Raw genomic sequence first — 71894 nt, 5'->3', positions numbered from 1 at the left:
CACACAATTCACAAACACAGAAAATAATTTTTTTTTTGGTTTGGACTGGAGTGTACTTTCGGGGGTTACAGCACCCTTAACGGTCAAGCCAGCCGGCCCTTTACTTATGACACAGGCGCACGCTTGGCACTACTTTGTTGATGCACGTGCGGCTACTGCGCACACAATTCACAAACACAGAAAATAATTTTTTTTTGGTTTGGACTGGAGTGTACTTTCGGGGGTTACAGCACCCTTTAACGGTCAAGCCAGCCGGCCCTTTACTTATGACACAGGCGCACGCTTGGCACTACTTTGTTGATGCACGTGCGGCTACTGCGCACACAATTCACAAACACAGAAAATATATTATTTTTTTAGCACTTGGGGGGAGCACCCCTGATGGACAGAGCACCCCCTGGACAACACTACAGCACCCCTTTAGGACTGGGACACTGCACAGGACTTTGGAGTGGACACAGCCCCTATGGAGAACTGACTGCACAACACAGTCCAGCCAGCCCCTATGGACTTTGAAGTAGTGGACACAGCCCCTATTAACAACAGCAGCACAGCACAACACAGCCAGCCCCTATGGACTTTGAAGTAGTGGACAACAGCAGCACTACACTACACTACACTACACAGCACTAACTCCCACCCTCCCTCTTCACTGTCCACAGCCGAGTGAGAAAATGGCGCCGACGCGGGTACCTTATATAGGATCCAAAACCCGCGAGACTCGGAAGGCGGGATGATGACGTTTTGCCTCGATGTCAGATCCGAGTCAGGCGGGAAAAGTCGAGCCTGACTCGGATCGGACTCGGATCGGGGGGGCTCGGGGGGGTTCGGATTTCAGAAATCCGAACCCGCTCACCCCTACTTGTTTCCTCCTTTCTGAGGAACACAAATCACAGAATCTCCATTCTGACGATGATATGTACAAGAAATAAGAACTATCTAGTATAATATTAATGGGGGTATATTTTGAAAAGGTTTAATAAAACAATATTTACCAATTGCACAATACTATTCCTTATATTCTGTATAATGGATGCAATTCTTATTACCTATTTTTATTTCAAAAGTTCCTTGAGTTAATTTTATTATGTTAACAATAACATTTTTTTACCTAAACACTGTTGAAAGTCTACAAGCACACTATTGGTATTTACAATGTTCTTAATTTTCCCTTCAGTGTGTTATTAATGTTTATTTATGTTGTACAGTATCATGGGCTACCATGGCACCCACAGTCACATAGCACATGATGTAGTGATGAAGCTGTGACTGCTTTGTGACATCACAGACATGCTGAGAGCTGTTATCCTCTGGCAGAGGTGACACTCGCTCGTGTATAGAGCAGTTACTAAGAAGCAATAGGTGTATTCTTAATCAGAAAGTACAAAAGGTGTACTATATACTTAAAGCAAAGGTAGGTAGCTATTTATAGACAAAACAAATTTATAGACAAAACAAATATTTTATGTATGTCTATACAGTATATGTATATGTGTGTGTTTGTGTGTGTCTATATATTTATATATTGTGTGTATATATAAATATACATTATATATATATATATATATATATATAGTGTGTGTATGTGTATATGTATATATATATATATATATATATATATATATTAGGGGTGAGCGGGTTCGGATTTCTGAAATCCGAACCCCCCCGAGCCCCCCCGATCCGAGTCCGATCCGAGTCAGGCTAGACTTTTCCCGCCTGACTCGGATCTGAAATCGAGGCAAAACGTCATCATCCCGCCTTCCGAGTCTCGCGGGTTTTGGATCCTATATAAGGTACCCGCGTCGGCGCCATTTTCTCACTCGGCTGTGGACAGTGAAGAGGGAGGGTGGGAGTTAGGGCTGTGTAGTGTAGTGTAGTGTAGTGCTGCTGTTGTCCACTACTTCAAAGTCCATAGGGGCTGGCTGTGTTGTGCTGTGCTGCTGTTGTTAATAGGGGCTGTGTCCACTACTTCAAAGTCCATAGGGGCTGGCTGGACTGTGTTGTGCAGTCAGTTCTCCATAGGGGCTGTGTCCACTCCAAAGTCCTGTGCAGTGTCCCAGTCCTAAAGGGGTGCTGTAGTGTTGTCCAGGGGGTGCTCTGTCCATCAGGGGTGCTCCCCCCAAGTGCTAAAAAAATAATATATTTTCTGTGTTTGAGAATTGTGTGCGCAGTAGCCGCACGTGCATCAACAAAGTAGTGCCAAGCGTGCGCCTGTGTCATAAGTAAAGGGCCGGCTGGCTTGCAGTTAAAGGGTGCTGTAACCCCCAAAGTACACTCCAGTCCAAACCAAAAAAAAAATTATTTTCTGTGTTTGTGAATTGTGTGCGCAGTAGCCGCACGTGCATCAACAAAGTAGTGCCAAGCGTGCGCCTGTGTCATAAGTAAAGGGCCGGCTGGCTTGACCGTTAAAGGGTGCTGTAACCCCCGAAAGTCCACTCCAATCCAAACCAAAAAAAAATTATTTTCTGTGTTTGTGAATTGTGTGCGCAGTATCCGCACGTGCATCAACAAAGTAGTGCCAAGCGTGCGCCTGTGTCATAAGTAAAGGGCCGGCTGGCTTGACCGTTAAGGGTGCTGTAACCCCCGAAGGTACACTCCAGTCCAAACCAAAAAAAAAATTATTTTCTGTGTTTGTGAATTGTGTGCGCAGTAGCCGCACGTGCATCAACAAAGTAGTGCCAAGCGTGCGCCTGTGTCATAAGTAAAGGGCCGGCTGGCTTGACCGTTAAAGGGTGCTGTAACCCCCGAAAGTCCACTCCAATCCAAACCAAAAAAAAATTATTTTCTGTGTTTGTGAATTGTGTGCGCAGTATCCGCACGTGCATCAACAAAGTAGTGCCAAGCGTGCGCCTGTGTCATAAGTAAAGGGCCGGCTGGCTTGACCGTTAAGGGTGCTGTAACCCCCGAAGGTACACTCCAGTCCAAACCAAAAAAAAAATTATTTTCTGTGTTTGTGAATTGTGTGCGCAGTAGCCGCACGTGCATCAACAAAGTAGTGCCAAGCGTGCGCCTGTGTCATAAGTAAAGGGCCGGCTGGCTTGACCGTTAAGGGTGCTGTAACCCCCGAAAGTACACTCCAGTCCAAACCAAAAAAAAATTATTTTCTGTGTTTGTGAATTGTGTGCGCAGTAGCCGCACGTGCATCAACAAAGTAGTGCCAAGCGTGCGCCTGTGTCATAAGTAAAGGGCCGGCTGGCTTGACCGTTAAAGGGTTCTGTAACCCCCAAAGTACACTCCAAAACAAAAAAATATATATTTTCTGTGTTTGTGACTTGTGTGCACTGTGGCTGCACGTGCATCAACAAAGGAGCAGCGCCAAGCGTGCGCCTGTGTCCCATAAGTAAAGAGCCGGCTGGCTCATTTCTTAATTGGTGGTGTAACCCACAAAGTGCACTACTCTCCAGCAAAAATAAAAAAATATTTTCTGTGTTTGTGTGCGCTTTAGCCGCACGCATATATCAATATAACATAAATGGAGGACCAAACTTTCTACGATAAAAATAAAATAGGGAAAGATCAAGAACCACTTCCTCCTAGTGCTGTTGCTGCTGCTGGGAGTTGTTCATCATCCCAGAGAGGAAGTAGGAACATCACTACTTTTACTAAACAATTGACCCTCCAACAGTCCCTAGCGATGAGGATGAAGTACGACAGCAGTTATCCTGAAGCAAAACGTATAACTGAGGCCTTGACTGCTATGTTGGTGTTAGACGTGCGTCCGGTATCCGCCATTAGTGCAGTGGGATTTAGACAATTGATGGAGGTAGTGTGTCCTCGGTTCCAAATCCCGTCTAGATTCCACCAGCATCCTCAAAGCAGCAGCGACAAGCGTGCGTCTGTCTGTTAAAGGGTGGTGACACCCTCAAAGTGTGCTACACAAACAATTAAAATATTGTTCTTTTTTTTTCTGTCTTTGTGAAATGTGTGGGCTGTAGCCGCACCTGCATCCTTAAAGCAGCAGCGACAAGCTTGCGTCTGTCTGTTAAAGGGTGGTGACACCCTCAAAGTGTGCTACACAAACAATTAAAATATTGTTCTTTTTTTTTCTGTCTTTGTGAGTTGTGTGGGCTGTAGCCGCACTTGCATCCTCAAAGCAGCAGCGACAAGCGTGCGTCTGTCTGTTAAAGGGTGTTGTAACTCTCAAAGTGCTCCAAAAAATAAAATAAAAATTTTAATGTGTTTGTGACTTGTGTGCGATGTAGCCGCACTTGCATCCTCAAAGCAGCAGCGACAAGCGTGCGTCTGTCTGTTAAAGGGTGGTGACACCCTCAAAGTGTGCTACACAAACAATAAAAATATTCTTCTTTTTTCTGTCTTTGTGAATTGTGTGGGCTGTAGCCGCACCTGCATCCTTAAAGCAGCAGCGACAAGCGTGCGTCTGTCTGTTAAAGGGTGGTGACACCCTCAAAGTGTGCTACACAAACAATTAAAATATTGTTCTTTTTTTTTCGGTCTTTGTGAAACGTGTGGGCTGTAGCCGCACCTGCATCCTAAAAGCAGCAGCGACAAGCGTGCGTCTGTCTGTTAAAGGGTGGTGTAACTCTCAAAGTGCTCCAAAAAATAAAAAACTATTTTTTTAATGTGTTTGTGACTTGTGTGCGATGTAGCCGCACTTGCATCCTCAAAGCAGCAGCGACAAGCGTGCGTCTGTCTGTTAAAGGGTGGTGACACCCTCAAAGTGTGCTACACAAACAATAAAAATATTCTTCTTCTTTTTTCTGTCTTTGTGAATTGTGTGGGCTGTAGCCGCACCTGCATCCTTAAAGCAGCAGCGACAAGCGTGCGTCTGTCTGTTAAAGGGTGGTGACACCCTCAAAGTGTGCTACACAAACAATTAAAATATTGTTCTTTTTTTTTCGGTCTTTTTGAAATGTGTGGGCTGTAGCCGCACCTGCATCCTTAAAGCAGCAGCGACAAGCGTGCATCTGTCTGTTAAAGGGTGGTGTAACTCTCAAAGTGCTCCAAAAAATAAAAAACTATTTTTTTAATGTGTTTGTGACTTGTGTGCGATGTAGCTGCACTTGCATCCTCAAAGCAGCAGTGACAAGCGTGCGTCTGTCTGTTAAAGGGTGGTGACACCCTCAAAGTGCGCTCCACAAACAATAAAAATATTCTTTTTTTTTTTCTGTCTTTGTGAATTGTGTGGGCTGTAGCCGCACTTGCATCCTCAAAGCAGCAGCGACAAGCGTGCGTCTGTCTGTTAAAGGATTACATCGGTGACAGCATCCAAGTAGGCATGTCAGACAGTCCGTACCTGTACTGGCAGGAAAAAGAAGCAATTTGGAGGTCCCTTTACAAACTGTCTCTATTTTACCTGAGTTGCCCCCCCTCCAGTGTGTACTCCGAAAGAGTGTTTAGTGCAGCCGGGAACCTTGTCAGCGAAAGGCGTAGGAGGTTGCTTCCACAAAATGTGGAGAAGATGATGTTCAGAAAATGAATTATCAACTCTTCCAGGGAGACCAGCCTCCAGAACGTACAGAGGGACCTGTGGTTCCAGCAGGGACGAATTAATACTCTGTGAGGATGAGGATGTACACACTGAAGAGGGTGAGGAATCGGTGGATGAGGAGGATGAGGATGACATCTTGCCTCCGTAGAGCCAGTTTGTGCAGGGACACATTAATTGCCAGCTTGTTTTGTGGGGGCCCAAACGAACCAATCATTTCAGCCACAGTTGTGTGGCAGACCCTGGCGCTGAAATGATTGGTTTGTTAAAGTGTGCATGTCCTGTTTATACAATATAAGGGTGGGTGGGAGGGCCCAAGGACAATTCCATCTTGCACCTCTTTTTTTTCTTTGCATTATGTACAGTTTGGGGCCTAGTTTTTCAAACTGCCATCCTGTCTGCCACTGCAGTTTCACGCCTAGATGGGTCACGTGTTTGTGCCGCCCACTCGTGTCGCTTAGTATAGTCATCCAGCTACCTCGGTGCAACCTTTTGGACATAAAAACACTATTGTGAGGTGTGAGGTGTTCAGAATAGACTGGAAATGAGTGGAAATTAAGGTTATTGAGGTTAATAATAGCATAGGAGCAGAAAAACCTACAAATTCTGTGATTTTAGCTGTTTTTATGCTTTTTTTCAAAAAAATACAGATCCAAAACACAAAACCCAAAACACGGAAGGGTGGTTTTGGCAAAACCAATCCAGATCCAAAACACGAAGAAAGATCCAGATCCAAAACCAAAACACAAAACACGAAAAGTGGCCGGTGCACACCCCTAATATATATATATTTACTGTATATATATATATCATAGAGGCTCTGCATCACCATAATAACTAACAATAATAATAAACAGTGACGTTTTGGTTCGTGACTTGATCAATGCATTTAAGATTGCAGCCCCCATCAAGGGACCCCGACCTTATTGCAAGTCCCTACTCTATTGCTCAGAATTATAACATGGACATAGCCATCACATTAGTGTTAAACTCAAGGTATGCTATCTGGTTTAAAGCTCACAGCAACTTTGCTTGTAGATGTGAGACAGTCACCTAGCACACCTGTTGCAAAGCACCTAGGAAAACAGCTGAGACAAGCTAGATTAAACAAGTTAAAAGGGGTGAATGAGAAATGTGATCACAAAATGATTAATTAAAAAACGTTATCAAATAAACAAAAGCTCTAGTCATAGGTACTCACCATTCCTAGATTGACAGGGGTATTCAATATGGAGCGAAAAGTCAGTTTTTGCGATAATTTCGTACCGATGACGTCATTTTAGCTGGTTTTGGTTTTACACCGTATTCAATTTCAAAGACTTTTCGCAGGTTCAAAAAGTCTTTGAAAAAAAACGGGGATAACTTTTCACCACTGAATAGGTGGCGAGAAAAAGTACAGAATTGGGGTTTAGGGGTGCAGGCTTAACAAAAATAGCCTGCATCCCTGGGAATGTCATTTAAAAATAAACTGTGTCAAAAAAAGTTTAAAAAGAAAATAGGGACACCCCAAAAAAATTATTGAAAATTTGGGGTAAAAAAAAAAAAAAGGGAAAAAATTGTTTGAAAATAGGGAAATAGGTTCAGGGCTATTCGGCAAGTATGCGGCAGGTGTATTCTAGTATAGGCTATTAGCGGCAGGTGCATATTTGCAGAATTTTTAAATAAAGACTTTAGGGACTTAAAAATATGCTAGTACCCATTTTCATGTACTCCAAATTTGATGGGACCACTTAAAAAAGCGAAAAAAAAACCTAAGTGCTCTTCTGCAACACTTCTTCAATGCCGGGAAAAAAACACCTGCAGCCGCTATTTAAAACCCAGACTTTCATTTGCAGGCTACAACGGGGGTACCCATTGTGATCCCCCATGTTTTTACAGCTCTAGGGGGGTCCTACAATTTATTCCAGGTAAATTTCGTATTTTTTTGCAGATCCCACTTCGCAGGTTCCCGTTATCGCAGCTTTTATATTGAATACGGGGATAAAGCGGGCGCGCACCCGATACTTTATCCCAGGAAAATCTCCGATGTGGAGCGAAAAGTCCAGCACGGACTTTCCGCTTCCATATTGAATACCCCTCTTAGGGTGCAACATGGTGATGAAGCTGTGACTGCATTGTGACATCACAGACATGCTGAGAGCTGTCATCCTGTGGCAGAGGTGACACTCGCTCATTTGTAGAGCAGTAACTAAGAAGCAATAGGTGCATTCTTAATTAGAGAGTACAAAATGTGTACTATATACTTAAAGCAAAGGTAGGTAGCTATTTATGGACAAAACAAATGTTTAGCCAAAAATTTTATGTGAATGTCTGTACAGTATATATATATATATATATATATATATATATATATATATATATAATATATATATATATATATATATATATATATATATATGTGTGTGTGTGTATATCTTTCTATCTATCTGTCTGTCTATCTATACATATATACATAATATATACAATACATGGAATGCAGTCATTCAGAATGTCAACAACAGAATGTCGACATGGTCAAAAGGTTGACAGTGAAAATATCGACTTTCACGGTGTTGTCATGGACATAATGTAAACACGGTCATTATGCCGACATTGTGAGTGTCGACATTCACAATGTCAACAGTATATCATTGTTACGGTTAGGCTGCAGTTAGGGTTAGAGCTTAAATACTGTAAAAATGATATGTTGACATGCCGACTGTTAACATGACCATGTCGTCATATTGTATATCAACATAACGTTAATGTCATCATTCTCAATGATGACAGACCATGTGGACATCCTGGTGGACTGAATTACGGTCTGAATTGATCTGTGCACGTCCCTCACACTAACTGTGTTATGTTACACTCTGTAGTAAAAGTCCATCCCAGTGTGTGGAGCGCTTCTGTCAGACAGATGTGGCTGGTGCAGTGCGTGGAGCGGTTCTGTCAGACAGATGTGGCTGGTGCAGTGTGTGGAGCGCTTCTATCAGACAGATGTGGCTGGTGCAGTGTGTGGAGCGCTTCTGTCAGACAGATGTGGTCGGTGCAGTGTGTGGAGCGGTTCTGTCAGACAGATGTGGCTGGTGCAGTGTGTGGAGCGGTTCTGTCAGACAGATGTGACCGGTGCAGTGTGTGGAGCGCTTCTGTCAGACAGATGTGACCGGTGCAGTGTGTGGAGCGCTTCTGTCAGACAGATGTGGCCAGTGCAGTGTGTGGAGGGCTTCTGTCAGACAGATGCGGCTGGTGCAGTGTGTGGAGCGGTTCTGTCAGACAGATGTGACTGGTGCAGTGTGTGGAGCGGTTCTGTCAGACAGATGTGACTGGAGCAGTGTGTGGAGCGGTTCTGTCAGACAGATGTGACTGGTGCAGTGTGTGGAGCGCTTCTGTCAGACAGATGTGGCTGGTGCAGTGTGTGGAGCGCTTCTGTCAGACAGATGTGACTGGTGCAGTGTGTGGAGCACTTCTGTCAGACAGATGTGGCCGGTGCAGTGTGTGGAGCGGTTCTGTCAGACAGATATGGCCGGTGCAGTGTGTGGAGCGGTTCTGTCAGACAGATGTGGCCGGTGCAGTGTGTGGAGCGGTTCTGTCAGACAGATGTGACCGGTGCAATGTGTGGAGCGGTTCTGTCAGACAGATGTGGCCGGTGCAGTGTGTGGAGCGGTTCTGTCAGACAGATGTGGCCAGTGCAGTGTGTTGTGGATCTGGGAAATGCAGAAGGTGAATGCGGAGGCTGGAAGTACAGTATAATAACTCGGTAACGCTTTAATATAGACTTCTTTCCTGGTGCACAAAACTGATTGCGTTTATTTCATGGCAGCTCTGATCCAGCCATGGATACAGGGTAGATGGAGGTGATGGAGGACCCTACCCCAATGAGGGGGATGGGAGAACTGCGCCCCCTGTGCAGGGAAGACAAAAGTGGAGATGCCATGCTGGAGGTAAGTGCACGTTTCCCCACTTATGTGTACTTCATAGCCTACAGGCCAGGCAATGAAACTCTGCATACTGCAGCTGCTGTGTGGTCAGGGCATGCTTGCTTTTGTAGTTCAGCAGTGGGAGACCATAGTAGCCTAGCTTAACAGTGGAAACGACCAAAATTCTTTATTTGGGGTGTTCTGGATAAATAACAGGGGTTATCTCCAAGTGGGCAACTCTGTTAATTATCCTTAATGAATGGCTCAGTCATGTAACCTGGTTGTATCAAATTTCCTAAAAAGATCATGGAGCTTAGTTATTAAAGTAGTACAGTTAGATCACACGAGCTGTAACATATCAGCCAATCACTTCCTTACACTGCTATAAGGTGACCTCTCATTCCTGTCCCTACTTTGCTCTTTGCATCATGTTAGTAAATAATCCCTACTGCCTCCCATAAAGCTGTTGTATAAATATCTCGCAGCTGTAGCAGCATACTGCTGGCCATGTACTGCAGCCATTACCAGTTACTCACAAAGATTATATTATTATTTTACTCTGGTGATGGATTTACAGTACTCATTAGATGTGGGAACATCATTATCTGGGGTTGCTTCTGTAAATGTTTTATTCTGCAATCACACAGGTGTAAGACTTCCATAGGGTTGGTTGGCTGTAGAATTATGTTGGAGATTAGTGGTCATTGGGGAGTTCATACTGAGAATTTCCATCTCTCTTCTCTTACAGACTGATGAGTTGCAGATGCAACTGGCCCAGCTCCGTCAAGAGCACAGCCAAGAGGCAGAAAAGCTGTATACTGTGATATCTGTCCTTAGTGACCAACTTAAACGGTATTCTTTCCTGTTATGTAACAATGTGTATACTGTGGTAGAAACTCATTGTCTAGGTTTACATTTATAAAAACTTTTTTTTAAATGTAAAATTGCTCCCTATGCCACTGTCTAATCTTTAAGTCACCAATTGTCCTACACATTATTTCTTAGGCTGACTATGAGAAACGCTTTTCTAGAGAATATGGCTGTGCAACAGGATTGGGCAATGAAGGAGGCAGCTGGGAAGATCGAACAGGTCACTGAGAAGCACCATCAGGTCAGTGATACAGAAAATGATCCCATTCCTGCACACAGTATCAATATCCATTCAATGTTTCACTTCATTTTCATGATGAGACCTCTATCATGGACATACAACGAGTGGGTGTACAAACAACATTTTTATACACCTTAAAGACTAATTAGTCCAATCAGAGCTCACCTGACAGTAGTGAAGGACAAAACCACAAGGCACACATACAGGGGCTGGCTGGCAACTTTTAGCCTGGGGGGCAAGTCCAAGGCACTGGCCCATAAGTAACGGTGCATCCTTAAATGGAGGTGTTTGGTATAATAAAGCTTTATTTTACACGTTCACTTATGTATGTTAGCAGCGCTATTTTACACATACACTTATGTATGTTGGCAGCGCTATTTTACATGTACACTTATGTATGTTAGCAGCGCTATTTTACACATACACTTATGTATGTTAGCAGCGCTATTTTACACGTTCACTTATGTATGTTAGCAGCGCTATTTTACACGTTCACTTATGTATGTTAGCAGCGCTATTTTACACGTACACTTATGTATGTTAGCAGCGCTATTTTACACATACACTTATGTATGTTAGCAGCGCTATTTTACACGTACACTTATGTATAATAGTGCTACTAACATACATAAGTATAAGTGTAAAATAACGCTGGTTAAAGCACATTTGTCACTTAGCAGCACCGTGTACATATTCCCCAACGGTCAGTGTACAGTGAGAAATATTACATACAAGAACTCCCTCCCACCATATTTTTTTTTTCAAAAGAAAAATAAGAGCATAAAATCCATACTAAACATTCTTACCTTTATTTCTTCTTTGTTTTTTTTTAACTGGGGTCTTCTTCTTTGCTTCAGCTACTCTTCCCCTGCTTATTTTTCTCTCCACTTCCTTTCATTCTCAGGGTGCAGCCAAGGGTGGACTTTCCATGGCCCTGCCTATTTGGCAGTCCCATGTCCTACCAGGGGTGGGCTATAATAAGCTGCCCTATAGCTGCTGGTAAACTACACATCCCAGCATGCCTTGTCAGGAGTCTTGTATTCAAACTGTTGCAGGGCATGTTGGGATGTCTAGTCCCAAAGCTGAAGGGCCGCTTATTTATTTATTTTTAAATCACTAGTAATGGGAGCCTCTAATTAAAAATAAGGCTCCCATTTTTGAAATATAACACATCTTTATTTTGCACAAAATAAATCTGTTGGGTCGGGGGGAGGGGTGCTGGGTGACACGGCCAATAGCAGCAGGGTGGCCGTGTCACTCATACACTGACAAATTAACCGGCGCTGCTGATGCCCTGTGACCCCCATAGCTGCCCTGCGACCCCATAACCGGGCGGCCCCACCTTTCCTCCCCCTGCCGCCGCTGCGGCTCGTTGTGTACAGCCTATGCGCGACGCCGACGGGACGGCCGGGGTTGGTGCCTGCCTTAGGCAGCCTTGTTGAGCATTATGTACCTACAGGGCTTCCGTAGCCCTGTAGTACACACCACAATAGCAAGTGACCGCAGCTGCCTCCGACAGTCAAAATCGGAACGCAGCCGCGGCAGAAGCAGCCGAGCTGCACACTGATGACTGGTCCACCTCCACGGCCCTATGCAAGGAGGAGGTGGGCGGCCCACAATGCTTACTAATAGAGCGGCCCGGGGGGCACATGGCACCCTGCCCCCCGGCCCAGCCCACCACTGCATACAGAAATCACAACAGTCACAAACATACATGATATACTTAAGTAGTAAATATAAGGGATCAGCTATAGCCATAATAATAAAGTAATGTATATCAAAGAAAATGGATCCTGCAACTGGCTTACTCCTCCCCTGTGCTCCAGTATAATATCCACAAGGAATGACATAACCAACAGGATCACACTTATTTGCCTCGTGTTATCAAACACATATAACAGAAAAAAAAACAAATCCCATAGCCCCACATCAAGGAATACATAAGCAGGGCCACGCAATGCAGTCTGCAGGGTAATCATTGCAGGGAGGCACCGGGCTGGAGAGGCACCATCCTGTTGCTTGTTTTCTGAGCACCTTTATAGCTGTTCTTGTTGCGCTGCTAGCTGAGGCAGCCAGTACAGCAGTGTCATAGGTGGGCCTGGCAGGGAGAAACTAAGGGGTGGTCTGGGGGTGGACAGGGCAGTCAGACACTGATTACATTACCGGCCCCTGAGCAGGAGGAGCTAGTTCGTTGCCCCGCCTTGTTAAGTTGTTATAAGCAGCAACACTGCCAGTAATAGTATGTAGACCGGCAGTTTACACCCATGATGTACGTGATGACGTCATGCCACCCGTGCTCTCTGTGTGTGGTGTGCTATGCCCAAGAAACGGAGCAGTGGAGGACTTGCCTCAGCTGTGCACAGCAATGCTAGGAGGAGGACCCGCTGAGCAATGAGAGAAAGGGCGCAAATTTGTATTTTACATGGGGGCACCGAACACCCTAGCACCGGCCCTGTACATAAGGGCTGCAACACTTACATTGGAGTGACAAAGCAATCAGTGATTTTCCACATACGTAGAGGCATCAAAGTCTGAATATAACTTTAATTCTAATATATAAGCATCCTGCTTGATATAAGTATAATATAAACTTACCCGGTCAGTGGTGTCGGTGCTACATCTAGATCACGTTACACCTATTTCACCAAAGCCGTATGTAACAAACCTGCTTCAAGGGGAGTATAGTGAAATTGTCAGTATGAGTGTATTGATATAGATAGATATACAGTGGTGGATGTGGCACAGTGTACAGTGGCATGCTATGCCACCACTTCTGCCACTGATTTCATTGTATGGCCAAAATGACTGATTTGTGTGGTTTCCCTCCTCTTCTCTCTGTGTCTGAATTGCAGAATGACCCATCAACATCTTCCTATGCCCAAAACACCAGGACCCGGGATGGGTGGAGGGGCCTCTGGAACACAGTTCAGATTCTGTTCCAGAGAGCAGGCCGGATGTTCCGCAGACGCAGGATCATCTCTCCCAGGAGCCCCGGTACAGAAGGGAATGCCTCACCCCTCAGTGCAGAGCAGATGCAGGTAATTACAGACAGTAGCGGCTCCAGGCACGGGCAAGCCGGTCCGTCGCCCGTAGCGCTACTGTTTCCGGAGGGCGCAGGAAACGCCCACCTCCCTCCCAGTGCTATAGGACATATTTAAGCTCAGGGGGAGGGAGAGGAGGAGGGAAGGGGCGGCAACACAGGACGACGCTGGGCGCAGCACAGCCTAGCGCCGGCCCTGATTACAGATTTGCATGGACTCCCATGTTATGGTTTTGGCAAAACAACCTGAAGTGTTTTGTTTTTTTCGATTCCTTTAATATTGATAAAAACAGCTAAAATCAGGTAATTTGGACCTGCTTACATGCAATACAAAACCAGAGATCCGGTGTTTAGATCTGAGATCCGAACTTACAGGAAGACCTGAGCCAGGACCCGGTCCTACTTGGAACCCCAAAGTGGTCCAAGCTGGGACTTGGTTCAGCTCAGAACCCCAAAGTTTGGGCATTTTCGGTTTTCAGCAAAACAGAACCTAGTAATTATATATGAGGAGCTACTTGGACACAATTAATTTTGCAGTATTTATAGTATTAATACAATTATTAAGGTTTGATGGCATAAATTGTGCGTTGTTTTGCATTGTTAAAGTTGCATGTCTGCATGTATGTTATATAATGCATATAGTGGATTTAGTGACAATCATGAGCAATCAAGAGCTTACAATTATTTGCATGAGAACACTACCATGAATAAAAAATACTATAAAATGTGGTATTCATCATGTCTGTCCCAGCCCCCACATCACTTCCTCTGCTCCTCCACTGGCTTGTCCTCCATGTGTGGGACCTGTTAGAGTCCATCACATATTATTATTTTTCCTGCATATTCCGGAAGTAAGAAATTATTTATCAGAGAAATACATAGAGAAATTCTTGCATGGACACAGATAGTGATAAGAGCCGGAGCCTGCTAACAGGAAAAACGAAAGCGATAGCTCCTGCTATTACTCCACTTCTGGGTTTGGACCAGGCTGGCTAAATGTGCATGTGCAGACATCAGACCACACCTGTACAAGCATTACCGGAAAGAAATCCCTCAGATCCCTCTCTGTAAAATGTCTAATGCCCAGAGCTAGTCCCCATCACCACCCCACTCCTAAAGGAGGACTCACCCATAGATCCTGTGACCGGACGCCTTTCGTCTAGGCCGGCCCTGGTCACGGGTTAGCGCTTTTGGACTCCCACTCACCATAAGTGACTGCCTGTCACTGACTCCGCCCACTGCGCCGTGGGCATTTACTGAAGCTGCCACCACCAAGCTCCTTTCAGCGGCGCTTGGAACCGCTTTTTACGTACAATCAGGCTCCTACCTCGGCACCTGGAACCGCTTCTGCTGCATATGCGTTTGACTAGCTGCGGCCACACCCCCTGATTGGTGTCGGCTGATTCCTCCTGATCCCCCGCAATGGACCAGGTCTGCACGGTAGTTTGGCAGAGAGCTTGAACTTGGAGACGCTGAGCTCTTACCCAGAACAGCAGGAGAACGGAATAGCGTTTTGGCGCAATTCTGTTGGTCGCAGGGTACAGATGTAGTCGAAGTAATGGTAAGATGTTTATTGCTCAACGGTCTTTAAAAAGACCCGTCCCTTCGGATTGAAGGGGAATAATCAGTATACAGTACAAGATGTTACAGGAATCTTAACAGCAGTTTTTCTCCACAAAGGATTATCAAATATGGTCACATCCAGGGCTCACAGTCCCTCTTTTTATACCATTCTTACACACAACATCACAGGGTGGCAAATCCGCCCTGTGTTCCTCTCAAATAATCATGATTAATCAGAAAATATAATTTAATCACATATTACATTTCAAAGGAGTCACCCAATTTCCTCCTTTCTAATCTACCATCCAAACCTAAACATAAACTGATTTATCAGACATTTTAACTGTCTCCTAAAATGTTGATGTAACATTTCACAGGAAATAGTAAATAACCTTCATCCTTCCCAATGGAAGTATCTATCAGTTTGGCATTTCCAACCTTAACACATTCAGTGACCTCCAAAAGGAGTTTCTTAAAACAAACAAATTGTCTTTTCAAAGAAAGTGCTGTATGACACGATTCACACAGAAACCTTCCAGCCAAGCCTTTCTATTCATCAGACCTCCAGCAAAGGGAATGACAATTAGCATCTAGTTTCCTGCAGACACAGAGGCTGGTCATGTCATATACAAAAAGTGCATTTTAAACCCATTTTACATTTAAAATCATACATTTTAAATACATTCCCATTTCATGCCTATGCACATACCATTTTAAATAAGTTTTTATGTTTAAACACTCGGCGCTTAGCACAGAGTACACATTTACAGTGGGCGCATAGCGTCTTTTGTCCGTTTTAAAATGGCGCCGCAGCACGGGTGTTAACCTCTTCAGTGCCGCGGCCGCCATTATACACGTGGGGCCGGTCTCCGGCCACAGATCCCCTTACGTTAGACATTGGTGGTGACCGGAGCTCTCTGCTGTCACCACCATTTGGCACAGCAGAGTAGATAACAGACTATAAAGCATAGCATGGTAAGAACAGACTCTTTCCACGTGAAGTGGGACAGGTAATGTTGTGTGTGGGGGGGGGCACCTTGGGTCTGTTAATAAATCCACAGACCCAGGGATCCACGAGATCTGCCATTGCTATTCATTGAATTAAGTCAAGTAGCTGGAGATCCAGCTTCATTATCCATATCACTCAGTCAAAGCATGGGGTGGACCATGACCAGCTTCAGTATAATGAGACCTGATCACTTGTTCTCACAACTAATCCAGCTAAATCTTTCCTTGACTTAATGAAAGCTGACATTTCACTAATAATATACATTTACCATCACTGGTGCCCACAGCCACTAAGAAAGCCATTATGGAAACTAGCACCTATGAATGTTCTGGTGCACACAGGGGTGGTATCTGAGTACCCAGAACCCCACTAAACAGACTGTTTTTGTTTTACACACTGGCCAAAGGCCCTCGAACTGAGCCCTGCCCCCTCATGATATAATGCCTGAATTTGTGGGTCTATGGTGAGGAGGTGGGGCCAATATGACTAGATTCTATGAGAATTGAATTATTTAGGCCAGCCCTCTACCCCAATAGACTTGCAAATCCCTGCAATAAATCACAAGGAGGTTGGGCCTAATTGCTTGAAATGTCCACCCCTATCAGCAAACTGCAGTTAGTACTGTAAGTATAAATGTGTGTGTATGTAGAATATATAATATATACAGTATAGTCCACCTAAAAATCCTGTGTTTACCCTTAAATAAATTTATCTGCTCTGGCCAGTTGGTGGTTGCCAGTATTGGGACACTTCGTGGCTCTATGCAAATGGTGTTTAAGGAAAGTTGCAAATTCCTGGCTCTGGGCTGTATTAGTAATCACTGGTGCATCACGTTGCTATCTTTGGGTCTGAGGTAGTGGATGTAATAAAACACAAGACCAAAAACCCAGAAATATCACGATATTCATGTAAACTACAATAGGGCAATGTTTTATATATATATATATATATATATATTATACAGTAGAGGGATTATTAGTAATGATTGAATGGAGGTAAATTGTGCTTAATATGGCGGTAAATTAACTTTATATTCTATAGAAAAAAGTATCTTTATTGGCTATAATCTCAAAGTTTTTTATGACCTGCAGAACATCCAGAGGGAGCTGGCAGATTTGAATCTATTGCTAGAGAAGAGACACAATTCTGAGCTGGACGCTGCCATGAAAACGGCCGAATTAACATCAGGAATTGATGTAGAACATCTGAAAGAGGAACTGAAAAAGGAACAAGCTGAGACTGTGAGGCTATCAGAGTTGCTGGAGAACAACGAGAAAAAGGTGCAGGCTATGGAGGAGGAGCTGACAAAGGCCAAGGCAAATAAGAAACAGCAAAACAAACTACAAAAGCAATTCAGCAAATTGGTGGCCAAACTGAAGAATAAAGACAGCGAAATAGAAGGGTTACACCAGGAGATTGTGGAGCTCAGATCAAGACTGAAGAACGAAAGACCTACAGAGCCATCAGGCGGCATTTCCATTCCATCTAATTAAGCCGGCCACTTTCAATGAAGACAGCTCTGTATCCACATCAGCAGGTGCTGTCTATTTATAGAAGGAGATGCCAGTACTCTGAACAGCGGAAACCACCGGCAGGTATAAACACCGACCTCAGGAGGGATTAAAGGTGCAGTGGTCCATGCCAGCAGGCAGACCGACAGTACAAGCTGTTATTTCATTTCTAACAGCAAAGATCAGCCAGCGGGACTTCCATACAGACTCCCGCTAACCCCACTAAGCCACTAATTAAAGGCATTTCTACTCCCATTTCTCAGTGCTGCTTACAAAATATTTATTATTATTATTTTTATCATTATTATCCTTTATATGGCACCACAAGTGTTCCGCAACGCCTTACAAAGTACATAAATAAGTGAACAAGAAATCAGTGACAGTACAGTACAATGCAGGACATGGACATGGATTATATATACATTGCTGCATTAGCGACCATTACACTCAAATTAACAACAGGGCATAAGCAATCTAGTGATAGGTGCCCAGGTGCAGAGTGAAGAGTAGATGAAGGTCTAAGTAAGGAGAAGCACAATAGGGTAGAGGGCCCTGCTCGTTAAAGCTTACAATCTAATGAGGAGTGGCAAAGGAACATGTAACAGCAGGTTAGGGTGAGAGCTGGAAGGCTTTGATGAAGTAGTGGGTCTTGAGAGCCCATTTGAAGATTTGTAGAGAAGTGGAGAGTCTGATGGGGAGAGGGAGAGAGTTCCAGAGGTAGGGAACAACACGGGCAAAATCTTGGAGGCGGGAATGGGAGGAAGTAATCAGTCGCCAGTAGAGGCAGCATACATTTATTGAGCGATGAGGGCAGACAGCAGTGTGAAGGGAGAGTATGTCAAAGATATAAATGGGAGAGGAGTGGGTGAGGGCTTTATAAGTGAGTGTAAGAACCTTGAATTGGGTTCTGAAAGGGAAGGGGTGCCAGTGTAGGGCTTGTAGGAGAGGGGAGGCGGATGTAGAATGTTTGAAAAGGAAGATGAGCCGAGCAGCAGCATTAAGGACAGATTGGAGTGGAGAGAGGTGGGAGTCAGGGAGGCTAGATAGGAGGAGATTAAAGTAGTCCAATCTGGAGATGAAAAGTGAGTGGATGAGGGTTTTAGTAGCATCCTGGGTGAGAAAGAGTCTGAGCTTAGAAATATTTTTGAGCTGGAAAAGGCAGGAGTGTGAGAGGTGCTGAATGTTTGGTTTCAAGGAGAGGGAGGAGTCCAGGATAACTGCAAGACACTGCACTCTGGGGCTAGAGAAGTTGTGCCATCAATTAATAAAGAAATTGTGGGAAGTAAGGTTATGCGGGAGGTGGGATGATGATCAGATCAGTCTTAGACATATTAGGTTTAAGAAAGTCCTTGGAATCCTGGAAGAGATAGCAGAGAGGCAGAAATACGAGTGAGGAGAGAGTGGGAGAGGTCAGGGAAGGAAAGGCAGATGTGAGTATCATCTGCATAGATTATATTGGAGGTCAAAAGAGTTGATAAGTTCACCTAGAGAGGACGTATAGAGGGAGAATAGGAGGGGTCCAAGAACAGAACCTTGGGGAACACCTAGCATTTGTGGAAGTGTGGGGGGAAGTAGTTGTGAAAGGAGACTGAGAAGGAACATCCAGAGAGGTAGGACAGCCAGGATTTGCAGGAGAAGAGGGTGGTCCACAGTGTCAAAAGCAGCAGAGAGGTAGTTGAGAATAGATTAATGGTCCTTGGATTTAGCAGCAAGGAGGTCATTGCCGACTTTCGTAAGGGCAGTTTCAGTGGATTGGAGAGAATGGACCCCAGACTGAAATGTGTCAAGGAGGGAATGGAAGGAAAGAAAGGTGGTAAGGTAGTTGTAAACAATACGCTCAAGGAGTTTGGAGAGAAAAGGGAGGAGAGAGATGGGTCGATAGTTGGAGAGAGTGTTAGGATCAAGGGTAGCTTTTGTAAGAATGGGGGAGACAAGGGCATGTTTGAATGCAGAAAAACAGTGGGCCTGATTCATTATGGATTGCAGAAGCGATTGCAATAGCGATTACGCACACAGTCTCACTGCGATCATATGCTAATCCATTGCAATCGCTATGCCACTGCAACACTCCATAAGGACGCCCACTTTACGTTAAACAAATCCGTAATACTTAGCAGAATAGCAAAACCATTGGACACATCGAGTACCATCGCAGCCTCACGCACACTTGCACAAGGTCAGACCTTACTTAGAAATTGCTAACTTCATTGCATGCTATGGAAGCTGAAGCTGTGTATGCCGTCGCAGGGGATCATTTATGCAGGGGCCTGCAACAGCGTAAAAACACACTGGCACGCCTGCGTTCGCAGATCACCCCCCGTCTCACCCACAACCAGCACTACCTGTCAATCACTCGCAGTGGATGGCACACGCACTGCGATGCATACGCATGCATACAACATAGCAGTCGCATGATTGCGTGCATATTAGCAACTGCGATCTGTAATGAATCAGGCCCAGTTTCAGAAGAGAGTGGTTGATTGAGGAGGTGGGTAAGATGCGAACAGACAGAAGGATAGAGGTAGCGGAGGAGACGGGAAGGGATAGGCTCAAGGGGGAAGGTGGAGGTGGGGGGGGGAACCGGATGAGGGAAACTATTATTTGGATTATTATTTCGATTATTTCAAGGGGTGGATTGGGATGGAAAACCAGCATGGGAAATTACTGGGCAGCACTTTAGTCGGAGAATCCGGTTCTCCCGACTTAACACCCAGGTTAAGTCGTGAGAACCGGCATTCTCTGACTTAACTAATTCCCAACCAGGCAAACAGCACGGTGTATTGAATAGCTCCGGGAGCTCCCTCCCGTGACTATTCATCATCGCATTGGATTGAATTCCCTCCAATGAATGACATAGAGCAGGAGCTGGAGCAAACCAGCAGGGCCCAGACACCGCTAGCGTATCACACTATGCAGCAAGGGCTGCTGCGTGCTGGGCTTGTAGTTGGGGGCTAGCGGGCATGGCAGGTAGGGCCGTAGGGGACACCTGGGCACTCTACACACGTGTGTTCAATTGACTGCGTCAGACCCCCGATGCTTCAGAACACCAATACAGCCTTTTATGAAGAAACAGCCATCCCGTCCTCTCTACAGCCCTGTCAGTGAGAGAGGGAGGCCTGGAAGACCACTGAGCCGGCCCCGGCCCAGCGGGAACTATCCTGATGTCCCGGTGGCCCAACCAGCAACTGGATGTAGCACCAGGTTCAGGTGTGTTCGGAATGCTTCAGTGGCCGATTTCCCCGTGCTAAGATAGGACACACCGTGACAGAGAGGCAAGTTTGCTAATGTTCCCTTTTTTTGCAGACACAGTGACCAGACCGAAATGAAGGTACAACACAATTTTATTGTAACCAATCAAAGATTAACACTTGACACAGGATATGTTTACCATTCACAGATTTAAAAGAAATAAATTACACTTTTTAATATCAAGATCTTTGCTTATTACCTCCCTGTCTTCTACCGGTGACCCCAGCTGGCAAGCAAGTGTAAAACAACAAGAACCACAATTTCTGCAGAACTTTTACTTCACCTAAAACAAATGAGAGGCCTAAACAGGAAACCCGCTGGTCGAGCTTGTTTCCATAATGCACCGGCAGCTTATAACTTTGGAATACAGTCTGTGCTAACGCTCCTTTTGCTGAGGATAACGTGGGAAAAACACATGCAGGTTAGGCTTGTATCAGTAGTGCGCCAGCAGCCTATAGCTTTGAAATACAGTCTGTGTTAACGCTTCCTTTTGCTAAGAAAAACGTGGGAAAAACACATGCAGGTAGTGCACCAGCAGCCTATAGCTTTGAAGAACAGTCTGTGCTGATAGCAGTAGTTCACCGGCAACAATAATGTAACAGTGTCTTTGGGCCTTGAGAAAAATAAGGACAACACTGAGGCTATGCTGATAGCAGTAGTTCACCGGCAGCAATAATGTAACACAGTTTCCCTAAACGCCTATGCCACAAATTACTACCACCAGAATTGCCAGCTGGGGTTACACAGGGCTAAATAAAACAAGTAATGTACATACACCACAGAAATTGACAAGGTCAAACATTCACAGTAAACATACACCTTTTGCTAATGAGATGACAGCACAAGTAATATACATTACATCAGCATGAATGGACTTTGCAATGGATACCGGGTCAAACAGTGTATAAGAGACAATTTGCATTAACACCAGTACCAGTAAATATTCAAACATTTCATGCAAGCAAAATATTAATTAGCATTGACAATAATAACACAGCGAGCAGTGAACAGCTTTACAGAGTGCTATAACAGATAAAGGGCCACGGAGGGCCACTATCAACCACTTCATTGACACAAATGGCCAACACTAAACAGAGGCAAATACACATCAATAGCATTGCATTAGTTTAAAAATAATCATAGGACAACCCACGGTGGCATCGGACATGAGCCAACACCCATAAGGCACGTCCCCTCCTGGACATGAGCCAGAGGTTCACAGAAGAGAAATAACCACTAATACAATTCTTGGGGAAAAGAGGGGGTGACCTATCTTTCACTTCCCCCCTATCTCAACATTACACACACACTTTACCTAATTTAAGACACTATGACCCCTTTCTACACCCAGTTGTGTGGGAGACTAACCCCCGGTCCCAGCTTTTACACAAAACCTAGTCTCCCAGCCTAATCATGGTTAGCCACAAGGTAAAGGATAATGCAATAGACCCAGGGGACCCAGACAGGATAGGTGTACAGAGAGGCAGGGCCTTAATGGAGGGTAGATAGGAGCTGTGGAGGGACAGAGTATAGGGAGGTTGTGGTATGATCTCACCCCTGGCAGTGGCTGTTCAGCCTCCTCCGATGTCCAGGGAAACTCCGGGATGCACAGCACCGCACCAGAGCTCCCAGCTGCAGACCTCCGGCAGGTATTTTACAAGGGGCAACAGGTGCAAATCCCTTTCCACAGGGGCTCTGTCCGACAAACATGCACAGCAGCAGGAGGGGTCCTGAAGCACTCTTCCTCTGGGGCTGTCTTTTCTTCTGCCCGTGCAGGTGCCAGCAGGGTTTTCATCACTGGCGGGACCTTTTCCTCAGCTGGGGCTTCATCTGCGACGATGGAGCGATGATACCTCCTCAGGCAGCTCCTCTTCTCTCCCAACATGCAACGACTTCCACATGCAGTGCCTCCTGATAACAGGCACTTAGGAAGGCAGTCCTTTATTCAGAGGGGGCTTCTTCCAAAGCAGGGTTCTCTATGCAAATCCCCAGGCAAGCTTCCTCCAGGGACTCACATCCAGCATCAGAGCGCCTCTCCTGGCAGATTAGATAGGTAGCCTTCTGGGTTAATGTGAAGTCTGGTAATTGTAATCCAGGGCAAACATAAAAGTTATAACATCCTTATTTTTACAGCTCCAAGGGCACTCCGCTGAAACTCCTCACAGACAGCACCAGGTGCAGTATTTGTAATCCAGGATAAATGTGAGGGGTTACTGCACCCCTATTCGTACAGATCCAGGGACACTCCACTGAAACTCCTTACAGACAGCACCAGGTGCAGTATTTGACAGCCCTGGGGATGATATTTTATAAGCTCTCCCATTTCTCCTCCCTGTCAGTCTGGCATCTATGAGTGGACAGGGAGACCCAGCAACAGGCCGCCTACAGGGATCTCTGCCTGGACACTAGGGCTGCCTATCAATGGGGCAGGATTTTCCCTCCAAAAATGGGTTGCTGACCAAGGGGCACTTTCTACCTCCCTGTCTGCACATGCTCAGTAAGGTCCGAAGGAGAAAGGTCAGCAAAAGTTCACTGTATTATCCTACGGGATCAATGGTGCTATATGATCTTATAAAGAAAAACTGACATGGGCTTGCAGGGTAACTATATCCCCTAACTAGTTAAAGGGGTAACCCCATAACTATGGGGGTACCACATGGATTATTTAGAAACTGCAATTGTAATCTGCATTTGCCATTTGGAGCTTTTGTTGCTAATCTTTGGACCATGCGTACTCACCCCATATATACATGTTGATCCTTTTTATACAAACCCTCTTTCACAACCAAGCAGTTTTCACCCCTAATGAAATGCACCATATTGACTTTTTAACAAGGAATATGTTACTTGCTGTACGAAGCCTTTACCCAGCTACGTTTATAATGATAGTTACACAGTGTAGCAACTATCAGTTACATCTTACAAATGTGTAGTGGTATTCATCGTGTTTAGAGCTGTATATTCATTTTTCTTTGGTTTTCTTCTGTTCTGGTGGTGGCACCTAGCACACAGCAGCTGCTTGTCACTTTATTAGCATCCCCCCTATTGTTTAGCCTAGCGCCTAGGACTACACACACATTCTTAGATGATAAATTAGCTCACACTATTAAAACCACATGAATGTATGACGCAATAAAGCGACTGTTATTGTTTAGAGTTTGAACCTCCCTTAGTAAAATGTCTTATCATATATCTGCAAATGTGTGTAACTAAGCGTCTGCATTTTATTTATCTTTTATTACTTACCTTTTATTCTCAACTGTTTGGCTAAGTGACGTGACTATGGGACGTGGCCATACCTCCTACAGTGATATCATCATGTTGTTGGGTATGGATGGGAGACAACTTACATAAGCATCTCTGCTCCACACCCTCATGTTCCTGCAACACTAGCGCTCAGTGACATTACAGTGATGGGACATGGAAATATGGGCTTTCTGTCTTTGTTCTCCTCCATCGCACTGATTTCACTTTTGCATTGTGAGTTAAAGATTGCGCTGCCCAGCTCCAGACATATGTCTTGAACTAATAACCTTTCGGGCTCTCCAGTGGCATCACAAGAGGGGTGCGGGCAGCACCCAGGTGTCACCCACCGTGGGGTTACACCGAGACGCACACTCCTCCTCAGTGATAGGAGCCGGGTGCTGCTTTGTAGCATTAAGTGCAGCACTCGCCTCCTGACACTGTGAGGGAGCCGGCACTGCACACAGGGTAGTCCTCACCTCCAGCCCTTCCCACCCGATAGCAATAAGCGCAAGAACACGGGGTTCAAGCAGCAAGGCCACGCCCCCTTCTTGCATGGCCATGCCCCCTTCCCATGTAGCCATCCCTCCCCGTACCTGATGACATCTCGGGGAGGGATGCCACTGGGGCTCCAAGAGACAAGACAGATACGATGAGCTTCCATACTCTGTCCGCAGAACAGGTGAATCATGCTAAACACTGCTGTCATAAGAAGCAATTACCTGCATAATGCTTCCATCTGGTGACTCTTTTTCTAGCACAGTGCCTTGCTAAGCTACAAGGACTGACTGAGCCGGGTCCCAATGGGGTGAGCTTACTGTGGAAAATATGCCACCACAACCTGGTGGGGACTAAAGTCAGAAAGGTTTTTTTGGTCCCCAATGCCAGCAATGGTGACCATACCGCTTACAACATCTATAGTTGGCATAAGCAGTACAATCATAAACAACAGTAAGTTGAGGTTATCCGCTAATTGCTAAATACTACACTGAGGTTATAACCCCTTAAGCTAGTGCTAAAGGGATTATAACACATTCTTAAATAACTTGTTCTTAAATGGAGCCCTAAATATATTATGCAATGTGATTTAACAAGATAGGCTTGTTTGACATAGTATCAAGGTTACTCCTTACACAGCAACTAAAATCTCAATAGATGGAATATAAGCAGTGGCGTTTGCAATGTCGGGGCTTCAGGGCAAATCAGAACTACCAGGGGGAAGCTGGATAACACAAAAACACTAAAGCTGGCCACAGACATAGCGATCTGCACACAATGAGCCGGTGTGTACGATTTCCCTTTAAACTCTCCCCGGCAGCTCTGCACACGATTTGGTGTCCAATTTTCAAACGATCTCTCCTGCATCCAGACTTTCATAGTGCACAGTGCATTGTCAGATCTGCCCTACAACACGGCAGATCTGACGATGCGATGTGTGACCAGCAGGGATGCGCATCGAATCGTGATCGTGAGTGGGGACTCACGATTTACTCTCAATTTGGTCATATTTTACACGATCTGTCGTTCCAATGTGTCGGAATCGGCCAGATCGGGTAAACTATCGCTATGTGTGTGGCCAGCATAACTGTACCTGCATATGCTTTTAGTATTGCTGGGAGGCCGCTGATTGCTCTGTCCCTGCAGATGTGGCTGTGATATGTGCATCTCGTCCTCAGGGAGCTTACTGTTCCTGCAGACTCCCAGCAATATTAAAAAGTATGTGCAGGCACAGTTAGTGTGTTTGTGTTATCCGGTTCCTCTCTGGTAGTTTTGGCCTGCTAGTATGGCACATCGATTTGAACATAAAAGCTGAAGGAGCATGCGTTTACCAGCAGCCAGAATGGAGAGGAGCAAAGAATTTCTTTGCTGCAGTGTCCAGGTAAGTAAAGGGTTAAAGATTTTTTTCTGAGAACCTGAATCCCAGTTCATAATTAGTACAAAAAAGACCCTTATGTAAATGCAGGGAGGATATAGCATTACTAAAACCATGAGCTTATCCCAAAATTTATGTATATTGCTACACTGCCAAAAATTGTGGAAAAATGAGACATCAGCATATTTTCACCTAGGACACTGGCCGGATTCATCTGTGACCATATAGTTTCTCTGCTTCTAGGAAATGTACATCCTACATCCTATTAATCATTATATAATAGACTTCCTGAATGTGGTTTATAGTAGAGGCTATGGGGCAAGGAAGGTTTCCTCCAGTTTATTATTGGTATAAAGTTCTCGGCATAACAAGTCAGAAATATAACAAAAAAACACAGCACGTGTGAAAGTAAGCAAATCTTGTACATCTAGGGTTCTCATTAGAGATGAGCGAGCTTGGTTCTCAGAGCCTACCCAAACTTGCCAAAACCGAGGGAATCCGGACCCGCAGCACAAATCTCCCCACCAATTCCAGACTTCAGAACGAGGCAAAACGTCATCATCTGGCTTCGGATTCTCGCGAGTTTTGGATTCTATTTAAGTCCCTGTGGTGGTAAATTTGGGAGCCATTCACAATGTGCTGGGCTGGCTGCTGGTCTTGACTGTGTCCTGTCCGCTCTGCTGTGTCCATACACTCCAGTGGCTGCTGTGCTGTACTGTTTCCATCAACACCAGTGCTGAGCTGATCTCTCCACTGTCCACTCACTCCAGTGCTGAGCTGACCTATCTGTCCAGTGGGCCTGATTCAGAGCCGGACGCTCTTTGAGAGCGCTCGCTCTGAATCAGGGCATCCATGTTTTTTTAAAGACGGCCTCCTGGCAGCTCGCTAAACTGTGGGTGACCACCCACAGCTTTAGCGAGCGGCCAGGTGATGGTCGCGATGGTCACAACCATCACGGCTTGCGATGAGACCCTTGTGGTAGGGTCTCGTTCCCGCAAGCCCCAGTGAGCTTTCAGCTCTAATAGAGATGGAAGCTCACCCACTGACATCACTCGTGATGTCAGTGGGGCCGCCCCCAAATGGCAGGCGTTCCTTCGGGAACACCTGTTTGGCCAGCCACCCCCCCTGCTCTCCTCCAAAATGGGGCAAGCTGTCAATCACAATCAACAGCTGCCCCGCTTTTGTACGTGAACTGTATCAACGGAGTGCCCGTCGCTGGCTGGGTCTCGCGCATGAGCACGCTGAAGCATGCGCAGTGGGGGACCATCGACCCGCTTGCGAGCACTGTGCGCTCGCGAGCGGGTCTGAATTAGGCTCTGTGTCCACAAACTCCAGTGCTGCTGACTTATCTGTCCAGTGTCCATTCGCTCCACTGTTTTCACATAACTACTGTGAGTCAGTGACTCTGCAGGCCATACCCCACTGTGTTCACATATGTACTGTGACTCTGTGACTCCGCAGGCCATACCCCACTGTGTTCACATATGTACTGTGACTCTGTGACTCCACAGGCCGTACCCCACTGTGTTCACATAAGTACTGTGACCCACTTGGCCATACACCACTGTGCTCACATATCTACTGTGAGTCTGTGACTCCGCAGGCCGTACCCCACTGTGTTCACATAAGTACTGCGACTCTGTGACTCCACAGGCATTGCCCACTGTGTTCACATAAGTACTGTGACTCTGCAGGCCATAGCCCACTTTGTTCACAACTCTACATAAGTACTGTGACTCCTCAGGCCATACCTACTGTGTTCACTTAAGTACTGCGAGTCTATAATACCGGAATTCATGGTCGCGGTCCACGGTTTACATTTCACATGTGGTGTTAACACTGAAATGGACCTTATGGAATGGGTGGATCTGAGGAGAGGATACGGTTGTATCGTGGTCAGCAAATCCATGTCTGGCAATAGGTTTTACTTATACTTGATTATACTTGATAAGTGGGGGTGTAAATATTGGCCCCAGTACAGTACCTCCTCATGCCTTGAGGAAGATACCAGCCAAGTATCGAAATGCATTGCCAAGGAGGAAGGGAACAGGGATACGTTGGACCTTACTTGGCTGGTCGACATGATTATCCTGTTATACCTGGATTTTTATTATCATCATTGCCTGTTATGTCTACTCTGTACCTGTAGACATATCCATCTGGTGAGAGTCCATTTTATACCTTTTTATTAGTCTAGTTGTTTTGTTCCATTGTGTGTGTGTGTCCAATAAATACATTGTTACACTATTGGAGTTTTTCCATCCATCTCTCGTATATGTACTGTAACTGAGGAATTGACGTGGGATACAGTCGTAGGTGTATTGGAAGACCAATGTGAGCATGGTGTGTGGCCCCTTCACACAATGCGATATTGTCTACTATGATTTGTAAAAATATATATATATATATATAAGTTTTTGCGCTAATTATTAAAGAGGTCCGGCATGTGAATTAAACACTCAAAGGGGTAAATTTACTAAGATGGGAGTTCTATTGAGAAGTGATGTTGCCCATAGCAACCAATCAGATTCCAGGTATTATCTTCTAGAAGGTGCTAGATAAATGAGAAGTAGAATCTGATTGGTTGCTATGGGCAACATCACTTCTTAAATAGAACCCCCATCTTAGTAAATTTACCCCAAAGACTCTAGAATACTTAAAGTTATTTATTTCACAATGTAACAGTAAAAAGATTGCAACCGATTGCTATTTTATCAGTGTATATTCCTATAAAAAATCACAATACAATTGCATAAAAAAGAATTAAGACAAAAAGAAAAAGAAAATATAACGTCTCATGTTTATTCTCCAGGGGTCTATAAATTGGTCCCCTTTAATGGCTATTAGTGTGAAAGCTCACCACAGCAGTTTTTTCTTTTTTAGTGTAATCAATATTGTATCTAAATAGATTTGTAAACAAGTTAGTTTTAAAGGAGCAAATTTCCAAAGTCCTGTTATTGCTGGCCCGGTTAACAGGATCTCCTGGGCTAAATTCACCTTAGTGCCTTGAATCTGTGTAAGATCATTACCACAGGTGCATAAAACGCTGTGCCGTTTAGCTGTGTACTCACAGGTTGTTATGCCACTTCCCCAGACAATGAGCGGCTTGCATGTACAACTGTGTTTACTTGTCACCAGTACGGTGGTTGAAATCTCCCCCTTACACAGAGCCGCTATTCCCGGTATCACCATGCAGCATCTGTGTAGGGACACATCTCTGTGGCTAGCGGTCAGCAAAAGTGATATCTCCAGGCAAGTTGTCATCCACTGCAGGCACCAAGCAATAGATCCACACTTGCAAAGGAACAAACGGGGTGTCTCTAACCGGTTTCGCTCCGTTTTATGGGAGCTCTTTCAAACAATAATTTCAGCCTGGTCCTCCTGACCTATATGTACCCACATTGCTCCATTTTACTGCGCATCCATTGGTCCATCATATCTCACACCCTAAATAGGAGTAATCACTGTCATATGGGTTTATTTTCCTCACATTTAACCCTTTTATTTTCACACAAATTGCGTTGATCAGTATATATTTCAATATGTATATATTACAAAAACCTCCAGTGTTATATTTATACAATAACATAATATAAAATAAAAACAAAATTCAACAATAATTACAGAGAAATTCATAATAGTCTATAAGTATATATCCACCGGGAAAGACTTATATACAATCCAAAACCCAAGAGAATCCGACAGCAGGAGGATGACGTTTTGCCTCATTTTGGGTTCCGAGTCAGGCGGGAAAACCCGGGCCTGACTTGGATCCTACTCGACAACTGGACCCACTCATCTCTAATCTCTTATAGGGGCATATTTATTAATATTATTTTTACTAAGTAAGCGTTCAGGAATAACCTGCTACAGACACCAGCAAAGAGGTGCAAATGTAGGTGGTTCCGCATGCTGGTAAAGGAGACTGGTGGTGACAGCGACTACTCTCCAATAACAGGTACACAGTGCAGTCAGTAAATGTCTGCTAAGTAAATAACCCCAGTACAGGTGCTCAGTATGGACAATTACTGATGGTAAAGTTACCGCAAGACAAGTCTGTAAAGCCCCTGGTAATAGTGAGGACAGGGAGGCAGAGTAACCCCACCATGGTACATGTGCATAAAAGTAAATTAACCTACGTGGATCTGGGCCACTGTTACCGGAAAGATGATTTTACTTTGGTACGCTTCAGCAAATATACAAGGCTATGAAACGCATCACATTCCTTAGGATAGTTAGAGCTTTATGTCTTTATTATCTGTAATGTTAAACAATAAAACAGTTTTTCTTGCTAATTAAAATAGAAACATATATAGGGTGTGTGTCAGGAGTCAAAAGCATTCAAGGATATGACAACCAATAAAAAGCATACAGTGAGTAAATGTGTATAACATGTACTAAAATATATGTGACAAATACAAAACACTGTATGTACAATGTATTGTAGATAAAGAAAAATTTTCTTGGTTTAACCCTGCGTCAGGTGCACCTCTGGGCTCCGAGGTTCGGGCACAGTGCGCCTGACAGGCGCCTGTTATAAAATCGTCTTTAGCACCTAATTAACTCAATTCTAACGTTCAAAAGTTATCAGTGACCTTCATTAGGATGTACAAAGAGAGAATATATGGAAATCTGATTCACAAAACCACATTTATTAACCTCAAAGCAGGTAAAACAAAAAATACTAAATTTTAAGAGGCGCAGTGTGCCTAAGAGGCCACCCTGGACAAACCTACACATTTCCGCAAAATACCCACAACCTTTGTAATTTTCATTCAGAAAATTAGCAAAATACACAAAATTGTTAGAAAATAAAAAGAAATCCGTACCTTCAAAAGTCGGACGAGTTCGGGAGCAATGAGCCTGAGAGGCCAGGAAGGTCACTACTGCACTCCACGCAGGTGGCGGGAAAACTGACTAGGGTTTCAAACAGCACCTAGAGATAGAAAGGTACTAGGAGGGGCAGGCCCCTGCGCCCCCTTGCGGCGGAGAGGTGAGCGAGAACAGCTTTGTGGCGTCTGTCAGGCCAGATGCGCCCAACGCAGGGTTAAAAGATATTTTAACATTTCAAATGAGTTATATGTTATTTTATCATCCACATTAGAGTCTAGGAACATTTGTAGATATAAGGGGGTGTGAGATGATGTCATTTTCAAATATGCCGCACCTTATGCTAGTTTTAGCATAAATAATCTACTTTCACATAAGTACACCTTTGTACTATATATGCAGGGTTGGACTGGCCCACAGGGGTACAGAGGAAATCCCTGATGGGCCCCACTATCTGGGGGCCCACCCCCTACTCTAAGGGTCTGATTCCAGACTCTGCATATGTTACATTACACTGTATTGTGTGGATTATGGCGTATTCACTACAATGCAGTGTAGTCATCTATCTGGTACAGTATCATGCATGCACTATCTGTATTTACTATGTATATTTATAAAGGAGCCCACATCATGCACTCTCTAAGGGTTAGCCAAACTCTGTGGCGGCTGGCCACACCCCTTAAGCATGGGCCCCTACCACTGCATACGCCCTTCATGCCCCAGTCCGACACTGTATATATGTCAGCTTCATGGACATATGTATAATAGGTATAGGCTCATACTTGCCTACCCTCCCGAATTGGTCGGGAGCCTCCCGAAAATCGGGTGCCGCTCCCGACCTCCCGGGAAGGCAGGCAAGTCTCCCGGCAGCTGCCGACCCCTCCTGCCCCCACCGCAATGACAGGAAAATCCCTGGCAGCGGGGGGCCTGTGACGCGATTCACGTCGAATCGCGTAATTTTGGCCCCGCCCCCTGCTTCACGCTGCCTGTAATATCGGCAGCGTGTAGCGGGGGCGGGGCCAAAATTACGCAATCGCGTGGCTCCGCCCCCCGCTCCACCCGCAAACTGTTGTAGTCTGGCCGGCCCCGCCCTGTTTGTTGGCCCCGCCCCCCCAGTCAAGCCGATCTGGCTGCTCCCTCCCGGAAGGGGCAGCCAGATAGTCGGCAAGCATGTATAGGCTGTGTGATGCACATAGGCTCCTGGGTCCACAGCTTCTTTGCACAGCACAACTTGCACCCAGTGCATACCTACCTGATGCTGGCAAGTGGGTCCTCTCTCCTCCGCGGCACCATATTCCCGAATATAACTGGCCGGCACCAGGTAGAATATAGAGGGGCCCACTGCTCATAATTTGTTACAATTGTTTGCCAGCATGGAAACAACCCCTCCATCCCCGTGTCCAATCAGATCTAGATTATGGCATACACCCGAGGGTTTAGGGATATGCATGGTTGAGCACTGAGTGTTTAATCAAAAGACTGAGGTACTAATTAAGTCTCCTGTTCCCAAGCATGGTTATCCTTAAAACCTGGACCATTAGGTTGCCTTGAGGACTGAGAGCTTCATTCAGAGCCGCTCGTAAGCGGCCACTCGTTCGTTCTGAGCGATGTTTGCACAACTGCGCATGTGTACGGATCATAATACGCATGCGCGAACCAGTCAGTGCGGCCGAAAATAGTTTGTTCGCTAAATAGCGAATGCCTGCTATTTTGAGTGACAGGAGGAGGCATATGTGGGTGGTAACAGTGGAAGGTGCTTGAAAACGGGGAGTGGAGAACAGAACGCAGGCGTGCTTAAAGGTCAAAACGGGTGTTTTAAGGGTGTGCATATTTAAAACAGCAACGTCATTGACCACGTCACTTGGTTATTTTATAGTCAGAACTGCTCGCAAGATTGCGGAAGGAAAAACCAACCACTAGAATAGCGAGCAGTTCATACGCTGTTCGATGTACTCGATTAATCTAATAAATAGCGGACATGACGTAGGATGCGAGCGGCCAGGGGGCGTATTTTTCCAAAAAACGACCGCATGTTTTGTTCGCTCGTTCAGACCTAGAGGCGTGAACAGACCGCAAAAAGCGAACGGTTCTTTTGAATAGCCACCCCCTTTTTCTGAACGAGCGAGCGCAAATAGCGTCCGGCTCTGAATCAGACCCTGAGTTTGGGAACCTCTGGCATACACATCAAATGGAATACATGACTAGTATTATCTGCAATTCCTTTAAATACTTTAGAAAGATCTAGGAACTGTAGGACTTACTTAATAATATCCAGATACTCAGATTTTTCTGATCAAGTGTCGGGTGCACCCCCCCCCCCCCCCCCAGCTACTGTATGCTTTTCTAACCCATCTACTTCTACTCTCTGTCTTTGGTCCCCTTGGATTCTCTCTATAACCTCAGCATCTAATGTTAATGTTGGGTAGTTTCTGTCCCATTCACTAATAATTCTGCTTTGTTGTTTACATTGACTGTACCCATTATTTCTGTTATACTGCATTGTGAATTGAAAAAAAAACAAAAAAACTTAAAATCCATTCTTTAATGAAGCAACAGAAAGCTAAAATACACTACAAAAAGGACATTAACTATTTTACGAAATAGAAATTTTACCGGAAAAAAAGGCTTAGCTGGCCAGAATCTGACATCTGCTCCAGTTTACCGGGCTTTACCAGGAGGTATAAAGATGAATAAGTTGCAGAAACGAGAACTTAAATACCCAGCAGTGCTAAGTTTATGAACAAATTGGAAGACCTGCGGATGTAACTGGCTGTATTTATTACCATTTTTTTATTTATTACCAGTTGTTTATAGAGCGCACACATATTCCGCAGCACTTTACAGAGAATATTTTGGCCATTCACATCAATCCCTGCCCCAGTGGAGCTTACAATCTATATTCCCTATCACACGCGCACACACATACACACAAGGGTTAATTTTTGCTGGGAGCCAATTAACCTACCAGTATATTTTTGGAGTGTGGGAGGAAACCGGAGTACCCGGAGGAAACCCACGCAAGCACAGGGAGAATATACAAACTCCACACAGTTAGAGCCTCGGTGGGAATTGAACCCAAAACCTCAGTGCTGTGAGGCAGTAATGCTAACCATTACACCATCTGTGCTGCCCTGTATCTGAATAGTAAACTGTTACATTGTAAGTAAAGCTCTAGAAATTGTCTTTGTTGAAAACACTAAATATTTTAATCTTTTTACAAACATTAAGCCTGAGAGACACATATTCTTTGACATTGGCAGTGCCTCAAATTATTATATTGTGTCAGGGTTAGCACACTTTTTCTAAAACAAGATTATTTCTATACATGCATTTGTTAATATTTACACTGGACTGTTACAAAGGGAAAATAGAAAATATAATTTTAGTACATTAAAAAAAAACCTGCTCATACAGAATGATAATTTACATAATTAGTTTTGAATGTTATTTCACAAAACCATTTGAATATCTCAATACCAATGTTTTCCCAATATTGATTATTTTATTAACATGTAATACAAACAATATCTGAACAACAATCTGACATTGATACTATAAAAGCACTCAAATAAGAATATGCAATGAAAATTAAAACTCATATTACTGTCACATAAATGTGAATGTGGGAGAAACATCTCTGATAGGTATGGGATTATGGGCCTGATTCAGAGTTGGAAACAGAGTAAAACAGAGCAAGTACCTATAATCTTGGTAAAACCATGCTGCACTGCAGGTGGGGCAGATGTAAGATGTGCAGAGATTTATGCAGTAGTAATAAAATAAAGCTGTCCAGCATTTGTGGGCTACATGCAAAAGCAGCCAGTATTTACCCTGCATGCAAAAATAAAGTATGTATTTGCACCCCTGGCATTGTAACATGCAGTGCTTAAAGTCGTCCTAGAGAAGTGGTGGAACCCCCTCCATTGGCGCTTTTTCAACAAAGGGACAGTATTGCATGACAAAAAGAAAGGGGCATGTTCACACAATAGTATTCGGATTTCAAAATATACCACACAGTAGCACCATCTTATTCACATTACACCGCCCATAGTGCCCAATTCACATTACACCACATAGTAGTGTCCCTTATTCCTGTTATGACACGCAGCAGTGCCCCTTTTACACAATGCCCACAGTAGTAGTGCCCCTAATACACATACTGCCCACAGTAGTAGAGCCCCTTATACAATGCACACAGCAGTAGTGCCTGTGTCCGCGGCAGTCCGACAGGCTGCTCCTCGGATTTATGTGAGAGACGTCATGACGTCTCTCTTGGTGCACACTGCGGGAGCCAGAAGCTGGAGCTCAGGAGCAAGTTCCAGCCTCTGACTACCAGCGCTGTAGAGAAGGAGCCGGGCGTCTGGCAAATGGAGCCTCCCTGTGGCGCCTGGCTGTGGTGGGCTGGAGGTGGAAGTGGTTCCGTCTTTAACTAGAAGTTACGGAACGCAGTGCTGCCCCGTTCCTGCCCACTTTAACCACTGGCAACATGGTTTGTCCAGGTACACAGTTACTTGCTCTATCGCAGTGGTTCTCAAACTCGGTCCTCAGGACCCCACACAGTTTATGTTTTGCAGGTCACCCAGCAGGTGCACAGGTGTATTCAATAGTCACTGACACATTTTAAAAATCCACAGGTGCAGCTAACTGTTTTACTAGTAATTATGTGAGGAGACCTGCAAAACATGCACTGTTTGGGGTCCGGAGGACCGAGTTTGAGAACCTGTGCTCTATCTTAAGCTGTATACACACGTAAAGATTTTCTGACCAACCATCCAACTAGTTGATTGGTTGGAATGAAAATCTGGTAACGTATGGGAGTAACTGATGATCAGCAATTTGCTCCTAAATGCCAGAAAACAGATGAAAATGGTCGTCAGACAAGTTTGCTAAATGTTTGATCTAAACAATTAATTCAAACAACAGTTTTTGTCCATTTTCCAGCGTTTGGGAGCAAATTGCTGATTGTCATTTGCTTTCATACAGTACCTTACCAGATTTTCATTCCTACCAACTAGTTGGATGGTTGGACAGAAAATCTTTACGTGTGTATGCAGCTACACTCTATTACCAAGTCTGAATCAGGCACTATGGCACTTATATTTCGATCTCGTGTGAGGAGACAATGTTTCACTGATTTCATTAGTTGTCCTAAATGAATGTTTGTAGCAGCAAGTTTCAGTGTTGGTAGTTAAAAAATAATTATTATCCAGTTCTTCCAAGTCCTAGTCAAAAAAGAAAGTACTGTACCTACTGCAGTGTCATTTTATGGAGACTGCCAAAGGTGAAGACTCTTCTCAGATAGCACCAATATAATGGGGACCCTTTATTAGTTCTGGAGGTTGGTTATAGGACCTACCAGCTTTCTAGTTAGTTTGTATCTTGCACATCAATATTTGTATAGGCTTGAGGTTATTGTCAAATAAAACAGCTTATTATTAAGACCTCCTATGCTTGGCCAAGATAACCAACTTTCTTGATATTATCCTGCTACTGTAAAGATAGAACTTCTATTTTGATAACTTGGGTGACTAAAAAACAAATAAGTCGGGATGGTTGTCTAATAGCCACCTATGTATGGCCCATGGCCTATTTACCAGCTGAAGAGTTTGGAGACATCCTAGGTTCATCTCATGAAGGTGTTTAACAGTGCCCTAGAAGATGGATTATTACTTTCCCTAGGAGAGCAAGCACACAGGTGCATCAGGCAATTACAGGGAAACATCTCTGATGTGTTTTGAACATAGAAATGAATGAGTGTTTCGATCTGTATGTGATGCTATGACCCCATTTCATGCCAAGGAGCATGTTTGTGCAGTCCTTATAATAAGCACGCACTCTACATGCAACCCAGGGTAGCAGACAATTTTGCAGCAGAAGAGGCATTTAGGATGGATGAACCAGAGTCCTTGTATGATTCGCAGGACCAGAGAACCTCACATACCATCAGCGTCACTGTTCCTCCGATGCCTGCCACATTTCTGGGGTTGTTATTAGGAGAAGGAAGCAAACCTACTCCTGTGTGTGTTAGGAGGCACAAGGCTCTGTCCTCCTCACATCAACCTCGCATGTAGGTACCCACATCAGAGGGTGCATCTCACTGTCAGAATGTGTGTCTATGGCGGGCACCTAGTCCCCCTAATTAGTGGAATTGAAAAAGGAGAATAGAATGCCAAGTCACTACAAATATTTTATGTCTGTGAATTGAGAGATTGGGAGACTGGCAAGGAAACGCTTATTTAGGTACCTTTTGACTGTTTGGGGTTCTTGATTTGGTATTAAGTCACCATTCCAAAGTATTTCTTGGTGGTGGTTAGAAAGAATAAGAAAAGGAGTACACACATTTGCTTTAGGTCACTTTCTTACATATTCAATAAATAAACATCACTTTTTGCCCATTTTGTGTAGATTCTCTTTACTTTGTGAAAAGATATCAACTTACTAACGCTATTCTCTAAAAAATAAAATTCTTCTTTCTAAATACCGATAGAAATATTTGAATGCAAACAGCCCCCAAAAAGTGCCTACATAGGATCAGCAAAGAAGTTGTTAAGTAGGGCACCCAATCTCAAAAAGGACATAAAAAAAAAAAAACACCAAAAAAACGAAACTTTCTGTTATGGACAATTGAATTACTTGATGTTTATGCCTGTTTTTCCAGATTCCAAACAGCTTCTAGAATAAATATTGAATTTTCCTTTTAAGAATTCCACTGCTGACAAACCAAGAACAACCATTTTTTATACAACTGTGCATATACTATATACAGTATAATAAGTTTTCAGCCTACAGTATGTTCCTTAAATTTTTACATAATCCCCTACAAACATTTAGTAGTCTATCGCCACCTGCTGGCTAACACTGTGGAATTCTTTTTTTTCTTTGTAGATATCCAAATTTCCAGGGAGCATGTTTACATACTGTAGGTGTGATGCTACATAACACTATTTTAAATGTACTGTTGTGTTTTGGAATGGATCTTATTCGTGAATACTGTTACTTATTAAATATGTAGGTAGGAGTGTATTGGAGGAGGCCTTGAGCTCATAGTGCAGAGGTTCCCAAATGTGGTTCTCAAGGCACCCCAACTGTTTATGTTTTAGATAGATCCATGGTTGAACACAGGTGGTAAATCAACCACTCCCAATCAAAAGTCATTAATAAGGTTCCTTTCAGCTGAACCTAATATCTATTCTGAAAACCTGCTGCTATAATTTACAAAGACTTCCGTTGCTATGAATTTGAAACGCAAATGGAACGCACGGAAGTATTCCTATTGACCGGAAATCGTCATGGCCGGAAATAACGGCGGCCATCTTGGATCTGGCGCATGGAACGCAGAGCGGAAATTGAAGTGGACGAATCAAGCTCTAGAGTCTGTAATAGATGTCACACTATTAGGTTCAGCTGAATCTTATTAATGACTTGATTGGGAGGGGTATATAAAGCCCCACAATGCAATGCAGCCATATCCGCTTTTGAAAAAGGAACTTGAACCCGAAACGTGTTAAGCGGTGGCTGCGGACTTGATACAGCAGACATGGTGGTGATTCCATCTGCTCCCTTTTCGTTGGATGAGCTAAGTAACCAGAACTGGGCTCTACCTTGGCTGTTTTACATCTCAGCATTAGTGGGAGGACATATGTCACATTAGAAGATGGTCTGCTTATATGCCTGTTATTTTATTTGATATGCGAGTGTAACCGTTGAGAATTAAAATTTATTCTGTTTGTCTGGAGATCTCTGCACTAATGTTTATTTGCATATTTCCCGGTGTTCTCTGGTGAGGACATGAACTAAGGGATACAATCATCAAATACAGAAACGCAGAGAAGACTAATTACGGAACACTTTGTTCAAAAACGTATATGGATTTATGGTTTTCATGGCGATTCCTGAAAGAGCCTGAGTGGAGACAAAAATCTTTCTTTAACATTGCATTTATGGGAGAAAGATGAAAACTTCCTTTATCTTTTGCACTCCACTGGCTGATTTTGGGGATTTACTGCGCAACAATATCACCAAAATTTGTATAATCTATAACCATAGTCAGTCATGAATCACCTTAGCCATCATCTGTAAATGTGGATGACAGGAGATCCATCTGTAAATGTGGATGACAGGAGATCCATCTGTAAATGTGGATGACAGGAGATCCATGTGACAATGGGAGCCTCATTCTCAAACTGTAGGGCTCAATGTACCATAGTGCTGCAATGCTCCATCATATGTCATATTCTTATTATATAGAACATTGTTCTGATCAATAAACAGATTGAGCCGATCGCCACCACTGCGGAGATGGCAGATAAAGGAGCAGGGAGGAGGGGAGAGTGCGGTGCATGTGCTGCTTGGAAATGATTAACCTTGTTGCCTTGAGCGTGTATCCTTACTCTGGCCCAACTTATCCTCCAGGATCGCACCCCGGCAGATGACGCTGCAAAGTAGCCCAGAGGAGGCAATTATGCATGGAAATGTAACCCCTCTCTATTCATATTTGCCTTAAGGCCTGATTCAGAGATGGATAGATGGAATTGCAGAGCAGCACGCATGCAGATGTGCAATTCCGTCCATCTATGATGCAAATGTAGCAGGGGGTGTCTGTAGAAAAGAGTCACCCCCCCTTGCATGGGAACGCAATGGTTACCCCTTTGGCCAGGCAGTGATAGCTAGAGCTGACCGCCTGGCAACTTGCGAGGACAGGATAGCGGCGCCCACCGACCCAGACCCTGGCGGAAAACGGGGGCGACACACCCTTCTTTCCTGGAACTCTGCCCAGGAACGCCCCCGCTCCGCCTCCCAAATGCCACAGCCTGCCAACCAGGCTGCAGCTAGGAGGCACTGCGAGCAGGCTCGGAGATGGAGGGCTGCACATGGGCAGTACAGATCCTGTGCATGCGCAGTCCTCTAACAATTGGAGATGTGCACTAACCATCGGGTAATCATACATCTCTGAATCCGCTCCTTAGTACACAGACATTTGCAGTGATGAAGCCAAACAAAAACTAAAATTATCCCAGGCTTATTGGTTGTGATATTTTACATATATGTAGAAGCTCTAAAAAATGTTTCATTGTATATGAACAAAATCTCTAAGCATTACCAACAGTGCTATTAATATTTTTACAACTCATTTTTCCGGTGCCCTTCACCTCCATTAGCAGGTAGATATTAAAGAATTATGAGCTCATAGTGACCGAGGCTTAAATTAGCTCAACCCCTCTTAATACCACTGAATACAGCTTTCCTATTTAATAATATCATCTTCAATAATAATCATCTTCCAGGCTAAGCTCACAGAAGGAAAGGCGGACATCCTCAGGGAAATCTCTATCCGTTACATAGGAGAGAGCACGTCTAAGGCCCGTATTCAATTTGAGCCGAGCCGCAATACTTTTTCGCGGCCCAGATTTTCCGCCTACTTCGCCTGTTCTGCAGGCGGAAAAGTATCGCGGCCGTCCCTGCTTTACCCCGTATTCAATATGGAAGTACGCGAAAACGAGACCCGGCGAAACTGAAACAGGCGGAAAGTACTGTCATTTTTGGGGAAATCAGCCTGACAGCCCCCCAAAAGATGCTCTGACATAGGGGTTAGCTATGCTACTCTCCGATTTGGCTTGCTGAAGGTATTTGGTGATTTTAAACGGCCTCAATAGCTGCTAAATAGCGTTTATCTATACGTGATGCAGAATAGTAAGTAGCTTTTTTTCCAGAAAATAACTTATCCCAGCAAATTCTGGTACTTGAAAATGAGGGTCAGCATATTTAAAAGTTGCTAAAGTGAAGTTGAAAAATCGTGAAAAATCCACCTGCAACCAAAAAAACACTTGGGGCATACTTGGGGACCCCCCCCAGAGTCACGTTTGCTAGTTTCTAAGTTTGTACCCCAACATTTATTTTTTTTGCCCCCTTTTTCAAAGTAATTTTTTGGGGTGTCCTTAAGTATTTTTAAAATTTTTTGATGCAGATTACCTTTGGTCTGTCTGAAGGCTGCACAGGGGGTTCCCGCAACGTTGCACCCCAAAACCCCAATTCTGCACTTTTTTCTGCCTGCTATTCATAGGCGAAACTTTTTCGCCTATTACATTGTAGGCGGAAAGTATTTCAAATTGAATACAGGGTAAAAGTCAAACAGGCGAAAAAGACATCATTGGCGAAAAGTTTCCGCCAAAAACACGCGGAAACTGACTTTTCGCCTCAGATTGAATACGGCCCTAAGTGTAAAACATGCAAGTCCTGCAGTTTAAACATAAATAAAATGCATGCGTTCAAACAGAAATAACAAATTAGACTGTTAGCTCTTTACAACAGGATATTACACCACTTAATGTTGAGATGCGCAACTTGCACTTCTAAATTTTGATATAAATTACTGCAACTATTTAAAGCAACACATATTGCCAGGAATACACTGTACACACAGCACAAACTAAGCCTTATACACAACCGTGATTATGAATGTAGTAACAATGCTTCGGTTGCAAATAACTTATTCTTTATTCAAGCATTATATAATGTCTTCCAGGCACAATTAACATTGCAAATAAACGCTCTAACTGTGTTAACAAGTTTATTTAATGCAATAATAACACAATTATTAAAGTACAATTGCAGACAGCGCAATGTACTGATGCCTTCATTTGGAAAACACAAATTTATGTTGATTAGATTGATCAGCCTGGCACAACCGATCTTTTATTTTTACTTGGCAGTCCATCCTATTTGGGACTTCAACTTAAGACGTGAAGCCAGTAGAAAAATGTGACTAAACTCTGACAAATGAAATAAAATATGAATTATATATTTTGTAAGGTTCTCCTGCAATGAACAGAAATCGGTACTGTAACTTATAGAGCACGTTCATGCTCTTCAATCTACGAATTGTACCTATAGGAAATAGTAGCAATCCACTACTTTACCATTTTTGTGGCATGATTTAGCCTCATTAAATGCTTGTATGCAATAGTGTGCGGAGGGTTTTGTTGTAGAATACACCACATTAGCCCAGTCCAGTCCTGAAACGATTAAATGTACGAATCTCCACTCCACAGTATGTCAAGTGGTTACAGTTACTGTCCATTGTATTGTCCCCTCTACCGTATAAAACTATGGTGTTGATATACATTCATCTGCTGATCATTTACAGACTCCAGAGCATGGCGACTGCTTTGCAGATGCCGACATCATTGTAGTTGAAGTAACACAGGCCGGCAAATGTCAAGGACGAGAGAGCGAGCAGTCCGATTTTGGCTAGCTTGACCTTTGGCTCTCCGTGAACGTAGTCAGTCACCACTTGCCCAAATCCCCTTAAAAACAAAAAAGGGATACAGCTTAGACAACTTTCAATAACACAGATGTCACCATATAATTTTATCTTTTAGCAGAGCTCATTTATGAAGCACAAAACAGCTTGGGAGAGTTAGAAATCAGCTTTGGTCCCAGCGTGAGCCAAGATACAAAGAAAAGTCTACACAGTATATACTAAGCAGCGGCTTTTAGCTGAAAATTTAAAGCGGCACAAACATTAAGTGTAAAGTCCACTGTGCTATACACAATGTTAGTGCCGCTTTAAATTTTCATCTTAAAACCATCCGAGAAGTGGCGGCTAATACAGTCCACCGCTTCATAAATATAGCCCTGAAACTCTTACGTTTACTGAGAATGATGGCTGAGGAGCAGAAGCCAAATCTTGGAGATGGACGTATTGAGAGTGCCCATTGGGAAGTATGGAGTAGTGCCAAAGCAAGCTTTCATTTTGCAGACTGTGATTATTGAAATAAAATAAACATGCGGAGATGATGCATTTCACATTGCTTTCTGTGCGTAGAGGTGCATGGTCATTGTCACTCTGCCAAAGGACTCAAACTTTTGCATCAGATAAGACCTGGCAGAGATCGGGTCTTGACATATACCTTTAAATGGACCAGACATCTCGGTTTTGTATATTCAAGATTCATTGAGGTCACAAATGAGGCTGAAAATGCTGAATTTTAGGAGAAGACTAGAACATAAAACATCACAGTATGGTGGGGTAGGTACGTAGAAATCTTGTTAGAATTGTACACTGTAGTGTGGTATACTTTCTGTAACACTTTTTTTTTTACAGATGTGTATATAACAGTGTATACAATGCCTGTCCTCTAGTTTGTAGATGAAGACTGGAGAAAAGGCACGGTATGTTGTCCTCTTTATAACTACAGCTCTCCATGTTGAGTCATCCAGATATACAGTCATGGCCAAAAGTTTTGGGAATGACACCAGTATTGGTTTTCACAAAGTTTGCTGCTTCAGTGTTTTTAGACCTTTTTGTCAGATGTTACTATGGTATACTGAAGTAACATTACAAACATTTCCTAAGTGTCAAAGGATTTTATTGAAAATTATATTAAGTTTATGCAAAGAGTCAATATATGCAGTGTTGACCCTTCTTTTTCAAGACTTCTGCAATTCGCCCTGACATGCTGTCAATCAAATTCTGGGCCACATACTGACTGATGGCCGCCCATTCTTGCCTAATCAATGCTTGGAGTTTGTCAGAATTTGTGGGTTTTTGCTTGTCCATCCGCCTCTTGAGGATTGACCACAAGTTCTCAATGGGATTAAGGTCTGGGGAGTTTCCTGGCGATGGACCCAGAATTTCGATGTTTTGTTCCCCGAGCCACTTAGTTATCACTTTTGCCTTATGGCAAGGTGCTCCATCATGCTGGAAAAGGCATTGTTCATCACCAAACTGTTCTTGGATGTGTGGGAGAAGTTGCTCTTGGAGGATGTTTTGGTGCCATTCCTTATTCATGGCTGTGGACTTAGTCAAGGGAGTGGGCTCACTCACAATTTTGCCTGAGTAGCAACCCCACACATGAATGGTCTCAGGATGCTTTACTGTTGGCATGAGAAGTTGCTCTTGGAGGATGTTTTGCCTAAGAACACAGCCATGAATAAAGAATAGTACCTATTCTTTCTTTACCCCACATGCAAAAAAAAAATGTATGTATTTACACCCCTTGCATTGCAATATGGTTTGTTCAGGTTCACAGTTCAGTGCTATGTCTCTCTCTATTCCCAAGTCTGAATCAGGCCCTCTCTGCGGGTCACGTGAATTTTCCTTACCAGTGCCCATGGAGGGTGAGGGCTGCAGCAAGTGAGTAGTCCATAGCAGCTCCAGGATACATATAAGCTGCAGGTATAAGGCCTAGCAGGACCACACTTACTGCTCTCTCACTTGTCCAGTGTAAGGATGCGGCTTTAGACCCTGCTGAAAAAAAAAAATAGGACAAAATAGTTGTAACTCTATGCTGCACTGTAATAATATACAGCCCTGTCATGCTGGTCAATGTTTCTCTAACAATATTTATCTTCAGCCAATAATCAAAGTTTAGCATTGATAATTCTGTATCAGCGGTATTGTGTGCTCTACAGATTGGCACTTCCCTTCTCTCTAATCTCCCCCCATCTATACCTAGCAATGATTCGGGATGTAGTTATTATCCTGGCTGATGCCAGAATACCGACACCAGTCAGTATCCCGGGTGCCAGTATCCTGACGGTAATAATTGTGGTTAGGGGGAGGGTTAGGGGTAGACACTAGAGGGAGTGGCAGCAGGAGGTGTGGGGGAAAGGGGGGATAGGTTTAGCCTGCGGGTAGGAAGGGTTAGGGAAAGGGTAGTATACTTACCTCCTTCTGTCAGGATTGTGACCCAGTTGGGATGCCAGCGTCGGGAATCTGACTGCTAGGATCCTGACCGCCGGCATCCCGTACCCACCCCTGTGCCTCATGTACTGTACTGATAGGAATGCATACAGCAGAGCAGCAGGCAGAAGGGGACGGTGTCCAGGAAAGCAAAGAGAGCTGTGGTAGCAGCAGTAGCTGACAGACCAGCTGACAGGACAGAAGACAATGGGGGAGTTTGCATGATTTAGGGAAGCTAAGATATGTAGTCAGACGGTTCAATTCATCAGCAGGCAAACAGCAGAGAGGGAAGTTCATTAGTTTACAATGTTAACCTGTACAATAATAGTAACACAGGAAATGATGACACCAAGCTTCATAGCTTCCCAGGATCATGGTGATGGTTATCGCATATGTAATATAGTATGTCTTTTTCCTTTTGTTTAAAGAATGTTTACTTTCTAAAATACCCAAGAATACCACTCCAACTTGATGAGCAATGACTTCAGACCAAGCACGGTGATTGTGAATTCTATGGCAACATACCTTGGACCAACACAACTGCTATTAGAACTGCAGCGTCGTCATTTGGGGGCAGCTGCTGTGCTAAAATATGCTAATGCCACGGGAGGTGCCTTGTGTAAAGAGGCCTCCTGATGGCTTCTGTGGTCCGAGGTCGCAGCATCTGATCACTCTGCGTGACCATCGGTCATCTGGGGTTACTCAGGATGGCCAGTGTGATCAGGCAACTGAAGCCAGTTAAGCTGAGTACAAGGACGCAGCCACTTGCTTCACACCGCCCAGAAAAGGGTCAGATAGATACACAACTGGTTTTCTGGGATGACGCTTGATGCTTCCCCAGCTCCGCCCCCAAACGGCTGGAGCATGCCAATCAGGCTGCGGCGTGTGGGTACTGTGAAGTACAGATCTTGCGCATGTGCAGATCTTCAAACATCAGAGTTGTACACAAACCATCGAGTCTGCGCACAACTCTGTATCAGCCCCATAGAACGATAAACCTTCCCTGCGATATAATCTTTAATCCAGACCACTGATACTTTTCTTCTGGTCATAGGACCAACGACATAAGCTCACACAAACGAGCTGAGCATGAGCTATCGGCTGAAACTGAAGGGTGTTAGAGCACTGGATGAACCTGGATAGTCTGTGTAACATTTTTGCAATACAATAGCATAATTGTTATAATCTGTAAGCCATTTTAAACACTCAGCAAGAGAAGAGTAGACTGATTAGATGTGCACAACAAATAAACCACAGGACGTTTGCAGAGGTGATTCTTCTGGCATACCATGACGATTTGGGGAAACGTGGATGGGGAAAACTTGTAATGAGAGGCGATCTTGTGGCAAAATCGCCGCTGGTCTGGTCAGGAACGATTTACCAACAGCAAAAGCTGAAAGAAGAAGATATAACTGCATTAAAACAAAAATAAACATAATTAGACAGTAAAGAAGGTTTAACTACACCTATAGGCCACTAAGAATTCAAGTAGCAAGTAAAGACCTACTACTAAATATAAATCTATAAATAAGCCCTAATACTGAACTAAATAATACAGATAATGTAACTGTGAAATTTACTCTGCAAAGTATATTGCCATATAACTACCTAATTACTGATAAAAACTAACTTGTTTAAAGCTGCATGCACAAAGGAGTAGCTAAGAGCTTGGTAAAACAAGAGATATGGTAAGAACTTACCTTTGTTATCTCTGTTTCTACGAAGTCCATAGGGTCCACAGGGTGACCTTGGGGTATAGCTGGATCCTGGATCCTCGTGCACCACGGAGTTAAAGCTTTTAGCTGCTCCCAGGATGCACTTGGGTCCAACCTCCCCTATACCCCGCCCCCGAGCCACAGGCACCTCAGTTGGTAAGCAGCCCAGGCCGGAGGAGGAGACGAAACAGAGAGAAGGAAGACTGGAACACACAAGAACCATACTCACAGAAATGGGAGACGGAAAACCGGTGACCAGTCACAGAGCCCATATGAAGCCAGGTGCGTCAGGGCGGGTGCCCTGTGGACCCTATGGACTTCGTAGAAACAGAGATAACAAAAGGTAAGTTCTTACCATATCTCTTGTTTTCTACTTCAGGGTCCATAGGGGTCCACAGGGTGACCTTGGGGATGTCCCAAAGCAGTCCAACTAAGGGCGGGGACGCTCCTGTGCTGATAGGAGAAACCGGTGCCCAAAGGATGCATCCTGAGAGGCAAAGGTGTCAAACGCATAGAACCTCAAAAAGGTCTGAATGGAAGACCAGGTGGCCGCCTTACAGAGCTGAACAGCAGAGGCGCCACGGCTAGCAGCCCAAGAAGGGCCCACAGACCGAGTGGAATGAGCCTTAACAGAGGCTGGAACAGGTAAACCCTCCTGCATATAAGCCTCAATAATAACAGAACGAAGCCAACGGGCTAGAGTCTGTTTGTTGGCAGGCCAACCCCTCTTGTGAAAACCAAAGAGGATAAACAAAGAATCCGACTTCCTCACAGAACTAGTCCGGTCCACATAAACCTGGAGTGCACGGACAACGTCTAATGAAGTCTCCCCAGCCGAAAGATCAGGCGACTGAAAGGCTGGTACAACAATTTCCTGATTAATGTGGAACCTGGAAACCACCTTAGGCAGGAAATCAGGATGAGTGCGAAGCACCGCTCTGTCCTGATGAAAAATCAGAAAAGGGGGACGACAAGAAAGCGCCCCCAAATCTGAAACCCTCCTGGCAGAAGCAATTTCAAAGAGGAAAACAGTTTTAAAAGTTAGCCACTTGAGCTCCACTGACTCCAAGGGCTCAAAAGGCGGACCCTGTAAGGCCCGAAGAACCACCGCCAAATCCCACGGGGCCACAGGTGGCACAAAGGGAGGCTGGATTCTCAAAACTCCCTGGAAAAAGGTGTGTACGTCCGGCATAGCAGCGATCCTGCGCTGGAACCACTCACTTGCGCAGGACCCGAGGCAGCAGAGATATCGGAGGGAACAAGTAAGCCAGTTGAAACAGCCATTTCACCGACAGCGCGTCTATCAGACTTGCGCCTGCGTCCCTTGTCCTTGACCCGTACACAGGCAGCTTGTGATTGTGACGGGACGCCATCAGGTCCAGATCTGGCAGCCCCCACTTGTCCACGAGTAGTTGGAATACCTCTGGATGAAGCGACCATTCCCCGGGATGCACGTCGTAACGGCTGAGGAAGTCTGCCTCCCAATTGAGGACTCCTGGGATGAAAACTGCCGAGAGAGCTGGAAGATAGCGCTCCGCCCAAGCCAGGACGCGGGACACCTCCGACATCGCAGCTCGACTGCGAGTCCCTCCCTGGTGATTGATGTACGCCACCGTGGTGGCGTTGTCTGACTGCACCTGAACGGCCCTTCCGTGAAGAGCGGTGCCGGACGACTGCAGGGCTCTGTATACTGCCCGCAATTCCAGGATGTTGATGGGAAGAATCGCTTCCTCCGCCGACCAACGACCCTGAAGTGACAAGGAGCCTGTCACTGCCCCCCAACCACGGAGACTGGCATCTGTCGTGAGCAGAACCCATTCCGGGATCCAAAAGGGGCGCCCCTCTAGGAGATGAGCCGTCTGCAGCCACCAGGCTAGGGACAGACGCACCTCCGAGGACAACACCAGCATCTGAGAGCGGATCCTGTGTGGCAATCCGTTCCATTCCGAAAGAATCAGCCCCTGCAGGGGCCTGGAATGGAACTGGGCAAACTCCACCATGTCGAATGCCGACACCATGGACCCCAAAACTCTCATCGCTGAGTGCACCGACACTCTGCCACTGCTCAGACAACTGTGAATCCGCAGCTGTAAGGAGGAGACCTTCTCTGGAGTCAGAAAAATCCGTTGCTGACGAGAGTCCAGCAGGGCCCCCAAATGAACCATCCGCTGTGATGGGATGAGGGAGGACTTCTTCCAGTTGATCAACCAGCCGTGCGCCTGTAGACAAGCGACCGTCAGGTGGAGATGTTGGATCAGTACCTCCGGGGAGCTTGCCAGCAAGAGGAGGTCGTCTAGATACGGTAGCAACCGTATTCCCTGGCTCCGAAGGTGAGCCGCCATGACCGCCATCACCTTGGTAAATACCCTTGGTGCCGTGGAGAGACCAAAGGGTAGAGCCCTGAATTTGTAGTGGTTGTGGAGAATAGCAAACTGCAGAAACAGTTGGTGCGATGTTGCTATAGGCACATGGAGGTAGGCATCCTGGATATCCAGGGAGACCATATAGTCCCCCGGTTCCATCGCCAGAATGATGGAACGCAAAGTTTCCATCCTGAATTTGGGAACCCTGAGAAACCTGTTCAGGGACTTCAAATTGAGGATGGGGCGATGAGAGCCATTGGGTTTCTGCACCAGAAACAGCGTAGAGTAATACCCCATCCCACGTTGAGACTGTGGTACGGGTATAATGACCCCCGCCGTCAGCAAGGCCTCTATGGCTTCCTGAACCTGCAAGGCCTTGGTTTTGTCCTGAGAAGGACTTGCGCAAAAACACTGGCAAGGCGGCCTGTGCCGAAAAGACAGGGCGTACCCCTGGGAGACCTCTTCTCGCACCCAGGCATCCGTGGTGGTATTGTGCCAGCACTGGGCGAATTGAAGAAGTCGGCCTCCCACTCTGGAGTCCCCCAGAGGGAGGCCCGTCCCATCACGCAGAAGGCTTATCTTCTTGCTTGGAAGAAGGGCGCCTAGCACTCCAGGCTTGCTTCTTTGGCTTTGAGGCGGTCTTGGGTGCGGACTGCCTCGGGAAGGACTGACCCTTTGCCTTGCCCTGAACCCGAAAGGAACGAAAGGCCGAGCTCCGGACCTTAGCAGGTGTAGTAGCTGGAGGAAGGCTGACTTGGATTTTGCCAGGGTATCCACTATTTTGTCCAGGTCCGGACCAAATAGTAATTCTCCATTAAAAGGTAAGGCCTCCAAGCCTTTCTTTGAATCCGCGTCTGCTCTCCAAGACCGCAACCACAAGGATCTACGAGCAGATACTGCTGCCGCCGAAACCCTAGAGGTCAACAGGCTAGCATCCAACGATGCTTCTCCAATGTAGGAGGCGGCATCTCTCATCTGTCCTAACAACGCCCTCTGGACGTCCGGAGCTTCATCCGTAAACGTGTCCTCCAAGGCGTTGGCCCACCCCTCAATGGCCTTGGCCACCCAGGAGATGGCCATGGACGGCCGGGCTACAGCCCCTGAGAGAGAATAAATAGACTTTAGACAAGTCTCCACCTTCCTGTCCGTAGGATCCTTCAGCGAGGATATAGACGGCAATGGCAAAGTAGCACTCCTGATGAGGCGTGTTACATGGGAATCGACTGCAGGCGGAGTTTCCCATTTCTTACAATGCGCTTCCGGGAATGGATAATTGGACGCCAAGCGTTTCTGTGGCAGGAAACGCTTACTGGGTGTCCGCCAGGCCACCGCCATGTGATCAGTCAACTGATCAGACAAGGGGAACGCTGCAGAAGTAACCTTAGCTTTTTTAAAACTAGGATACCTCGACTTGGGAGCGGGTGCCTCATCCTCAATCAGAAGAATGGCCTGCACCGCCTTAACCAGAGCCCGCACATTGATGGAAGGCTTAGTGTCTACCTCCTGGACTGAGACATCTGAGGCTGAGACATCCTGCACCTCACCATCATCCGAGGACCCCTCAGAATCCGAAAGATGCGCAGCCTGCGCCATGACTGAGCGTTTAGACGCCCTGGAGGGCACGTCACTGCGCAACATCGACTGAAAAGCCGAAGATGCTGCCGCCAAATCTTGGACAGTGTGGGAAAGCGCATCCACCCAGGGTGGAGGAGCTGCCACAGGAGCCTGAAACGGCACCACAGCCTGCTGCGCCACAGGGGTGGACTGAATATACATTGGCAACCCCTCATAGGGACCAACAGGCTGAGACCCCGGGGGAGTCTGCAATAATTGTGGGACACCCGGGGAATGGGGGATGGCAGGCTGGGGCAACGCCCTAGTAGGGGCGGCAGTCGGGACCGACAGACGGTCCGCGATGGACACCAGCACCTGGGAAAACATCACCCATGGTGGCTCCTGCGACATGGGAGGTTTAGACATACCAGGGAGCGCCTGGCACTGTCCGCACAGGCCGTCCTGTGACAAATCCTCCCTATCCACTCCTACAGAACAGCGCCTGCAGGAGAACAATACCGGAGCCCCGGAGTGCTCAATCTCCTCCTCAGACATGACTTAGGAAGAAAACGTGCGCACTCACCAGTGTGCTGAACAACAGCCCACAATATGGTAATGTGTAGCACACAACTGTATGTGACGGACCTCACAAATACGTGATTTATATAGGTGAGGTCTGTAGAAACACCCTTCCCCCGCACACCTGTAGGGCTTGTAGGAGAAGGAAAGGGATAGGTATAGGCTGACAGTAAGTAGAAAAAAGACACAGACAGGCAGCACTAGCAAAAGTCACATACCATGCAGAGAAGATATACTCACTGCACCTTTCCACTACAATCAACCTCCCAGATTCAGTGTCTGGGAGGGCTATAGTGCTGTGTACACTGTACTTGTCGGGGGAGAGGTACACAGGGGGACCGGTCCGCGTGCTCCCTGAGAGTATATGCGCTGCCACTTGAAGAAAATGGCCCCCAGAGACCTCAGAGGAGGAGTGGCCCGAGTATCTGCAGCTCAGCGACGCCAGACTACTAGCTGAAAGGCGCGCTGAGCTAAGGGGAGGAGCCGCTAGACAGGGAAGGCTTCCTCCCCTGGCTAGCATATTTAACCCCCGGGTTGCCGGCATCCCGCTTGCCGCTTAATTTACCCTGGTGGTCTAGTGGTCTGGCGGGGTATGCCTCCGCTGGAGGGGGGGCCCGCCGCCACCGCTAGCGCCCCCGGTCTGTCCCCTAGACCGGGGGCATGGGACTGCATTTAAAAGGAACCCGCGCAGCACCGCTAGCGGTGCACGGCTTACCTTGATCTCCCCGGCGTCTTCCGGCAGCAGTCCCGGGGGAAACCAGAGTCCGGCTAGTACAGACTCTGGCTTCCCCCGCCGCGATCCCCAGTTCAGTGCTGGCGTCGCGGCGCCAGCAGGGAGATGGAGCGGCAGCGTGGGCGTCTGTACAGACAGCCCGGGCGTCTGTACAGACAGCCCATCGCTGCTGCTCTAGAGAAAAAACTTATAGTAAAAATTAAACTAAGTTAAAATAAAAAGCTTTAGGGGGCTGCTCCTGCAGCCCCCCCCCCCCCGCAGGGTGACCAGACTCCGGCCGGGCACCATCTTAAACTGAGGTGCCTGTGGCTCGGGGGCGGGGTATAGGGGAGGTTGGACCCAAGTGCATCCTGGGAGCAGCTAAAAGCTTTAACTCCGTGGTGCCCGAGGATCCAGCTATACCCCAAGGTCACCCTGTGGACCCCTATGGACCCTGAAGTAGAAAGACTCCTCACCCTCACGTTCAAGGCCATTCCGAACTCCCTACATAAGTACTCCCTCTCCGGTCGGCCAATGACCGCCGCCTATCCTCTCCTGGTAACCACAGCTCACAACCAAATCCAAGATTTGTTCCATGTTGCCCTGTTCCACTGGAACGATCACCCTCGTTCTCAGACTATCCCCTAGTCTCAATACTTTCAAACGGTCACCTGTTCTTAAAAGCGTACCAGTCCTCCACCTTACCATTTCACCAAGTAATCTGTCTCACCCTTTCCATCCTCCATCTCTACCACTCCTGCCCTCAGACTCCCTTACTCAGGTCCCACCACCATATGTCTGTCTGTTTGCCTCCCTCCCTTTAGATTAGGGGTGAGCAATAATCAGCCCCCCAGCTGTTGTAGAACACCACAACCCAGCACACCCTGCCACAGTTTTACTATTTGGCTATTCTAAAACTGTTACACGGCATAATGGGATGTGTACGTAGTTCAACAACAGCTGGAGGGCTGCTTATTGCCCACCCCTGCTTTAGATTGTAAGCTTGAATGAACAGGGCCCTCTTCCCTCCTGTTCTAACCACCTACAACTCATGCTCACCAACTACACCTGCTCCTTGACGCCGCTCCTCCGTCACACCTCTAACAGCCTGTTAGATACATACATGCTAATCAACACAGGTTTCAGCTTGCACTGAATAAACCCCTTTCATCCCGAGACCCATTCAGTTGCTGTGTTGTGAGTTGCCGTGTTATTTGTTTACTGCATTGTACTGTCATGTTGTCTGCCCTCTGGATCTGATTCAGAGCCGGACGCTCTTTAAGAGCGCTCGCTCTGAATCAGGGCGTTTTTTTTTTTTTGTTGCGGCCTCCTAGCCACTCGCTAAGCTGTGGGTGACCACCCACAGCTTTTGCGGGCGGCCAGGTGATGGTTGCAACCATCGCGATTATCGGGGCTTGCGACGACACCGTTGTGGTAGGGTCTCGTCCGTCGCAAGCCCCAGAGAGCTTCCTGCTCTAACAGAGCAGGAAGCTCTCCACTGACATGACTGGTGATGTCAGTGGTGCCTCCCACAAACGGCAGGCGTTCCTTCGGGAACGCCTCCGTTTGTGTAGCTACCCCCCCTCTCCGCCTACAAAACGGGACGAGCTGTCGATCAACATAGTCAGCCGCCCCTTTTGTAGTGAGTCCCGGAGCGAGACAATTTCTCTCTCGCACCGGGGCTTGCGCATGCGTGTGGCGCGTGCACAGTACCCCACCATCGACCCGCTTGCGAGCGCTATAGGCTTTTTTAGCGGGGCGTGGCGCCCTGCCCTCCTTCTGGAGGGCAAAATGCACCCTGCCCTCCAGAAGGAGAGCATAAAGCGCCCTGCCCACACAGCCTGCGGGTGCCCTCTTCACCTGCGGGACGCAGTGTCCCGCGGGTGGAGAAATGTGCGGTGACCCGGTCACCGCCGGAGAATAGAAACCGGGCGCATGCGCCCGGCATCTATTCCCCCTGTCTCCATTGCTTGGGGGCTGTCCGGCATGTCCGTAAGTGCCGGGCATGCCCCCAAGTATGACGAAAAGGGGACGCGTCTTATAGACACGCCCCCTTTTCATGACCACGCCCCCTTTTTGGGCGCGCGCACAAAGTTGCCCTCTCTAGCTCCGGCGCCCTGCCTGCCGCCGGAGCTAGAGTGAACACTACGCTATGCGGTCGGGAGCGGGTCTGAATCAGGCCCTCTGTACGGAACTGTGGACCACACATGTAGTGCCATATAAATTAAGGTTAATATTAATAATAATAATAAAAATATTTAATAAATATGTTGGAGGGACAAGCCAGGCTAATGCCAACATAAATAAATACATTTACCTTCATGCCTCATATGTGCATTATGCAGGTTTCGGATTTGTGCCGTCGGTGGTAATCAGTAGGGATGGCCATCGACGTTTCCAAAACATCGATGATGGATGGCCGATGTCAACTAGTTTTGCCATCGATGGCAGTGGACCAATGGATTTCTGCCATTGATGGATGACTGGGAGACAATGAGTTTTTTTTCTCTCTTTACAGCTCAATAACCTTATGTGCACTAGACATCCTGGCCATGCCCAATTAATTTTATACATATATTCCATGGATTGTTAGCATTACACAATACACACTGCCTTGTGTATCCCCCATCCTGTCTTTCAATAGGTCTTTTCTTCTACGGAAATTGTTATTCAGCTAATTTATGGGAATTATGAATTGACTTGTGTCCCAATTTACAGGAACAGCTTGTGGAGGGGAACAGTATGGTCCATTTAAAATGAGAGATCCTGAATGTGGTATGTGCATCTACAGGGATAACTCAAATATTTTCTTCTCTCTGTATATTTTTTTGTGCTTAACTGAATGTAATACATATAGAAAACGCTCATACTTTTATGTACGCCATGATAACTATAGCAGCTTCTCTCTGACAGGTTAAAGGGATTGTCCACTTTGGGATAACTCACCATTGTTAACCAACCACTGGCCCTTAGCATCGCTTAATGGAGACACAAGTATCGATGCTGCCACCCAAGTACCAATCAATATGCAGTTTAGCCACACACATACAGTGCCTTGCAAAAGTATTCATTTTTCAAGTTTTGTTGCCTCACAACCTGGAATTAAAATGGACTGTTTGAAGGTATGCATTATTTCATTCACAGAACATGCCTACAACTGTGAAGTTGTTGTTATATTGTGACAACATAACAACATTTAGGACAACATAACAGAAAACTTCAGCGTGCATAACTATTCACCCCCCTAAAGTCAGTACTTTGTCGAGCCACCTTTTGCGGCAATTACAGCTGCAAGTCGCTTTGGATAAGTCTCTATGAGCTTGCCACATCTTGCCCCTGGGATTTTTGCCCATTCCTCAAGGCAAAACTGCTCCAGCTCCATGTTGGATGGTTTCCGCTTGTGAACAGCAATCTACAAGTCAGACCACATATTCTCAATTGGATTGAAATCTGGGCTTTGATTAGGCCATTCCAACACATTTAAATGTTTCCCCTTAAACCACTCGAGTGTTGCTTTGGTAGTATGCTTCGGGTCATTGTCCTGCTGGAAGGTGAACCTCCGTCCCAGTCTCAAATCACAGGCAGACTGAAACAGGTTTTGCTCAAGAATATCCCTGTATTTAGCACCATCCATCTTTCCCTCGACTCAAATCAGTTTCCCAGTCCCTGCTGCTGAAAAACATCCCCACAGCATGATGCTGCCACCACCGTGTTTCACTGTGGGGATGGTGTTCTTGGGATGATGGGATGTGTTGCTTGTGTGGGTTTCCTCTGGGTGCTCCGGTTTCCTGCCACACTCCAAAAAATATACTGGTAGGTTAATTGGATCGTAACAAAATTAACCCTAGTGTGTATGTGTGTGAGCATGTGATAGGGAATTTAGATTGTAAGCTCCACTGGGGCAGGGACTGATGTGAATGTACAAATACTCTCTGTAAAAGCGCTGCGGAATATGTGTGCGCTATATAAATAACTGGTACTGTAGTAGTAATAATAATAATAATGTGTTGAGTTTGCGTCAGACATAGCGTTTTCCTTGGTGGCCAAAAAGTTACATTTTAATCTCAACTAACCAGAGCACCTTCCTCCATACATTTGGGGAGTTGCCCACATACCTTTTGGCAAACTTAAATTGTTTCTTCTTATTTTTATCACTAAGTAATGGCTTTTTTCTGGCCACTCTTCCAGAAAGCCCAGCTCTATGGAGTGCACGGCTTATTGTGGTCACATGCACAGATACACCAGTCTCTGCTGTGGAACTTTGCAGCTCCTTCAGGGTTATCTTTGGTCTCTGTGCTGCCTTTCTGATTAATGCCCTCCTTGCCCAGTCTATGAGTTTTGGTGGGCAGCCCTCTCTTGGCAGGTTTGTTGTGGTACCATGTCCTTTCATGATGATGGATTTGATGGTGCTCCGGGGAATCATCAAAGATTTGGATATTTTTTTTATACCCCAACCCAGAATTGTACTTCTCAACAACTTTGACCCTGACTTGTTTGGAGAGCTCCTTAGTCTTCATGGTGGGGATGCAATCGGGAAGCCGGCTGACATTATACCGACAGCCGGCTTCCCGACTGTCATATCCCGGCGAGGGTGAAATGCCCGGCATCTAGATGTAGACGCCGCTCATTTTACCGACGCCGGGAGACCGGCATCCCGATTGAAGGGATGCCAGGCGCCGCGAGCAGGGCGCCGCAGGGGGGGTGGGGGGAGGGTTAGGTAGCAGGGCAAGAGGGGGGGGTTAGGTTTAGGCACTTGGGGGGGAGGTTAGGGTTAGGCACCCCTAAGGGAGGGTTAGGGGGGTAGGTTAGTTAATACTTACCTAGGGACAATCGGGATTTCCAGCGCTGTCGGGCTGCCACTGCCGGGATCTGTTCCACTGTCGGCCTGACGCTGCTGGGAATCGAACTGCCGGCCATGCAGCCGGCGGTATTACATACGAATTCCTTCATTGTTTGATGCCTCTTGCTTAATGGTGTTGCAGCCTCTGGGGCCTTTCAGAAAAGGTGTGTTCATACTGACAGATCATGTGACACTTAGATTTCACACAGGTGGACTTCATTTCACTAATTATGTGACATCTGAAGGTAATTGGTTGCACCAGAACTTTTGAGGGGCTTCATAGCAAAGGGGGTGATTACATATGCACATGCCAATTTTCAGAATTTTCAGATTCTTTTTTATATATAATTTTTCTCATTTCACTTCACCAAATTAGACTATTTTGTGCAGATCCATCACATAAAATTCAGATAAAAAAAAAAAAGAAGAAAATTACAGGTTGTAATTAACAAAAAAGGGAAAAAACCAAGGGGGGTGAATACTTTTGCAAGACATTGTATATAGGTAACTAAATTGGATGACATACAGATCTTCAATCCCATGTGCCAAACAGTCAGTGCTGTCTGCAGGTGAATGTGCACACTGCCCAATAGCAGTCCGACCACATTTTCCCAAACGTCAGATAATAGATGATGATCCAATTAGACAATTATTATTGGAATTGCTTTGGTGACAACTTTAATGAGCTAGTATAGAGCACAATTTGACATTCTTAGCTATATAAAAATGATCGCATGTCCTGAGATTAACATGCATAGTTGCAGCCCCCCCCCCACTAATGACTCCCACTGTGAGGGAACAGAGAGCAAGGAATTACGGCCTAAGGCAGTGGTTCCCAAACCCGGCACCGTGGCACCTTGGGTGCCTCGGGACACTTGCAGGAGTGCCTCAGGTTGGTGGTCCTGCACCAAATCAATTATTTATGGTCAAAGTAAATGTAAATATGTGGACAAAAAGAAGCGCAAACCTGTCCTCCACCACATAACTCAGCCTAAGGATGACATGTCAGCACAATTTACTTCACTTTACTACATTTTTTTGAATTTCTCAATAACAAACTTTTGGCTTAGGGGTGCCGTGAAAACAATGCTGATACTCTAGGGCGCCGTGATTCAAAAAAGTTTGGGAACCACTGGCCTAAGGTGTAGAGGTGGGAAAGAAGAAGAGAGCCCTCATCCCGGCATTCACAGAGCACAATATACTAGTGCTTTATATCAAAGGCTCTGCACTGGCAACTGAAATAACTGGAAACTTTATGCTTAAGTAATTTTTTCACCCCTCTGTTGCAGCAGAGTACCACGTTATGTAGGAGATATCCCTCTAGTCTTGCAGACAGAGATTGGTAACTTGGCATGCATGCATAGTACAAACACAGTAGGGCTGATGACGAATTGGGCATACGCTTGTTTGTTTAGCATAACAGTGCATGTTTTCCATATTCCATGCTGAAGCACAGGTGTATTCATCACTGAATAAATATTTTAAAATGTGGCACTAATTATTTCACTTTAGTGAAGAGAGCTGGAAAACATGCACTGCTAGGGCTCCCTTAGGACCGAAGTTGGTAAATACTGTGTAGAATATGCACATTTGTACTGCGCATGCACACAATGAAAGGGGGAAAAAAGATAAAATAAATAAAAAAGTGTACTCCTACCCCTGGATGCAGAACTGACACTGTCAGATTCTTACACACGTGAAGGGGAAGGAAGGTGCCATCAAACGCAGCCCGTGTAAAGTAAGCACATGTTCATGTAATCACACCGTAGGCACATGGAGACACAGATAGGTCTGTCAGTAGGTGTATCATTTGCAAGTGTGTGATGGCGAATACACACTGATGAGGATGACGGTCGCCACTACTAGCTAGCAGCTTTTCATTGGCTCTCTCCATTGGTTGCACATATATTATATGATCTGTGGGCATAATAGATTGTTGTAATTATGTAATTTGGGATGGGGTTTGCTGTGAAGCATTTGTCTGTCTGTTAACACTGTTGTTATAAACAAAGATATATGAAAAACAATATTGCTGCAGTTTGAGGATCATTTGGTTTTTGCTAGCAAATAATATGCTTGTTAGGTATTAGTTCAGATCAATTGTTTTTCAAATTACATATAAATTACACATTTTAATAATTGCTGATATTACATATTTTTTCCACTCCAGTGTTGGGCAAAAGCTGACTTTTTATTATGACTGCATTATTATTGTGCTAAGATACTTCATTATTGTCTAAACACTATATGCAAGAAATATAAAGGTGGGGACTAAACCGCAACATTGTTGCTGATTATAGAATAAAACCAACTTGGTTTTCACATATTTCATTGATCATATATCAATTACAGATTTGTAAAATAATTCTCTTTTCTACAAATTCGCTGATTGTCACTCACTTTCACTGAGATAAAAATTCTTTCTTTGATACGACTCATTTGTAATAGTGAATTGTGTATTGATACATAACAAGCATTTTTCAAGTCTTTTTCTTTTGAAATTGAATTTATATAGGAGTCTGCATACTCACTTATGCAATGTATGTCATATGTTTTTTGTTTGTGTAATATTTGTATTATTCTTATATACATTACTCCTTGGATTTTCTTAAATCCTACATATTTTATAGGCTTTAGAATAAAGGTTATATTTTAACATTGCTCAGAATCCTGTACCGCTTTATAAGAGTGCCCCCAACAATGAGTCTTCTTTTCTCTTTCAATATTTACTTCACTCTCTGACTCGGGGGAGCACCACCAACCCACTATTTATGCACAACTATTGGTGTTTAATACTACCTCAAGTTGATTTTGATTATGCAAACATCCCTACTGTAGTTAGTGTTAATAACTTAGGGGTATAATTCTATGTTTATCCTGTGCGAGCTTCAAACTTTGTCTTTCCACGTTTTAATAAGTGTTAGGAAATTAATTTCCTTACGCAATCATTGGCCTTGGCTGCAAGCTTGTGACATTTATTGTCTGAATAACTAAACAGAGAAGATATAGAGAGGAGATGGAATGAGGACTGCTAATATCAGGGGCAAGTGAACAAAAAAGAATATAGTGCGGAAAAATGTGCACAGACATGACTTAAGAAGATCGGCACAGGTGTAGTAGGTATTACCGCCGGACGCATGTCCAGCGGTTCAAATCCCGACAGCGGCTGCCCGGCAAGGGTGAAAATCCTGATCGTCCCTAAGGTAAGTATCGCTAACCTAATTCCCCCCCCTAACCCTCCCTTAGGGGTGCGTAACCCTAACCTCTCCCCCAAGTGCCTAACCCTAACCTCCCCCTTCCCCGCCGCCTAAACCTAAGTCCCCCGAGGGGGTGCCTAAAACTCCCCTCCCCCTGGGGGTGCCTAACCCTAACCCTCCCTTCCCCTAGCCTAACCCTAACCTGCCGGGGGGGGGAGGGGGGTTGTGCCTACCGCTAAGTCCCCCCCACGGCTGTCCGCACCCGGCATCACTTCGTTCGCGATGCCGGGCGTCGATCTTCCGGCGTCTGGTTAATGACAGGCGTCTAGATTTAGACGCCTGTCATTAGTACCACGCCGGGATTAGAAAGTCTGGAAGCCGGCGGTCGGGATTTAGACTGTCGGCTTCCAAACTACATCCCATCGGCACACAATGCAGACTGCCACATTGGGAAAAGGGTAGAACCCTATCTAACTCATAGGAGAGGGCTACAGCTCCTATCAGGCTGAATAATGTACACTAGAATGCTGACAAGCAGGTTTAGCTATGCTACTGGCTTTCCCCCTTCTTTTACTGGGCTGGAGTGATTTGTCAGAGTAGACGTGCATATTGCAATATGTTTTTTTTTCTTCATTAACATGTTGAACAATGGCGTTGGGGAAGTGCATTACATGCGGGTCAGTGGTGCTGTATAAAGAGATGGTTGGTTGAGGGTGTTATAACATTGAGAACTGCATATGAGTATAATTTGGAAAAGTTTATTATACACTGGACATAATATTGCTTATTTTTAACCACTTCCCTGGCATTGTCACATGGGATGCGACCACGGGCAGATGGGCTTTGCCTGATGCGGTCATAACCTATGTGACTGGGGTAGAGCTCGGCGCATTTCCTGATGTGGGTAGTATTGGAAGAGTGGTATTTTTCAGCGTGTAAATAACATCCAACTTGTATTCAGCTCTATATCAGGCCCTGTATGTGGGACATGGAGCGCTGGGAACAGATCTGGGGGTTTATGGTAAGAAGCAACAAGAGGAGATATATCAAACATTCTAGATGACAGGTGGAGGTGCTGCCCATATCGACCAATCAGCTTCTAGCTGTCATTTATCTAGTAGATTCTATAAAATGATAGCCATGATCTGATTGGTTGCTATGGGAAACGTCCCCGCATGTGGAAGGTTTGATGCACCCCCCTCAGGGACGTATTAAAAGGAGCTGCAGATAACAAGAGGTACGGATATAAAGCGTCTAGTACAGCCCACTAATACTAATGGGGACATGCCAAACTTACTTTCTCCTATACCCGTGCACCTCGTTATAGTATAAGCAGGCAGCAATAACAAGCATACACAACCGTGCTCACCTCTGCCTCCCCGGCACAGGGCGCCCACTCGCATCACAGCCGCCATGTTGCCCAGTCCCCCAGCCAAGGTGACCCTGTGACCAGGAAGTGATACTCCCTCCAGACTATAGGGCTGAGGGGGAAAGCTGGGAGCTGTGCCGCTAGAGGGTAAGTCTTGCAGTCCGTGCTGTACTATATCCTGTCCTAGCAGTGCGAGGTGTGGGGAGTCCAAACCATTGCTGGATCAGCGACCAATCACAATGGCAGTCATGACACCCTCTCAGCCAATAGTTAACGCGGATCTGCGTGCCACGCCTCGCTCTGGGCTGATTACCAGACGCTGCGTCGCTCGGCCAATTCCCCAGCAGTCTGAACCTGTCACGAAGTGTGCAGCACTGTCCGTCCGGAGGTGACAGGAGGCTGTATCCGCGGTCATGGCGGACTTCTCCTCGGATCTTGATCTGTCCGGTGTGGACACCAAGAGTGCGGAGGGGGCGGAGCTGCTGCGGATGATCGCGGACGAGCAGAAGAAAGCGCAATACACAGCGCAGGTGAGGCGGAGAGGGACAGCACTACACATAGCGGCGCACATGCGCAGCAGCGTTTCCCATTGGGCACACATGGGGTCACATGCAGCGGTGTCTGTGTGTTTTGCTGGCTGCACATCAGCTACTTTATGCGACTACGGCTACAATCCCACCCTAGTTGTCTGAATGTGAAAGGACTGAGACGCCCACTGTAACACCGCTTGGTGCGTCTTTGGATGCAACCATTGAAACTTGCACCCAGGGCCACGCAATGTGCTCAGCGCCGCAGGAAGGTGTCGGGCTGGGGAGGCGCCGCCGCTGCCTACTCCATTGCCGGGTGCCTTCTGAGATTGTTACCAGCAGGCGCCGAGCTCCTTCCCAACAGCGGAGGCTGGAGCTCACTCCTGACTGAGTTCCGCCTCCGGTTCCCGGTGTGGTTGAAGGGAGAGGCGTCATGTCGTCTCTCCCATAGTTCCGAGGAGCAGTCGGATGGCAGCAGATGCAGGAGCGGGGCTTAAGGTAAGAGTTGTGTGTTTCTTTTTGTGGAAGGGGCACCACCACTGGGGGCAGTGCATAAGGGGCACTGCCTGTATTAGGGGCACCACCGCTGGGGGCACTGCCTGTATTAGGGGCACCACCGCTGGGGGCACTGCCTGTATTAGGGGCACCACCGCTGGGGGCACTGCCTGTATTAGGGGCACCATCGCTGGGGGCACTGCCTGTATTAGGGCCACCACCGCTGTGGGCACTTTGTATTATGGGCACTACTGTGTGTCGTTACCTTAATAAGGGACACTACTATGTGTTGTAATGTGAATAAGATTGTGCTACAGTGTGGTGTAATTTGAATTGGGGATACGATTGTGACCATGCCCCTTTCTTTTGAGGATACACCCCTTTATATGTAGCGCATGCCTTAGACTTTCGTAGTCCCTTTATTGAAAAAAGGGAGGGAGGGTGCAAATTTATAGTCTGCAGGGGGCGCCAAACACCTTAGTACTGGCCCATCTTGCACCAGCCCCATTCTAGGTGCAGATTGTCAGAGCATAGCCTCCATTGTGAATGACAAAGTATTCTCACACACCTCAATGACACGCCCATAACACGGACTATCTACTTGCGTCCGCCTAGCCACCTCTCAGGAAGGCCCAATACGTTTCCAAGACCTTTCTGAGGCAGCGCGTCTAAATAGCAAATGCAGCTCTGTTCGTATGGCGCTAGATATATGCGTGGTGCGACTTAGACACATGCGCAGTACAGTGTAAAATTTTGCAGCAGTCTGACATTGGCAGTGCGTATGACTCAGGCACATGATGTGATGTGCTCACTGCCAGGTTCTATAGGGTCCTTGTTCTTTCTGTATGGTAGGATTATCACCTTTCTCATTTTCCTGGACAGTGCTGTGATATTTAATTGATGTATGACCTGGTAACTCCTGCTGCACTGACTGCACAGCACCAGTTAACGCAAACAGCATGTATTTACTCACTTGTCACTGAGCTGTTGCTGCTATTTGGTTTGAAGCCGAGTCCTTCAGTCAGCCTGGCCCGGGTATGACAGACTATCCTCCAGGTTCCACTTCACACTCCAGAATGCATGTGCCCCTGCTGATAGAAGGAAGAGTGCGCCAGAGATTCTGGAAAGCAAGGGCAGGGTGGGCCATCGACTATTGATGGTTAAAATTCCAATGTGTGGTTTTTTGTTTTTTTTTTGTTTGTTTTTCACTGATGGTAGGAGGTTTGGCCATCGATGGTGGAGATCTGATTCTCCACCATCAATGGCATGGGAAGGTGGCAATCCCCCCCCTTGGCCGGCACTTGAGATAGAAGCCTCCCCTTTCCGGCTCACTAAGCCACGTCCCCTTCTTTGATTTGCCCGTCGCCTTTCTTTCCCCACTAGTGGTGGATGCAAACTGTCAATCGTTTCATGCCATCAATGATAACCACCTATGGCACCATTGATGTTTACTATCGATGGCTATCCCTAAGCAGGGGGAGCAGCATACAAGGGGAGTGTATAGATAATAGTAAGAAAATGTGGTTAATTAGGATGAAGGATTTTACTTTTAAGACTGAGGTAGGTGGTTAATGATTTGATGGTTAGGGATAATTAATAATGGAGTTACGGGGATGCAATCGGGAAACCGACTGTCTTAATCCCGACAGCCGGCTTCCCGATTGCTTTATCCCGGCGTGGGATAAATAACCGGCGTCCATATTTAGATCGAAGGGATGCCGGGCGCCGCCAGCGGACAGCTGTGGGGGGGGGGGGGGGAAGGGTTAGGTTTAGGGCACCCGGGGGGACTTAGGGTTAGGCACCCCCCCCAGTAGGGTTAGGGTTAGACTAGGCAGAGGGAGGTAGGGTTAGGCACCCCCGGAGGGGACTTAGTTTTAGGCACCCCCCACGGGGGACTTGGGTTTAGGCAGCGGGGAAGGGGGGGGTTAGGCACCCCTAAGGAGGGTTAGGGGGTTAGGTTAGTAGATACTTACCTTAGGGACGATCAGGATTTCCAGCGCTGTCGGGCTTCCGCTGCCAGGAACTCTGCTTCTGTCGGCCTGCCGCTGCCGGGATTCGAACCGTCGGCCACAGGGCCGACTGTATTTCATACTGATTCCGGGTTTTGTAGGTAATTATTGTAAAGGGTTAATTATATTTCATAGAATGGGGTTATTACAATGATGCTAAAAGTAGTTTATTACTTTTTGATGAAGGGTTAATTACTGATATGGGAATGGTATTGTAAGGCAATCAAAAATATTCTCTGTATTGTGTGGTCACTCCTGTTTTCTAGGACAGTCACTGATGCTTTCTGTATTATGTAGTGGTCACTGTGATATTTGCTATGTTATTCACATGCACTGTACTTTCGCTGTAAAACTCCATTTAAATATACTGCTTTCATGTAGTTTCTAGATGTAGCTCTATGGGGAAAATCTCTTTCAGCTCATTCCTTCAGTAATACAGGTCTCAGCAAACAGCCAAGTACCAGGTAGCTATGGTGCTTAAAAAGTGCTCTCTAACTCCTGGATAGTCATGTCCTTTGTAAATTGGGACATTTGAGGGCTCAGTGTAGAACTCTGTAATGAGCTCTTTGCTTTAATAGTCAACACCGTCCTTTAATTATTGTTTAAGTTTGCCATCATAATCCCAGAGCACCAAATTTAAAATGAAACACTGATAAAATAATACAATCTAAATACTTGGAGGGGAGCTGGTTGTATGATCTGTTCCCCTTTGAGTAAATGCGGAGTGAATAGATTTGAGCAGTGAGTGGAAGAATGCATATAGAGGATAGAGAGGTTATGGTATAGACTAGAGATGTTCGGTTTTATTAGCTTCTTATCACCAAGTTATCGCAAGTTATTGGCTATCCAAAACACGGGACAGCCGGATAGCCATATGATGCCGTTTTTGAGATTTGAACATATCCGTGTAAATCCAAGCCACACATCTCTAGTATAGACTGGAAGGATGTAATGTCTGTAAGTGCAAAGAGCATAGGGGAGGAGTAGGTAACTTTCGGGACTCCAGCTGCTATAGAACTCCATCCCATGAATTCCCTGTCACATTTTTATCGTACCTTAACAGCATAACTGCGTCAGGGCATGCTGGGATGTGTAGTTTCACAGCAGCTGGAGTGCCGCAGGTTGGCCTACCTCTGGTATAGGAGCTATAGGTGTGGTTTGTTTTTAGTAGATCTCAACAATAATTTTTTTTTTTTTTTTAGTTGGTTCCTAGATTGTAACATACCTGCTGAACCTGGCAGGACCTAATATAATACATTGCTAATATAATACATTGCTAGCTGCAGGCAAATCAGATGCCATTACATTAGATTGCAAATGCTCTGTTACGGAAATTAAGGGGAAATTATAACATATTCCAGAAATGTTGTGTACATACAGATATGTTCTCATTCGTCTTTACTGAATTAGTGAAAAACAGCCCCTTTCAGTGCACCTGGTCCCGTGAGACTTTGCTAGCACCTGGTGGTTTTTTTGCGATGTGACTAGGACGCACCAGAAGACTGCTGATTCATTTATGTGACTCTTGTACATCGCTGTGCGACTGAGTGTCTCAATCAGCATGCAAAGTGCTACGATGCAGCGGCCACAGTTTTTTTTGTTTCCATTTACAGACTCTGTTGCACACAGATCTACGTACAAGTGTCGCATATTATATTAATCAGCACAGTCTCAGTTTTTTGAGAGACCCCCTGAGGTCTCCGGCGGCCCTTTTCTTCATTGGTGCTGTCGCAGCTCTCAGAACAGCGCGTGGTCCGGTTCCCCTACATACAGTCAGGTGCATAAATATTGGGACATTGACAGAATTTTCATATTTTGGCCTCTATTCACCACCACAATGGCTTTGAAATGAAACAAACAAGATGTGCTTTAACTGCAGACTTTCAGCTTTAATATGAGGGTAATTACATCCAAATCAGGTGAACAGTGTAGGAATTACAATGGTTTCTATATATGCCTCCCACTTTTTAAGGGGCCAAAAGTAATGGGACAAACTAAACAATCCTAAATCTTATGGTGCATACACACGATCAGATTTTTTCTTCAGATATGGACGATAACGATTTAAAAATCGTTCAGTCGTTCATATCTGAAGGAAAATCGTTCATATCTGACATGCCTGAACGATGGACGATCAACGATGCGCGTTCCCGTTTGTCAGATAACGATATCTGACATCTGATGGGTTTGCAGTCAGACTTGGACGATTCCATTCATTTTAATGCAGTCAAAAATCGTTCAATCGTTCAAATCGTTCAAAACTTTGGTCAAATCGTCCAAATCGTTTAATCGTTCAGTCGTTCATCTGACAAATCTGACAAGTCTGACAAATCTGACCGTGTGTACGCTCCATAACTTTCACTTTTTAATACTTTGTTGCAAATCCTTTGCAGGCAATTACAGCCTGAAGTCTGGAACGCATAGACATCACCAGACGCTGGATTTCATCCCTGGTGATGCTCTGCCAGGCCTCTACTGCAAATATCTTCAGTTCCTGCTTGTTCTTGGGGCATTTTCCCTTCAGTTTTGTCTTCATCAAGTGAAATGCATGCTCAATCGGATTCAGGTCAGGGGATTGACTTGGCCATTGCATTACATTCCACTTTTTAGCCTTAAAAAACTCTTTGGTTGCTTTTGCAGTATGCTTCGGGTCATTGTCCATCTGCACTGTGAAGCGCCGTCCAATGAGTTCTGAAGCATTTGACTGAATATGAGCATATAATATTGCCCGAAAAACTTCAGAATTCATTCTGCTGCTTTTGTCAGCAGTCACATCATCAATAAATACAAGGGAACCAGTTCCATTGGCAGCCATACATGCCCACGCCATGACACTACCACCACCATGCTTCACTGATGAGGTGGTATGTTTTGGATCATGAGCAGTTCCCTTCCTTCGCCATAATCTTCTCATCACATCACTCTGGTACAAGTTGATCTTTGTCTCATCTGTCCATAGGATGTTGTTCCAGAACTGTAATGGCATTTTTAGATGTTGTTTGGCAAACTCTAATCTGGTCTTCCTGTTTTTGTGGCTCACTAATGGTTTACTTCTTGTGGTGAACCCTCTATATTCACTCTTGTGAAGTCTTCTCTTGATTGTTGACTTTGACACATATACACCTACCTCCTGGAGAATGTTCTTGGTTTGGCCAACTGTTGTGAAGGGGTTTTTCTTCACCAGGGAAATAATTCTTCTGTCATCCACCACAGTTGTTTTCCGTGGTCTTCCGGGTCTTTTGGTGTTGCTGAGCTCTCCGGTGCGTTCTTTCTTATTAAGAATGTTCCAAACAGTTGATTTGGCCACACCTAATTTTTTGCTATCTCTCAGATGGGTTTGTTTTGATTTTTCAGCCTAATGATGGCTTGCTTCACTGATAGTGACAGCTCTTTGGATCTCATATTGAGTCGACTGCAACTGATTCCAAATGCAAATGTCACACCTAGAATCAACTCCAGACCTTTTACCTGCTTAATTGGTAATGAAATAACGAGGGAATAGCCCACACCTGTCCATGAAATAGCTTTTGAGTTGATAGTCCCATTACTTTTGGCCCCTTAAAAAGTGGGAGGCACATATAGAAACCATTGTAATTCCTACACCGTTCACCTGATTTGGATGTAATTACCCTCAAATTAAATCTGAAAGTCTGCAGTTAAAGCACATCTTGTTTGTTTAATTTCAAAGCCATTGTGGTGGTGAATAGAGGCCAAAATATGAAAATTCTGTCAATGTCCCAATATTTATGCACCTGATTGTACCTCTCCCTTGGGTTAGTGTATAGCACTATAGCCTACCAAACACTGGGTCGAATTCAATTAGAAGCGAAAAGTCAGTTTCCGCGATACTTTTTTGCAGGTTACGTAATTTTCGCCGGTTTCAACTTATCCCCTTATTCTTATCGCAAGTTTGGATTAGTTCGGCTTTCTCTTGTTGGCTATCCAAAACACGGGACAGCCGGATAGCCAACATGATGCCGTTTTTGAGGTCTGAACATATCCGTGTAAATCCAAACCACACATCTCTAGTATAGACTGGAAGGATGTAATGTCTGTAAGCGTAAAGAGCATAGGGGGAGGAGTAGTTAACATTCGGGACCTAGCTGCTATACAACTACATCCCAGGAAATCCCTGTCACATTTTTATCATACCTTAACAGCATAACTGCGTCAGGGCATGCTGGGATGTGTAGTTTCCACAGCAGCTGGAGTGCCGCAGGTTGGCCTACCTCTGGTAAAGGGTCTATAGGTGTGGTTTGTTTTTAGTAGATCTCAACAATTTTTTTAGTTTTTTAGTTCCTAGATTGTAACATACTTTGCTAATATACATTGCTAGCTAGCTGCAGGCAAATCAGATTGCAAAAGCTCTGTTACGGAAATTAAGGGGAAATTATAACATATCTATGTACACAACATTTCTGGAATGTGTCCTCATTCGTCTTTGCTGCATTCGTGCCAAACAGCCCCCCTCGGTGCACCTGGTCCCGTGAGACTTTGCTAGCATCGGGCATTTTTTTGCGATGTGACTAGGACTCACCAGAAGACTCTGCTGATTAATTTGATATGCGGCTCTTGTATATCTGTGTGCGACTGAGTCTCTCAATCAGCATGCAAAGTGCTACGATGCAGCGGCCACAGCTTTTTTCCATTTACAGACTCAGTTGCACACAGATATACAAGTGTCGCATATTAAATTAATCGACACGGTCTGTGTTTTCAGCAAAAAAAAAAAAAAGACACCTGATGCCCATAGAGTTGCACTGGACCTGGTGGCTTACTCACGCCAGGCATATCACACTGCATGATGTATTGCGAGGACCCTTCTGTAGTTACTAATATAACATTTTTCAAGGTTTATTGTTCAGTTGGGATGTGTTCGGCATCCCGGCTGTCAGGATGCATACACTTACATTACCGGCGCTGGTATGAATCCCGGCGCCAGCATCATGACCACCGGAATGCCAAAGGTAAGTAGTGGGGTTGGGGGGAGGGTTAGGTTTAGGGTGCAGAGAGGGGGTGGTTAGGTTCAGGCACTAGGGGGAGTTTAGGATTAGGCACCAAAGAGGGAGAGTTATTGTAGGGAGAGGAGGAGGGTTAGCATACCGACTAACAAGTGTCGGTATGTTAACCCTGTTGGGCTCCCGGCGTCGAGATTCTGACCGATAGGATCCCGTGTGTCGGTATTTCATACCGATCCCTGTTCAATTTTGTGGGACATGACTACTTTAGTACCTTGATTAGGGCTGGTTAATGCCACAGCAAGTAGTAATGACAGGCCTTTCACTCAGTGTAGCTGTCAGTAACCATTTCAAACCTTTGTTTCTAGGTGCACAACTTTATGGATGTCTGCTGGGACAAATGTGTGGACAAACCTGGTTCAAAGCTGGATTCGAGGACAGAAAACTGCTTGTCTAATTGTGTGGAGCGTTTTATTGACACCACCCTATCCATAACCAATCGTTTTGCACAAGTTTTACAAAAAAGAACACATTGAGGTTCATGGACTCCTAAACACAGTAATTCACCGCTACAGGAGAGCATAAGCTTAGCCAATAGACTGAACATCCCTGTTTTCTAATGGTGGTGCTTGTTATAACCAGCTTTTCCTTTTTTTTTTTTTTTTAAATTGATCTAAACTTGTGATATCCTGTGATTATTAAAAGTGCACCGTAAACCATTACATGTCCCTGGTATGTTTTATTGTGCAGTGTGGTTTTTAAATTTAATGGAAAAATTTAGTTTTAAGGCAAAAGTACTGTACAGTATGTCATTGTCTTTCCCTTATTGTCATTATCGTGGAAGAGAAAAAGAGACTTCCATTCCAACAAATGATGCATTATTTATTAATTATGTATAGTAGTGTTCCCACTAGGCTGCAGGAGTGGCAGCGCTGGCGGGCCGGCCAGGAGTCTCTGCGCACCCTTGAAAAGAGGGCGTGGTCATTTGAGGAGGGGGTGTGTCCTTGAAACATGCCTCCAATTTGTCATGCTTGGGGACGTGCCCGGCACTTACCGAGGTGTTCGGCTTCCCCCAAGCTCTCCCCTCACGGTGAATAGATGCAGTGCGCATGTAACTGGTCACTGCGGGTGGGGAAGGCTGAAGGCATGCTGTTTTAGCGGGGTGCTGCTAAAAGGGCAGGGCGCACTTTGCCCATTTAAAACTGGGCAGGGCGCAACATCCCGCTAAAACAAGCTAGCGGGGACACTAGTATAGCGTCCCAGTCCAGGCCCATGTTGGAAACACTTTCTCAAGACTTGGTTTGGATGCAAAGCTTAGAAAACACATTCCATTGTATTTACTCCAGGGTCCTTAGGGATCCACAGGGATAACTTGGGGTATTGGCATGGGCTTGTCAATGGGCACAACACAGTTAAAGCTGTCATCCCAGGATGCACCAGGCCCCCTCCTATACCCCGCCCCCAGGCCAAGGCACCTCAGTTTCAGTGGGTGCCCGGCCGAAGCTGTGTTTGTGTTTCACAGTCCCTGAAGAGCTTATAGAGCGGCAGCACAGACAGTCCAGAGGAAGTCCGTGCTACCGCTCCGGCACCGACCACCGGTACCGTTCCGGGGAACTCCGCGGGCTCTTGGGGGTTCCAGCTAGCGGAGCCCCCGGGGGTCTGGGACTGTGGCCGGATCTACGTTATGGAAGCGCTCCAGCATCCCGGGGGGGTTAATGGCCTGCCAGGTGAAGGTGCCTTCCCTGTTTGTTTAGTACAGGAGGCCCCTCCCCCTGTTGCTCTCAGCGCCTTCCGCAGAGGTGTGGCGGGCTGAGGCAGCACCTCCCCCTGGCACGCCTCCCTTGCTTACTCCGGCGGCCATCTTGGATGCGCTTTGTAGCTGGTGTCAGGGTGCGGAGCCTGGCTCCCCCTTACATACCTCTCCATAATTTTCAGGGCAGCGTATGTAGCGCTATCCCTACCGGGCTGTTGGTCTGTGTAGTTGATAGTGCAATTAGTGCAGGCTATTTCTGCATTGTATGTGACTGTTATGCTAGCGCTGTGTATCTGATTTCTCTCCTGTCAGCCATTTTTACTATCCCTATTTTTTCCTGTTCAGCCCTCTCGGTGCCAGTACTGTCAGGGTGGGAAGTTAACTCACAGTTTCAAGTGTTTATTGCTGTGGGGGTCACATACCAAATATTTCCAGTGAGGACTCTGTGTCTATGGGAGCACCTCTCCTGTTTTCCTGCTCTAGGTGTAAGGCAGGTGTGGGGGAGGGGGTGGTACTTCAGGATGGTATATGTACCGCATGTTTGACCCTTCCTGGTACCCCTGCTGTACCCAGCACCTCACAGGAACACCCATGGGCTTCCTTTGCAGAAGCCTTGAATAACCTTGTGAATAGGTTAGCAGCCCCCCCTGCGTTTCCCCAATTAGGGTTCGCGCAGCAGGTGGTTGTCCCTTCCCCCCGTATTAGGGGTTCTGGGACAGATGGTGGTGGCGCAGTGTCCCCCTCAGCAGGTTCTTCCTCCGGTGGAACCTGTTTGGGCGCATTCTGTGTTCGCTACGGCGAATGTCAGGGAGCAGGATCCAAGACCTGCTAAGAGACTGCTACTGTCATTTCCATCTACGCAGTTTGATGATGATGACGGGTCATCTTGATGGAGAGATTCTGGATTTGTCTGACACTCCTCAATTAGGGGCGGAGGTTAAGTCCAAAATATATATAATCCAGGTCTCATACGGGTTGTCCGTACGACCATGGTGATTACTGACGACAACCTACCTGCAACACCTACACATGCTTATTTTAAGGATGTTAGAGCTGCTGCAGCAGTTTTTCCCCTATCTGGTCAGCTAGTGGATCACTTGTAGAAGGCGTGGAAATCTCTGGGTAAAAGAGGTTTCAGCCTCAAAAGCGTTTTGCACGTGCATACTGCTTTGCGGAGGATTTTCACTAAATGGGAATCTTCCCCTCAGATGGATTCTCATGTGATGCGCTTAGTAAAGAGCACGACTCTACCTATTCCGTCAATGTCTTCTCTGACGGACGCTACAGACCCTAAGGTGGAATTGTGCCTTAAATCTATCTATTCCCTTGCTGGGGGGGCGTCCAGGCCAGCTATGGCAGTCTGCT

At 45.7% G+C, this 71894-nt stretch overlaps 3 protein-coding genes across 5 annotated transcripts; 2 read left to right on the top strand and 1 right to left on the bottom strand.

The window, feature by feature from the left end:
• Nucleotides 1-8010: 8010 nt before the first annotated feature.
• Nucleotides 8011-17822, top strand: LOC148513794 (uncharacterized). Of its 2 annotated transcripts, XM_088481427.1 has the most exons (5): nucleotides 8011-9369; nucleotides 10094-10197; nucleotides 10351-10456; nucleotides 13309-13494; nucleotides 17160-17822. In XM_088481427.1, exons 1-5 carry the CDS (start codon nucleotides 9277-9279, stop codon nucleotides 17559-17561), a joined length of 891 nt encoding a protein of 296 aa, XP_088337553.1. In that variant the 5' UTR covers nucleotides 8011-9276; the 3' UTR covers nucleotides 17562-17822. The 2 variants fall into 2 exon arrangements, with proteins under 2 accessions (XP_088337553.1, XP_088337554.1); XM_088481428.1 differs by lacking the exon at nucleotides 13309-13494.
• Nucleotides 17823-41249: 23427 nt separating this feature from the next.
• On the bottom strand, nucleotides 41250-61024 carry SDHD (succinate dehydrogenase complex subunit D). Of its 2 annotated transcripts, none has more exons than XM_088481388.1 (4): nucleotides 60788-61024; nucleotides 45747-45851; nucleotides 43879-44020; nucleotides 41250-42077 (listed from the first exon to the last, which is right to left on the bottom strand). In XM_088481388.1, the coding sequence occupies exons 1-4, from the start codon at nucleotides 60831-60833 to the stop codon at nucleotides 41912-41914; spliced, it is 459 nt and encodes a 152-aa protein (XP_088337514.1). In that variant the 5' UTR covers nucleotides 60834-61024; the 3' UTR covers nucleotides 41250-41911. The 2 variants fall into 2 exon arrangements, with proteins under 2 accessions (XP_088337514.1, XP_088337513.1); XM_088481387.1 differs by having other exon boundaries at nucleotides 43879-44023; nucleotides 60788-61019.
• A 43-nt stretch (nucleotides 61025-61067) lies between these two features.
• TIMM8B (translocase of inner mitochondrial membrane 8 homolog B) lies at nucleotides 61068-69498 on the top strand. Its single transcript, XM_088481389.1, has 2 exons — nucleotides 61068-61317; nucleotides 69145-69498. The coding sequence occupies exons 1-2, from the start codon at nucleotides 61201-61203 to the stop codon at nucleotides 69310-69312; spliced, it is 285 nt and encodes a 94-aa protein (XP_088337515.1). The 5' UTR covers nucleotides 61068-61200; the 3' UTR covers nucleotides 69313-69498.
• Nucleotides 69499-71894: the final 2396 nt, after the last annotated feature.

Source organism: Taudactylus pleione, unplaced genomic scaffold (assembly GCF_031769625.1).
Source record: "Taudactylus pleione unplaced genomic scaffold, aTauple2 ptg000270l, whole genome shotgun sequence".
Classification (NCBI taxonomy): Eukaryota; Metazoa; Chordata; class Amphibia; order Anura; family Myobatrachidae; genus Taudactylus; species Taudactylus pleione.
This window is presented reverse-complemented; position numbering and strand designations above follow the sequence as displayed.

Coding starts and splice junctions, on each gene's coding strand:
- LOC148513794 (XM_088481427.1), top strand. CDS start 9,277: ATGGAGGTGATGGAGGACCCTACCCCAATGAGGGGGATGGGAGAACTG. Junction 9,370..10,093: donor GTGGAGATGCCATGCTGGAG/GTAAGTGCACGT, acceptor CTTCTCTTACAG/ACTGATGAGTTGCAGATGCA. Junction 13,495..17,159: donor TCAGTGCAGAGCAGATGCAG/GTAATTACAGAC, acceptor TATGACCTGCAG/AACATCCAGAGGGAGCTGGC.
- SDHD (XM_088481387.1), bottom strand. CDS start 60,833: ATGGCGGCTGTGATGCGAGTGGGCGCCCTGTGCCGGGGAGGCAGAG. Junction 45,852..60,787: donor CCTGTGCCGGGGAGGCAGAG/GTGAGCACGGTT, acceptor TTCTTCTTTCAG/CTTTTGCTGTTGGTAAATCG. Junction 42,078..43,878: donor CTCACCCTCCATGGGCACTG/GTAAGGAAAATT, acceptor TTTGTTTTTAAG/GGGATTTGGGCAAGTGGTGA.
- TIMM8B (XM_088481389.1), top strand. CDS start 61,201: ATGGCGGACTTCTCCTCGGATCTTGATCTGTCCGGTGTGGACACCAAG. Junction 61,318..69,144: donor AAGCGCAATACACAGCGCAG/GTGAGGCGGAGA, acceptor CTTTGTTTCTAG/GTGCACAACTTTATGGATGT.